The sequence below is a fragment of the Ahaetulla prasina genome, chromosome 4, assembly GCF_028640845.1.
Source record: "Ahaetulla prasina isolate Xishuangbanna chromosome 4, ASM2864084v1, whole genome shotgun sequence".
Taxonomy (NCBI): Eukaryota; Metazoa; Chordata; class Lepidosauria; order Squamata; family Colubridae; genus Ahaetulla; species Ahaetulla prasina.
The window spans coordinates 18,063,142-18,135,230 of record NC_080542.1 but is presented as its reverse complement, the minus strand read 5'-3'; the positions used below and the strand labels follow the sequence as shown (position 1 = coordinate 18,135,230).

The 72,089-nt window shown below is 40.7% G+C and overlaps 4 protein-coding genes and 2 pseudogenes across 10 annotated transcripts in view; 1 reads left to right on the top strand and 5 right to left on the bottom strand.

Annotated features, from left to right (window-relative positions):
- LOC131197705 (ribonuclease-like) overlaps nucleotides 1-5,008 on the bottom strand; it is a 7,011-nt gene extending 2,003 nt beyond the window's left edge. The window contains exon 1 of the mRNA XM_058182085.1: nucleotides 4,786-5,008. Coding sequence (XP_058038068.1) covers nucleotides 4,786-4,993 — 208 coding nt within the window. The 5' untranslated portion in view covers nucleotides 4,994-5,008. The remainder of the gene's footprint in view (nucleotides 1-4,785) is intronic.
- Nucleotides 5,009-6,594: 1,586 nt separating this feature from the next.
- LOC131198726 (large ribosomal subunit protein eL30-like) lies at nucleotides 6,595-8,078 on the bottom strand (annotated as a pseudogene).
- A 451-nt stretch (nucleotides 8,079-8,529) lies between these two features.
- Nucleotides 8,530-9,217, bottom strand: LOC131198319 (ribonuclease-like; annotated as a pseudogene).
- Nucleotides 9,218-27,819: 18,602 nt separating this feature from the next.
- Nucleotides 27,820-28,266, bottom strand: LOC131198047 (ribonuclease-like). The gene has a single exon (XM_058182558.1). The coding sequence runs from the start codon at nucleotides 28,264-28,266 to the stop codon at nucleotides 27,820-27,822; it is 447 nt and encodes a 148-aa protein (XP_058038541.1).
- A 7,291-nt stretch (nucleotides 28,267-35,557) lies between these two features.
- LOC131198046 (ribonuclease-like) lies at nucleotides 35,558-36,013 on the bottom strand. Its single transcript, XM_058182557.1, has one exon. The coding sequence runs from the start codon at nucleotides 36,011-36,013 to the stop codon at nucleotides 35,558-35,560; it is 456 nt and encodes a 151-aa protein (XP_058038540.1).
- Nucleotides 36,014-37,650: 1,637 nt separating this feature from the next.
- Nucleotides 37,651-63,288, top strand: LOC131198713 (angiogenin-2-like). Of its 7 annotated transcripts, XM_058183646.1 has the most exons (3): nucleotides 50,530-50,705; nucleotides 52,781-52,875; nucleotides 62,561-63,288. In XM_058183646.1, exons 2-3 carry the CDS (start codon nucleotides 52,856-52,858, stop codon nucleotides 63,012-63,014), a joined length of 474 nt encoding a protein of 157 aa, XP_058039629.1. In that variant the 5' UTR covers nucleotides 50,530-50,705; nucleotides 52,781-52,855; the 3' UTR covers nucleotides 63,015-63,288. The 7 variants fall into 7 exon arrangements, with proteins under 7 accessions (XP_058039634.1, XP_058039629.1, XP_058039630.1 ...); XM_058183651.1 differs by lacking the exons at nucleotides 50,530-50,705; nucleotides 52,781-52,875 and adding an exon at nucleotides 37,651-37,672; XM_058183647.1 differs by lacking the exon at nucleotides 52,781-52,875 and having other exon boundaries at nucleotides 50,533-50,705.
- The last annotated feature ends 8,801 nt before the right edge of the window (nucleotides 63,289-72,089 follow it).

Genomic DNA, 72,089 nt, shown 5'->3' with positions numbered 1-72,089 from the left:
TCGAGGTTTTCTAGTTGCCTCTTGAAAAAAGAACCTTTGGGACAACCATGACCTGGATGACTGAGAATCTCCATAGACATTTAGCTATGCACTTTGGGATGAAAACACCCTTTCAAATGGTGCCGGAGCATGAACGGATTTCCAGAAAATTTGCTGACTACAGGAACCATTTGAGCTTCAATTTGAGATGCAGAGAGCATAGACTCATCTCCAACAGCCTGGGCTCAACAGTGAAGTGACACAGGGCAGAGAACTTCTTGCAGAAAGCGCAACTCCAACTTCTCAATGAAAGAATGAGACAGATTAATTTCACACCAGAAAATCCAGTTGCCTTTGGGACAACCATGAGCTAGATGACTGAGAATCTCCATAGATAACGGGGTGAGATTTGCACCCCAAACTATCCATTGGCAGAAACCGAGATGGTTTTGGACTTCCAGAATTTCTGAAGAGGTCTAAAATGACAAGAAGGGCTTTAGATAGTACAATTGCGGAGGCTGCGGCCTACGTGGAGGAACACAAAGCCCTCCTGGAATTAGATGACCCAGGAGTTGAAGAAGGGGAGGTTATAGACCATGGGGAGGAGGCGGCTGCCGCTGTTGCGGCCCTGGAGTTGGGTCAGGCTGAACCCAGAGTTCTGAGATCCAAAACTAGGAAGTGACAATGATATTTGGTATTGTGTTGGTTTTCCTTATTCTCCTTTGTATGATATTCTGATTATTCTTGACCCTTCTTTATTGCGTATGTAAGATTGATAAACTTAGCTACTTCGTATCACCTGCTTGCCATATGGCTGTTGTATGTGTTTAAAATTTTGAGTAAAATTCTTATCTTGTATAAGAAAAATGAAAATTTACCATACCTGATATGTATTTGTATAAACCTTTTTTGACCAATAAAAACTTTTTGGATAAAAAAAAAAAAAAAAAAAAAAAAAAAAAAAAGAAGGGCTTTAGATAAATGTTGGCTATTCCTAAGTGGCTGGATGCAAACCACTGCCTTGTTCTCCAGGCACTGGCTGAGCTGCTCTGATATCCTTCGTCTTAGATTGTTACAAGAGAATAGGTTCTAGGAAGGAAATGAATAGTCAATTCAGTGGAGTATATTTTTTTCCTAGAATGGTCCATGGCAAAAGCAAAACCAATGCCCCAAATTCAGTGGCGAAATCCAAATTTTTTTACTACCGGTTCTGTGAGTGTGGCTTTGTGGGCGTGGCAGGGGAAGGATACTGCAAAATCCCCATTCCCTCCCCACTCTGGCCAGCCAGAGGTGGTATTTGCTGGTTCTCCAAACTACTCAAAATTTCCACTGCCAGCTCTCCAGATCCTGTCAGAACTTGCTGGATTTCCAAATTACAACCAATTACAGGTAGCCCTTGACTTTAGTGACAATTCAAAGTTACAACGGCACTGAAAAAAGTGACTTATGACCATTTTTTACACTTACTTCCATTGCAGCATCACTTCAACCAAGTGATCAAAATTCAGACGCTTGGCAACTGACTCATGTTTATGAAGGTTGCAGTGTCCTAGGGTCATGTGATCATCTTTTGCGATCTTTTGACAAGCAAAGTCAATGGGGAAGCTATATTCGTTTAACAACATTCATTACTAACTTAACAATTAACTTAACTAACTTAACTGCAGTGAATCACCTAATACCTAACAAATGTGGCAAGAAAGGTTGCAAAATGAGGATTAACACTTTTTATTTTTTTTAATTTGAATGTATATCCCGCCCTTCTCTGAAGACTCAGGGTGGCTTACATTGTGTTAAGCAATAGTCTTCATCCATTTGTATATTATATACAAAGTCAGCTTTTTTTTATTGCCCCCAACAATCTGGGTCCTCATTTTACCTACCTTATAAAGGATGGAAGGCTGAGTCAACCTTGGGCCTGGTGGGACTTGAACTTGCAGTAATTGCAAGCAGCTGTGTTAATAACAGACTGCTTAATCTGTTGAGCCACCAGACAATTCCCTCACTTAACAACTCCCTCACTTAACAACAGAAATATTGGCCTCAATTGTGATCATAGGCCAAGGACTACCTATATAAAAAAGAACAGAGTTGATATTTTCCTTACTACTCTACTACTGCAGTACCAGTTTAACAACATTTTTATTTTTATTGACTTTGATCTTGTTGAGCTACATGGACTATTTGCTCATGCACTGCTGACAATTTTATATCCAAATAACTCTAAGTTGAAAGGGAAGAGAGAATAAATAGGCCAAAGACTGAAAGAAAGAAAAAAGACATGAGTTAGGATTTTCTATTAACCATTCGTCCCCTTTTCTGTACCCTTTAAGATTAAGCTGCATAAAACCGCTTGTCTTACAAGATTTCTTTTTAAAATACTAGCTGGGTACTTGTACTCCACTACGAAACTATATGATCGGGCTTGATAAATCGATACTTACATCTTGACAGTTAATAAGTAGTTACTATCGGCCTCTCCTATCCCTTTCTCTCCCTCAGGCTGGCCCCATTGATCCTCTCCTATACACTTCTCTCCTTCAGGCTTGCCCCACAGAGGCCTCTCCTATCTTATCCCTTTCTCTCCCTTTCAGGTGAGGAGTAAAATGTCTAAACTCCCAGCCTGCAAACTGGATGAGTCATGCACTGGCCGCGCCCACGCCCAAGTGGCAGTTGGAACAGAGTTCTTTTCAGGTGGGGAGGGGGAGGAGAACATTTAACTCCTTAGCATCAGAGTGTGTTAATAATAATGTAAGAAATACTAACAATTTGATGGTCATTTCAAAAAATCCTTTCTTAGCAAGCACCTAGAAGCCAAGAGGAACATACATGTTTCAATTTCAAGTTTATAGGCTTTACTGTTCTGGAGATTTTGTGATGATGCGTGAGTGGTATTTCACCTTTATATAGAGAGATTCATCAATTTTCAAGAATATGTCTAATAGAAGGAGCAATTAAAAATATTAATCAAAGCAGTAAAGGGGAAAAAATCAATAAAAGTAAATATCAAAATACTCTTTGGAAAAGAGGAAAAATATATTTCTTGACCTATAAAGTAGTTAGGCATTAGGCATTGTTGGCTGAATTTATGTGGGAAGCCTCCCTGCCCCCAGAGAATGAAATATTTTGGGAGATATTAAAAGAAGTAGAATAATTATACTTCCGCAAAGGATAAATGGAGAAACATGTTTTTAGAGGCAGAAAGCAGCTCCAAGTATTTATTAATAGCCTACAGCAGATGCCCATTAAGAAATCCTGGCCCCGCTTATTCAGAAACAAAACACCTTCACCTCCAGCGATAAGATTAAAATATACATCCCTCCCCACCCAAATTCTAAAGACAGGACAAAATTTACATCCCTCCCCCACCCAGATTCTGAGGATGTGACCTTTTAGGACAGCAGTGGTCAACCTTTTTATACCTACCACCCACTTTTGTATCTCTGTTAGTAGTAACATTTTCTAACTGCCCACCGGTTTCACAGTAATGTGCCAAGTATCGTTGTCTGCGCATGCCTCTTGCGCATCATGGATTGGGTTTGGGGGGGCACCGGCTACCAGCTCTGCTTGTCTGTTACAGCTGGGTAGTGTGGGAGGAGATGTGCGAGCTATTCTGGGACGAGGCTCTTTTGTTTGCAGTCGCACTATAGCGCCATTTAGTTTCATTTATGTAACGTGAACTAAACTTATGCACAGGCGATAAAAATAGTATATTTTCAGAAATTTAAATTGTCACGGGGAATTTTATGGAAACCTAATGAAAATGTTTTTAAATAATGCCGTGAAAATTTTTTAAAAAGTCAATTAAATTAAAAAAAAAGGAAAGTGCTTCAGTAGCGGACAAAACCCCTACCACCCACCATGAAAGCTGGACTGCCCACTAGTGGGCGGTAGGGACCAGGTTGACTACCACTGTTTTAGGACATAATATGAGTAACCCGCCACCATTGACATAGTAGAAGACACCAGGTTCACTATATCACACAATCCCTGCAGCATTTCAAAAACTTGCAGTCATCAAGCTAATTTGTTAGCTGTCCCAGAGCTGCACACTGTAGTCCTGTTTATTGTTATGTTCGAGCAATGAAGAGGCAGGAGACGATACAAGTGACGACAGCTCTTTGATTTATTGTGATCCCAGCGAAGAACAACAGGCAAAACCCCTCTTTAAATAGTAATTTGGCTGAGGCATCAGCCAATCAGCAACGTGCATTTTCTCGCCCAAATTTCCCTCCTAAAATTCAAATACATTACATTTATCTATAAATTTTCTTTCTGAAGCAGCCTCCATTTTATTCGCGGCTTGGAACTGAACTAGATAGATTTTTCTCCCTACACTTAAAAATCACAAGTTTTCAGGAGGGTATTTAAAGAAGAATCAAATGAAGAGGAACTAAAAAGGAATGTAAAGATGAAGTTTGAATGCATACCCATGTTTACAGAACAAACAAAGGATAGAAAGAACTCAGATCTCCTAGTCCAATTATTCCAGACAATATGCAGAAATTACAGTAGATTTGAACCAAACCTGGGCAATGCATTTAGATGACAAAATAGGGAAGAAGCAACTTCTGCTCTAGAGAAACTGAAGTGGAAGCTAGAAAGATGTAGTTGGGGATCTTATGGAATGGATTGAATGTAAGAATCCAAATGCCTTTTTCAACTTTTCTGATAGTTCATCAAAGCTGACTAGGAGGTCGGCCTAGATGACTTCCAATTTTTTCCTGTTCCTTCTGATTCTTGATTTATCTTCCCCCTTTATCCACCATGCTTCAGAGAAAATCTTTAGACATTTTAGGAACTCACCCGAAACTCTGAGGCTGGATCGCTCCCCCTTTTGATTTTTCTCAGTTGCTTTGCAGGAAAAAAGCAGACACGTCTTTCTCTTTGAGCTGTGTTTTCTCCTTTGTAGAGGTGGGTGGAGGCAAAGAGAAAGGAAGAAAACAAATTCCACGAAAATCCTAAAGTGCCAAAATATTTTGCAATTGGCCCCTTTGCGGAAAGGCGAGACCATCAAAAAGGAAAGCTGGTTCTAAAAAGTTATTGCTTGTTATTAAGAACATCTGGCCCATTTCTTTTTAAAATTTCCTTTGATGTGTTGGAATTGTAACTCTGTAATAATAAATTAGGTAATAAGCATAGTTTCTCCTGCAGCTGACGAAGTTAAAGAAAACATGTTAATTTAACTTTTTTTTCTGTCTCTCTTAACAATGGGAAGAAAAAACATCTGGAAGTGATTTAGAGGGTGAGGAAAAAATAAAACATGAAAACTTGTTATTTAACAGTTGTTACAGGCCAATTTTAGGAGGACTGCTAGGGAGGGGACTTGTGTACAGCTAACACTGAGAAAAATCTAAGCTGCATCCTTGGATGAAAATAATAATAAATCTGCATACTGGACAAAGATGATCACTTGATCCTAGGATACTGCAGCCATCATAAATATGAACCAACTGCCAAACATCCCAATTTTGATCACATGACCATGGAGATGCCACAATGGTTGTAAATATGAAAACAGACATAAGTCACTTTTTCAGTGCCACTGTAACTTTGAATGGTCACCAAACAAATGATTGTAAGTCGAGGGCTATGTTGGAATTCATTTCGAGAATATATTTTTATGCAATAACTACAGTAATATTTAGTCAGTAGATGGCAGTGTTTCAAATTTGGATCTATGGTATATACTCTATGCTCTTTTGTTCTAAGTAGAGTTTCCTGTTACAGTTAAAATAGTTGAGCAGTAAAGCACATGGTGACAGTACTCTTTGATCAGTGGTTCCATATATAAAGAGAATTCTAACAGACTACCCTGTAATGGTTAACAAGAGATGATGTTATAATTTTATTATGGTGTTATGTTACATGCTGCAGACTGCTTAGCATCCTCTGACTAATATACAGTCAGCACATTATATTAGCCCAGCTGGAGTGGCTCGTCCATGCTTTGGTGCTAAAGCAAAAGGGTTAATTTAATTTTGGTGGTTTAGAGAACAGGGGAGCCCCTGTGCAAATACTGTGCTCATGTGTGGAGATTGTCCCTGAAAAGCCAAGCTGGAACAGAAGCAAACTAGAAAACGATTCAAAACTCTGTTTCTTTGCTTCTACCCCTTTACCTACAGCTACATCACAGAGGTGATACGTGGTGGAAGGTGGTACAAAGCAGGATCTTCCTTTTAAGGATATATCTAATACTTATGTAGCTTGTCCTTTTGTCTGGCAAGATTCCTATCTTGAGCAACAATAAACTACTCTGAGGTAACTCCTTGAAGTAACTTCCTAAAGAGCAAAATGGCAGCTCAGCCTGAAGTCCTTGGTATGCAGGAAAGGGTGGACACACTCCAACCTTTTTCAGGGTATATATACCGGTAATTCTGATGCAGATTTGTGCTTTAATCTGACCAGAGTCCTGTCTATAGGTGAACAATAGTAAAGAAACTATTCTAAATAGCTGCTTGTGTTGCCCTTGGTTCTTTGCACTAGGCATGATACAAGGAAAAATGGAATTAAGATAGGTAAATCTTCCCTGATTCTGTTTGCAGTGGTGTCTGCCGTTGTGATAGCTGAGTTTCTTTTCTTTTTTTATTACACAAAATTTAAAGTTTATTAATTTTATTTCTCATTGGTTTGCTCTGGCATGCTTCTAATGATGTCAGAGTCACCTGGGTCAATTATAGCAAGTGTACATACTCTGTAGCAGGAATCCCCAACCTTTCGGAGCTCAGGAACCACTATTCATAATTTTAAATCCCGTGGATCACTAATATGATCTGCCTAATGATTGACTGGGTTTGCATGGCTAGGTGAGCATGTGACTGGGTGGGCGTGGTCAACTCAATATCACTCACGTTGAAGGGTGCCTTGCCAGCCTCTACTTGCTCCCAGCTACTCCTCGCCTCCCCACCCGGGCTCCTTAGGGCCCCAACAGGAAGCAGTTGCTGAAGCTAAGCAGCCACCATGAGAAAGAGTTGCCAAAACAGCTGGCTCAGTTCAAATTGGATCTGGCTGAGAAGGAGGATCAGCAAAAGCACCTCATTGAGGACTAGAAGCATAGGCTTTCCAAGCAGAGGAAAGACCTGCAGAAGTGCAAAGCCAGGTACCGGTACCTGGAGGCTCAGCAGGCTGAGATGGTCAGCCAGTTCCAGGCCATGATGCAGTCCCACTGGAACAAAGTCCTCCGGCTCTTTACCACCAATAGCACTTCCCTCCAGCCTTCGCACAAAGCCCTGCACCAGGAGGCCGAAGCAGACCCCAAGTCGGAATTTCTGCCCCCCTCTGATCCACACAAAAAGGCCCCCAAAGGGAAGACTCTCTGCAGCAATACAAACATTCATTTCAAGTTTCTGTCTCAGGGGCCATAATTTGAGGACCCCTGATTTAGTGCAATATAAAAAATGCAAATAAGTTTTCTGAGGACCATGAAAATTTTCTCGTGGACCACCAGTGGTCCATGAATCAACAGTTGGTGACCGCTGTTCTGTAGTATTTCCCACAAGCTGTTCCCAGTTCAATATTGTTGCCACTGTAGTGATGAATACCAGTTTTGGCCATAATATTCAATTTCTGATTTTCTCAAAGCAGGAGAGTTATTGGCTAGGACAGGGGTGTCAAACTTGATTTCATCGAAGGCTGTATCAGGTTTGTGTTTGACCTTGGGGGCCCCGGATGGGCGTGGCCAGGGTGGGCATGGCTAGCTCAACGTCACTCGTGTGAGGGGCGCCTGTGGTGGCCTGAGCACTCTGTCAGCGAAAATGGGCTCCTGAGCTCCGTTTTTGGCTGTGACGGCCTCCTGCAACCCTCTGCCAGGGAAAATGAAACTCAGTGAGCTCCATTTTCACTGGCAGAGGCACCGTGGGCTGGTCCTTCATTTTTCCAGGGTGGCCCTGCGGTCCAGATCGAAATACCCCGCAAGCCTGATCCGGCCTGCGGACCTTGAGTTTGACACCCTGGGCTAGGATAATCAACTTGGCTTTACACTGCTGAATAATTTTCAGAGTTTGTTTAGATTCAAGTACATATTTACCACTTTTCATAACCAGCTGAAGCCTAGAGTTTATGGACTCTAAAGACTTTTTTGTCTCCTTGGTGGCCACCATCTTGCCAGCTCACATCGGCCTTGCCGTTGCCAGAGGAGTGCCTCTAAAATGGCTGAGCAATGAGGAAAGGCCTGAGTGTCTTTCTAAGATAGCCGCTAGATCTAGGATTGCCTGACACTGGTTCACAAAGGCTTATGTGAAGTATTAATTGTACTATACTTTCCCTTTCTGCTGGTTGGTTTTGCATCCCTTCCAAGTAAAAAATCAAGAACTACAAAAGGCTCAGAAGAGCCATTCATGTTTTTAAAAAAAGAATAAAATTTGGGGACCATCACAAACAGGACCCTGATGTGTTCAGGGAGAACTAATTAAGAACTATTTCATAAGAGGAGAAATTTTGGTAAGTTTAATGCATGATGAATCTGATCACCATCTCTTTGAAAAAAGCAAAAAATATTTACGAAGAAATGAGGCTATACAAACAACAGAGATGCGATGCAACTCTTTCTTATTCATTTATTTAAAAGCATTTGGTAGAGGAATTGATTATTGTGGGTTTACATAACATTTAGGATATTCAGGCTTCTGAATCTTTACCCTTGGCTGAAGGGTAAAGAGACAAAATGAAAGCAGGGCAAATATTTAGGTAGATTACAATGGTAACAATCATGAAAAAGCCTGCAAGAAATGAGCCACAGGATCAGAAGAAAATGAGATCTTGTCCATGGAAGACCATCCACCTTGAGGATGACACTATCTGATCCACCCGGATCATCTTCAGATACTGTTAAATCTGACCTTCCTCGTAGTGCACAGGCAACCTGTTCTCACAAGCAATGACAATATATCTGGGCGAAGTGGTTTCCCTGTATTCACAAGGAGGGAGAATAGAGGATCCTCTCATTCTGCAGGTCGTGACCCAGAACTGCCGCCGGCTACGTCGCAATCCATTTCCAAAAGGTGTTCCTTCACTTCCACACACAGCAGTGATTTTGTGTCATGGATGAAAGTGTTCAACGGCTTGCAATTGGGGCTGGTCATCTCTCGGCTTTGCATCATTGCATTGCAGTAACTTTTGTGCACATTGCTCTTGGGGTTATTGTAGTGCTGCCTCAGGAAGGTTGGGTAGTCAACAGCGAAGGTGCCCAGCATCAGGACAGGACTATGAAGAGCCCAAGGCCAAATCGCTTGAACAGCATGATCAGCTGTTGCCACAGAAGAAAGGGAGAAGATGCATGAATACCTCCATCTGAAACCAGTGGTTGAAATATCTAGCACTGAAAAGGACCTTTCTATGTTAGCTATTATGGAAAATCCTAATTTTGACAACTTTCCCTGTTGTCAAAATTAGGGAATTTTCCTTGGAAGCTCCTCCATGGAATTTCTATAGAGGCTACACCCCTTCCAGTGGAAGCAAACCAATGAAAGTTTTCCAGACTCTTTACTCAATAGATTTAGATAAATGACAACAGTTATGGGAGAGGAACTACAAATTAACAATGTCCACTGCATATAAAGAAAATCAATATAAAATGTTTTATAGATGGCATAGGCCTCCTGAAAAATTGGCAAAAATGTTTAAAGATAAATCAGCTAAATGTTGGAAATGTCACCAGTTACCAGGATTATATTATCATATGTGGTGGATATGCTCAGAAGCTAAAAATTATTGGAAGAAAATAAAGGTATGGTTAGAAGAAATGACCCAACAACACATTGATTTAAAACTGGAGCTGTTCTTATTGGGTATTCTCCCAGAGAAAACCAGTAAAGAAAATATTTATTTGATTATACATGTAATAACAGCAGCACAAATTGTTTTTGCACAAAACTAGAAAAGAGAGAAAATACCCCTGGAAGAAAAAATTATAATAGATCAAATTGAAAGGAAGAAAGAAGAAACAACAAAAAGATTGACCCATGAAGAAAACACCAACAAATGTTTGTTTGTTTATAAAATGTGTGTGTGTGTGTGTGTGTGTGTGTGTGTGTGTGTGTGTGTGTGTGTAGGTCTTGGCATATTCAATGTTTCGACGAGGTCTCACTCATCATCTTCAGGCTGGTGCTTTCGGCTTCGTGCTTGTGTGAGCAAAGCATGGTCGGAGCTGCCGTCTCTCTATAAATATTGATGGGGAGGTGGGGAGGGTTGCTGTGAGCGGGTTGGTTAGTTGTGTGGTTGCATCTTGATTGGTAGATGGAGTGAGTGTTTGCAGATTGGCCGGCTGCCTCACAGCATCCTGTGTGTGTATGGTCCTAGTCTTTTGTTCCCGAGCTTTGGTGTTGTGGCCTCTGGAGTTCTGTGATGTGATGTCTTGAGCAGATGGCTGTGATGCAGCATCCCAGGTTTTGGTTTGGCTCTGAGTCTGAGATCTTGTCATGTGTTCCTGGCATGTGTCAGCTTGCTTTGTGTGGGGATTGGAGGCCAGACCATGCTGGCACCACTGGCTGCTGCGCCCCCCTCCAATCCCAACACAAAGCAATATATATATATGTGTGTGTGTGTGTGTGTGTGTGTGCGTGCGTGCGCGTGTGTGTGTGCATGTGTATGTGTTTTTGTATGTATATATGAAAGTTTTCCATATTCTCTATTCAGAAGGAATGGGATCCCAAGGCCATATCCCTTGAACAACATGCTCTGCCACAGCTGATCAGGTTGTTCATAATCAGCTGAGAAGATACATGAGTATCTGCTAACAGTCATTAAAATATCTATCACTGAAATGAACCTTCCTATTTTTGACAAAATGGAAAATATTTGAACAGGAAATTTAACTACAAAGGCCAAAGAAGGTATAAAAACCCACCCACTCTCAACTCCATTTTGTCAGCTGTCCCTGAATCACACGTGGTTGGTGGTTCTGCTTCATCAATAAAGAGAACCTTTCTTTCCAATCAGCCTCCATCCTCCATTTTATTTCCAGTGCCTTTCTCCTGGATTGGAACTCAGCCAGATGGATTTTGTTCCAATATTTTTTATCAATCTTCAAGAATGTATCAAAAAGCAAGAGTTATAAAACAGTAGTCAAAGCAGAAAAGGGGAAAAAAAGATATCTATAAAAGTAGATATCAAGCACCACCCTTTGGAACAAAACAAATAAAATCTTCACCTATTGACTTCTAAAGTGACTCACATTAGCCACTGTTTGCTTAACTTAATATTTCCCAGGAGAATCTTTGGAGAAGAATCAAATGAACAGGAAGACAAAAGAATGGGCACGCTTCCAGGATTCCAGAGAAAAAGAGAAGAGAAGAGAAATTTCCAGATCTCTTAGACCCAAGAGATCAATGATTCCATACAGTAGGTAGATATTATAGGGAAGTAGATTTGAGCCAAACCTGGGAAATGCATTTAGATGTCAAAATAGGGAAGAAGAAACTTCTGCTTTAGAGAAGCTGAAGTGGAAGATAAAAAGATCCTACTAGGGATCCTGTGGAATGGATTGAATGCAATAATCCAAATGCCCCTTCCAATTTTGGTTTTATGACTGTTCATCAAGGTTGTCTAGGAGGTCGGCCTAGATGCCTTCAAAAACATTTTCTGCCCCTTATGATTCTTGATCTTACTTCCCCTTCCACCCATCATGGCCCAGAGAAAATCTCTAACCATTTTAGTATCTCACCTGAAACTCTGGGGCTGTATCAGTCTCCCTTTTGATTTTTCTCAGTTGCTTTGCAGAAAAATAAAGCAGACACAGCTTTCTCTGAGTATTGACTTTTCTCCTCTGTAGAATTTGTGTTTGGAGGAAAACAAAAAGAAAGGGAACAAAGTACCAAAATACTTCATAATTTAATCTCATGGGGAAAGGCGGGACTATGAAAGGGAAAGTTTAATGAACAATCAACAGTGAAGAGTTGCAGAAGAATAAGCTGTTTCTAAAAGCATTGCTAGTTAACAAGAACATCTGGCTCTTTTTTCCCTTTAATCTTCCTTGATACATTGAGATATTAACTCTGTAATAATAAATTAGATAACAAGCATACCCAGCCCATGCATCTAGCAATATTAAAGTCAAACAGAAAGACAAAACATGGTAAGATTACTCTTTTATTTTCCTATTAACGAAAAAAGATCTGGAAGTGATTTAATTGGTGGGGGAAAAAACACTAACAACTTGTTACTTAAGACAGGTTTATGTCCCAATTTTAGGAGGACTAGATGGGTCAACCTATTTTCCAAAGTACCAGAAAGCAAGACAAGAAACAATGGATGGAATCCATTGGATGAGAAGTGAAACATCTTCAAGGAAATACAAGAAAGTGCAGTTGCCTTTTGAAAAAGCACCTTGGATGCCTGAGAATCTCTATAGACAATGGATGGAAACTAAACAAGAAGAGAAGCAATCTAGAACTGAGGTGACATTATCTAACAGTGAGAACAATTAACCAGTGGAATGACTTTTTTTTAAATTTGCATTTATATCCCACCCTTCTCCGAAGACTCAGGACGGCTTACACTGTGTCAAGCAATAGTCTTCATCCATTTGTATATTATATACAAAGTCAGCTTTTTTTTATTGCCCCCAACAATCTGGGTCCTCATTTTACCTACCTTATAAAGGATGGAAGGCTGAGTCAACCTTGGGCCTGGTGGGACTTGAACCTGCAGTAATTTTTTTTTTTTAATTTACATTTATATCCCACCCTTCTCCGAAGACTCAGGGCGGCTTACAGTGTATAAGGCAATAGTCTCATTCTATTTGTATATTTTACAAAGTCAACTTATTGCCCCCCACCCAACAATCTGGGTCCTCATTTTACCTACCTTATAAAGGATGGAAGGCTGAGTCAACCTCGAGCAGCTGCTGTTAATAACAGACTGTCTTAGCAGTCTGAGCCACTCAAGGACCCTGACTTGTCTTCAGAAGTTGTGGGTGCTCCATCACTGTAGAAGAGACTGGAAAGCACTTGTCTGGATTGGCATAGGGTCACCTGCTTGAGCAGATGGTTGGACTAGAAGACCTTCAAGGTCTCTTCCAACCCTATTAATTTCTTAATTAATGAAAAAAAGCTGCAACCTGAAAATCATATAGACTGACTACAGACATTGGCATGAAAAATAGCAACAATGGTGCTTTGGAAGATCTTCAAAGAAATACTATTTGCTGCAAGCAAGAACTGTTAGGACTGCAAAATAGACAAATAGAAAATGAAGAAGCTAAAATACTCTGGGACTTTAAAATTCAAACAGACAAGTACCTGCCACGTAACACCCCAGACTTAATAATTGCCAATAAGGGATCTTTTAGTCCAACTCCTTGCTCAAGCAGGAACCTCTATACCATTTCAGACAAATGGTTGTCCAATCTCTTATATGTCATGCAAGTCTTAAATTTGCACAGTTAACAGATTAACAGAGTTGGAAGGGACCTTGTAGGTCATCTAGTCCAACTCCCCACTCAAGCAGGAGACCTACACCATTTCTGACAAATGGCAGTCCAATCTTTTCTTGAAAATCTCCAGTGATGAAACTCCCACAACTTCCAAAGGCAAGCTGTTCCATTGGTTGATTGTTCTCACTGTCAGAAAGTTCCTCCTCATTTCTAGGTTGAATCTTTCCTTGGTTAGTTTCCATCCATTATTCCTTGTCTGGCCTTCAGGTGCCTTGGAAAATAGCTTGACCCCCTCCTCTTTGTGCTAGCCCCTCAAATATTGGAACACTGCTATCATGTCTCCCCTGGTCCTTCTCTTCACTAGACTAACCATGCCCAGTTCCTGTAACTGTTCTTCATATGTTTTAGTTGCCAGTTGCCTAATTATCCTAGTTGATCTCCTCTGCACTTTTTCTAAAGTCTAAACATCTTTTTTTATAGTGTGGTGACCAAAACTGGATGCAGTACTCTAGATGTGGTCTTACTAGGGCTTTATAGAGTGGTATTAGTACCTCACTTGATCTTGATTGAATCCATCTGTTAATGCAATTTAGGATTGCATTGGCTTTTTTGGCTGCCGCTGCACACTGCTGGCTCATATTTAGCTGGTTGTCCACTAAGACTGCAAGATCCCTCTCATAGTCACTGCTATTAAGCCTAGTTTCACCCAGTACATTTGGTTTTTCTTACCTAATTTTCTTTACATTGAATTTCATTTTATTAGATAGGACACAGTATTCAAGTCTATCAAGATCCATCCTGCCAGCTTAGTATCATCTGCAAATTTGGAAAGTTCCCCTTCTATTCCTTCATCTAACTCATTTATGAAGATATTGAAGAGTCCTGGGCCTAAGACAGAATCTTGTGGCACCCCACTGCTTACTTCTCTCCATATAGACTTAAGCACTACTCATTGAGTATGGTTTTTCAGCCAGTTGTGAATCCATCTGGTGTTGAAACTATTTATCCCACTTTTTTCTAATTTACAAAGAAGTAGGTTGTGGTCTACTTTGTCGAATGCCTAAAAACTTTGTCTTGAGAGAGGGTTTTTTTGACACTCACTCCAAGGATGCAGGGGAATGCAAAGAATTCTAGTATGTCATGGCAAAGCAAAAATACAATTAAAAAGTGTGAGTATATCATAATAATATCAAAGGAGCCCTCCTGACCATGAATCTTTTCCACGGAGGAGTGTTTATGAAATCTCAGCCAGGTCTCAAGAGTTACCACAGTGTCACAATTGCATTTCCATCTGAGTGGACAGGCCTTTTCTCTCTCACAAACAGAAATGAATTTAAAAGTGTGATTCACCACACACACAAATAATATACCTGTGCAAATTAATTGTACTTGGTTTTTGTTTTGTTTTTTTTAAAAAGAACCATGTTTTCAAGAATCATGCTGGAAATCATATCTCGTTCTTGGCCAAATCTTCAGATTTGTACAAATGAGCGCTAGTTCTTGTTTCACATTCAAAAGGACTTCCAGATTGCCCTTACTCAGGGGCACTCCACTCCTCCTTAGGCATAGATGTCTCTTTCAGTTGTGGTTTTCAGCAGTGATGATAAGGGAACAGCATTGCTTGAATCCAGCTGTGAAATACGTTCATGCAGAAACATGCCCTCGTCCAGAATGCCCTTGCATCACATGAACATTTTTTTCCTCTTTTGAAATTAACCTCTGCCCATGCTCACTTCCTCTTTTTTTGGAGGAGGGGGCCACTTGAAGTTCTTTCCTGCTCCCCTCTCACTATATAACATTTATATAACAGAGCAGAAGGACAGGGGAAGGCAGAAGGTTGACAACCCATTTTCCCCCCAAGATCTCATTCACATGAGTCTAAGACTAGAGAAGGCTAAGATGTGGAGATGATTTTCTTATGGGAGATTTTGAACTGGGTTAGGCTACTGAATATGTAGAAACTTGAACTTTTTTAACAAAAAAACTTGGGTTACATTCTAAGGTACTTCCTTTATAGATCTTGTACTATACTACCTTCCTCGTGATCTCAACTTCACTCCTGCCAAGCTCATAAGTGAGATAAATTTGAGTTGTCCTTGGAGTACTTAATATAAAAGGAGAAGATGCATGAATATCTCCATCTGAAACCAGTGGTTGAAATATCTAGCACTGAAAGGGACCTTTCTATTTTGGCTATGATGGAAAATATTTGACTTTCCACTTTTTCAAAATTAGGGAATTTTCCTCAGAAGCTCCTCCATGGAATTATTAAGGTGGAAGCAAACCACTGAAAGTTTTCCAGATTCTCAAATTCAGACAGGAACTAGATTAGTTTCTGAACTGACTTCATTTAATGCTCAATAGAAGGGCTCATCAAACATTCTTGAATTAGAAATTCTACCAATGCAATGTTGTGAAGGTGTACGGCAATGACCTTGGGAGACAGCCACAGGGTAGGCAATGGTCAGATAAGAGGCATCTGAGCCAGCAGAAGGAACAGGGTTAAGACAAACTTTGTAGAAATTTCCTTGGATTGTAAAAGGTGATGGGAGTGGGAGATGCACCTTCATGACTTGCAAGATACCGTTAAGATAAACTTACAATATGAGTAGAGCTAGTACTCTTGGCTGTGTCTCTTGTCTGGATTACTACACAAAGCAGACAAATATCAGCTCTTTTTTTTTGGAAACTTCACCCAACCTTTACTATCTCTTGGTTGTCTCTAGTCACTACATTCCTCTCACTTCTCCCCGCCCCCACCAGATAGCTTTATATCCCCTGATGCCATCCCTGGATAGGGTCAAAATTAAGGGGAAAATACTCCTTTCATATTATTACTTCAAGAACAACTTAAGTCAATTACATTCATGAGATTGGAAGGAGTGGGGGTCAAATTCATGAGGAAAGTGGGATCTGCACTTCACTGAGGTACAAGTCCTACAAAGAAGATATTTAAAATGCAGGTCAACTAAGTATTGACAAACCCAATCCAGTTCAGTGAGAATCAAAATTGCCCATAAGAAAATGATCTCTTCATCTTAGCCTTCTCTGCTCTTAGACTCACCTGAATGGGATCTTGAAGAAGAGATGAGTTCTCAACCTTCCATCTTCCTCTGTCCTTCTGCTTCTATGGTCCCATTATATAAATGGTCCACCTGCAAGGGAGAGAAGGAGCAGGAAAGAGCTGCAATTGACCCACCTCCAAAAAAGGAGAAGTGAACATGGACAGACGTTAATTTCAAAATAGAAAAAGAAAGTTCATGTGTGGAAGGACGTTCTTGAAGAGAGCATGATTATGCATGGACATATTTCACAGCTGGATATTGCCTTATCACCAATGGTGAAACAGTTAGTGAAAAAGACATGAACATCTGAAGCTTCTCAAGCAGCAGAAGGCCTCTGAGTAAGGACAACGTGGAACTCCTTCAATAAATAGAAGCTACTGCTCACTTGTACAAATATAAAGAGTTGGCCAGAAGGAAGATGGGATTTCCAGCATGGTTCTTATATTAAGAACAAATATAACTAATCTGCACGTATGTTTATCTGTAATGGATCACACTTCTATATTCCTATGTGTTTTTAACAGATTAACAGAGTTGGAAGGGACTTTGTAGGTCATCTACTCCAACCCCCACCCAAGTAGGAGACCCTACACCATTTCTGCCTGATGGCAGTTCAGTCTCTTCTTGAAAGCTCCCAGTGATGAAGCTCCTACAACTTCTAAAGGCAAGCTGTTCCATTGGTTGATTGTTATCACTGTCAGGAAATTTCTCCTTAGTTCTTGGTTGAATTTCTCCTTGATCAGTTTCCATCCATCATTCCTTGTCTGGCCTTCAGGTGCCTTGGAAAATAGCTTGACCCCCCTTCCTCTCTGTGGCAGCCCCTCAAATATTGGAACACTGCTATCATGTCTCTCCTGGTCCTTCTCTTCATTAGAATAGACCCTTACCTATACTTTTGTAAAGAGAAAAAAATTTGTAAAGAGAAAAAAATGCATAACTACTGTCTGGGAGGGGAAAGCACAGAATATATGGAACATATTTAACTTGTAATAACCTTTCTTCAGTCTATCACAGGCTAGAGCAGTGTTTTTTTTAAGCTGACAATATTAAAATATGTGGACTTCAACTTCTAGAATTTCTTAGTTGGCATGTTGGTAACAAGGCGCATTCTTGGATGAATTAGTGATGAAGAATCTTCAGGAAGATTCTTCCTACCTTTTTCTCATTTAATTAAATGCGGTGGGAGTGGAGACCCTCTTCTATTTTCACTGCCTATATTTCTTCCGGATTAACAAATATGGCACTTTTGGTCTCAGTTAGCATGAAATGTGAGGTTCCCCGAATATCGTGGATGATTTATTTCAGTTTTACAGATTTATGAAACAAACAGAAATGTTTGTTTCAGAAATCTGCCCCCCTCCTTCTGTAAGGGAGGGGGGGCAGGCCAAAACCTCATGGCTGCAGACATGTAGCTAAAAGTCCATACAATGGTTATATGTCATGCGGGTCTTCACTTGTCCAGTTATGGCCACTGTCTTGAGTGTTTTTGACCCGCTCTATAGATGCAAGTGAATGCAAAGAACTCCACTGTGCCATGGCAAAGAAAAAAATGTGAATAAATAAAAATGATAGAAAATTAGTCCTATTTCTCATCTGGTATTTTTCATGGATGAGTAATGACGAAATTTCAGCCAGGTCTCACGAGTGACCATAGCATCCCCATTTGCATCTCCATTGTAGCAGATATGCTTCACATGCTCTGGTGATATATTGAGATTAAACAATCTGACCTTAGTTACAAGGCCATTGAAGTGAGTTGTCTTTCAAATGCCCCTCAAATATCGGAATTCTATCAGGCCACCCCAGTCCTTCTTTGAAGAGACTAGACATACCTAATTTCTGCAACCGTTATTCATGTTTCATCTTCCAGTCCCCTAATCTCTTCTCTGCACCCTTTCTAGAGTCTCAACATCTTTTTTATATTGTGGCGAACAAAACTGGATGTGATATTCCAAATGTGGTCTTTCCAAGATATTATGAAGCAGTATTAACCCTCCATATGACCTTGCTTTTATCCATCTGTTAAGGCAGCCTACGACTGTTGGGTAAATAAAGGTAAAGGTTCCCCTCGCACATAACGTCTAGTTGTTCCTGACTCTAGGGGGCGGTGCTCATCTCCATTTCAAAGCCGAAGAGCCAGCGCAGTCAGAAGACATCTCTGTGGTCACATGGCCGGCATGACTAAACACCAAAGGCGCATGGAACACTGTTACCTTCCCACCAAAGGTAGTCCCTATTTTTCTAGTTGCATTTTTTACATGCTTTCAAACTGCTAGGTTGGCAGAAGCTGGGTCAAGGAACAGGAGCTCACCCCCTTATGCGGCACTAGGAATTTGAATCACTGAACTGCCGACCTTTCGATCAACAAGCTCAGCGTCTTATCCACTAAGCCACCGTATTCCTTAGAACTGTTGGGTAGGATTATGAAATAATTGGGGTCTGAAGTAAATTTATTCAGTCCAATTCTTAGCTGCAAATTTGGAATAGGTTCCATTGTGTGTCTGTGCTTTTAATATAAGTTATGTACAGGGGTGGTCAAAATCTTTTTTTTTTTTGTCTTAAAAAGTTTTATTTTGACATTCTTATCCAATAACATATCCAATAACATATTTAATGTACCCTCATATACAATTAATCGGATCTGCCTGGTCACCACCCCCTTCCTTTTCCTTTTACTCTCCTTCTTTACCTTCTTCTACTTTCCATAACCATCCTCCCCCTCTCTTATCTACATCCTCTCCTCTTTCCTCCCTATTCCTTTCTTCTCCCTCTTCCCCTCTTCCTTCCTTCCTTTCCTCCTCCTCCTCTTCTCTTTCCTCCTTCTCTCTTCTACTCCTTCTTTCCCTTCATTCTAAAGTAGTAACCAGGCAGGTCCGATCTTACATTAATTATACATCTTCAATCATCTTTGTACATTAACTATCAATCCATTTTCTACCCCCTCCCCCTCCCTTCCCCTTCCTCCCCCCACCCCCCAGGACTTCCGAGAACCGAGTACAGGGTATAAAACTAACAACAAAAATTAAAATCTAGCACAAATCATAATCCATAGTCGTTCCTTAAAACCTCCACTCCCCTTCCAAAGACAAAGAAGATACTTTTCTTCCACTCCATTATATATCAGACCATTCCACTCCTAGAATTCTCCAAAGTTTCCAATTGAGTTAGTGTTTATTCTTGAATAAAGTACGTAGTTTTAAATATCCAACCTTCATCAATCAATATCAAAACAACGTTCCATCTTCCAATATTCACCAAGGTTTCTTCTAAAATGTCTTTCTTCCCTTAGCAATCTCTCAAAAATAGTTCATATTTCCGACTTAGTTTCTTTAATTTTTCTGTCCAACCTTCAGGGGTAAGCAATAGTCCATCTTTTCACATCTTTAACATTTATATATACAACAAATAATATTACAAATATCCAAAGTGTCAATTGTAATAATTAAAATCTTCACTTTACCTTACTTATGTCAAATAACATTGTTAAAATTACACCTATATCATCCACAATATATCTATTATAACAATTACATTCTAATTAACATTACATCCATCTCTTAAATATAATATTTAATCCAAATTCCTAAATTTTACTATCTATCCTCCAAAATTAAACAATATTCCATCTTCCTATTCCTTTATACCTTTAATATATCATATAGTACCCCTAAAATTACACATTTATATCCACAATAAGTCATTTACAAAAATTAACCATAATCATATTTAATAAAGTTAAACATTCTCCCTCCCCTTCTTCTATCTTACACATTTTCAACCATCTATTCACCATTCAACTTAACATCTGTTAACAAAGAATTCCCAATCTTTAATACATTAGTATAAAAATCTCGTGCTTTACAAATTGTATTGAGAAAATACTTTTCTTCCTTTATAATTCAGTGTTAAACCTGCTGGAACCTCCCATCTAAAATATATCTGATGTTTCTTAAGCTCATCCACCAGAAAGGCAAATTCTTTTCTCTTTCTTAACATTTTAGGAGGAATTTCCTTCATCATTATTATATCTTGTCCTAATATTTGAAATTTATTTTTATAAAATGCTTGCAAAATTCCATACCTAATCCTCTTATTTGTAAAATAAATAACCACATCTCTCGGTAAACACTTCTGCCTTGCCCACCAGGAATTAACACGATAAATTTTTCAATATTAACTTCAAAATCTTCTGGTTCCATTCCTCTATCTGGGCAAAGGCCTGAATAAAAATCTCTTTCAAATTTTCCTCTTTAAATTCTCTTAAACCCTTACCCTTATAGCATATTCCATTAATTTATATTGTAATATAACCCTTTCTTCCTCTGCCTTATCAGCCTTAACCTGAATATCATCTATTTTATTTTCTAAATTCAAATTAATTTGAACTTCATCTATTTTCCTTTGCAAATCTAAATTAATTTGGTTAAATTCATTCAGTCTTTCTTCTGTCTGTGTACTAGATAACAATAATGGAGTAATTGATTCCTTTAATTTTTTCATCTCCTTACTCTGCTCTTCCACCAAATCTTTAAAATCCAGTATTTCTTTCTCCATTTCATTAAATTTTTGATCTATTTCTGAAAGATGAGCCTCCATAAGCTCCTGTAAAAAATTCCTTAGACTGTCTTTAATATCTTCTTTCAATTTCCGTACCTGAAGTGAAGATATTTCCAATAATTTAGAAGTGGTTAAATCTCTTTGCTTAAAAGCCATTTTTAAACTAAGTAATATCAAGAAGAAGAAGAAGAAAAAAAAAAAAGGGGGGGAGGGAATAAAAAGAAAAAAAAACCCCAATAAATTTTTCTTCTTAAACACTGTAAAAAAAAAAGATAATAAAAAAAGAAATAGATTTTTTTTTTAAAAAAAGAATTCCATTTAAAAAAAAAAAATAATAATCTTGTTATTTTCTTCTTAGAGGTTCCACACCAGCAATTGTAATCAGCATTTCCTTAGCTTTCACTTTCAAAAAACAAAACGCCATCTTTCTTCATCTCCACTCTTCAAATAACTTCTCTGTCAGGGAGTTAAAATCATCTTACAAGCAAATGCCAGCCCTCCTGCTTTCGATTCTTCCGTGTTGACAATTTATCATTAATCCTTTTCAGTCACGGAGATGGACGCTGCGTTTTGCTCTGCTTTTGCAGAGGCGTTCTGGACTCTGGAGCTTTTTTTGAACTATCGAAGGAGCGTTTCCCATCAAACCACCAGAAATCATTCTGGGGCTTTTCTTGGGGGCTCAAACTTCAGTTCAAATGCTCATCTCCCCCTCTTTGCCCGAGGGCAGAGATTTACGAGCTGTTGACAGAAGATTAGCACTGTCTAAACAGCTCTCACAGAATCACAAAGAACGGGCGGACTGAAATCGCCGCCATTAACACAGCGGAGCCAAACCGGAAGCCGGTGGTCAAAATCTTCAAGGTGATGGGTATGGTGTCACAATCAACCCATCTTTTTAATGCATTCTACACTTGTGGCACTGCACCTGCCATCTTGCAAATTTTGATTCCCACCATCACCACTACAGATGCTTCTGATTAGAATAGAATAGAATAGAATAGAATAGAATAGAATAGAATAGAATAGAAGGGATCTTGGAGGTCATCTAGGCCAACCCCCTGCTCACACAGGAGACCTATATTAGGGATTCGAATCACCAAGCTGCCGACCTTTCTGATTGACAAGCTCAGTGGTTTTAGCCACTGAGCCACCTAGCCAGCTGAATAGACTAGACTAGACTAGACTAGACTAGACTAGACTAGACTAGACTAGACTAGACTAGAATAGAATAGTTGGAAGGGACCTTGGAGGTCTTCTAATCCAACCCCTTGTTTAGTCAGGAAGCCCTATATTTCAGACAAATGGTTGTCCAATCTCTTCTTAAGAATTTCCAGTGTTGGAGCATTCACAACTTCTGGAGGCAAGTCATTCCACTGATTAATTGTTCTAATTGTCAGGAAATTTCTCATTAGTTCTAGGTTGCTTCTCTCCTTGACATCTGATCTATATTTGAACAATATTTATCTGGCCACTGATCTTCACTTCCATCTATACATGACATAATGTTCCATGACCACTACTCCACCATTAAGATAAGGAGTCAGTTGCACAGATGGTTGGGTTAAATGCACTGAAGAGGGTCTGCCTATTGTGCAGCTTATTATGAGTTGAAAGAAGAGTTGACAGGTTAAAGTAAAATAATAATAATAATAATAATAATTATTATTATTATTATTATTATTATTATTATTATTATTATTATTATTATTATTATTATTATTATTATTATTATTCTGAATAGTAGACAATCCCAAATAACAAATGTGTGAAAGAAGGTAAATTAGGCACAGGGTCAGAAAGCAGAAAATGTTTCTGTAATTCTTAGCCTCAGTTGAAAGCTACTTTGGTGTAGTGGTTAAGATACCAGAGTGGAAGCCAGGAGACTGTGAATTCTAGTCCTGTCTTACACATAAAAAAACAAATAGATGACTTAGGCCTGTCTCTTTCGCTCAGCCCAACTCACCTCATGGGGTTCTGGTGGGGAAAATGGGAGGAGGAAGAAGTAGGTATCCACTACAGCTTGAGTTGTCAAAAATAGAAGGGCAGGGTAAAATTTAATTAAATTGGTAAATGACTGGATGGAAGCAGGAAACTATTGTATTTATGAGGGTCAGTTTGCTTTCTTGCTTTTTAATGCTTGGTTATTCTCTGAAACTTTTATTTGGTTTATTTATATTCATATCCTTTTTCATAATTCATTTTTTACTGGTCTGAAGTGTGTTTTATTGAAACCAGATGGGAACTCTTGCAGAAAAGTTGAAGTATGTGACTTCTCTGCATTTGCAAATCCTTTCTGGTAAATTCAGATCAGCTATCATTATAACCAATTGCTTTTTAGTTTTTTTTTCAATTCTGAGGTCAATTTAACAGGATCCGCATGACTGATAGGTTTTGTCAAATTATAGTTTTGTCTCCAAATGTGGCTGATCCCTAAAGCTATAGAACACAGGAGGAAATTGTTTATGTAATTAAAATTACTTAAGATTTTCTAAGTAATAATAATAATAACAACAGTGTTGGAAGGGACCTTGGAGGCCTTCTAGTCCAACCCCCTGCCCAAGCAGGAAACCCTACACCATCTCAGACAGATGGTTATCCAACATTTTCTTAAAAATTTCCAGTGTTGGAACATTTACAACTTCTACAGGCAAGTCGTTCCACTTATTAATTGTTCTAACTGTCAGGAAATTTAAAAATTTGAAAGTAAAGCAAATCAGTTTGGATTTTATTTATTTTATTTTTATTTATTTATTTATTTATTTTGTCAAACACAACAAGATATATAAGTATAAGCATGAAATAACCACACAAAATGAATACAACCAAAGAGAACATTAGGACAGGAATGATAGGTATGTTGGTGCTCTTATGCACTCCCCTTATTGACCTCTTAGGAATGGGGTGAGGTCAACAGTAGACAGTCTTTGGTTAAAGTTTTGGGGATTTTGGGATGACACTACGAAGTCAGGTAGTGCATTCCAGGCATTAACAACTCTGTTACTGAAGTCATATTCCTTACAATCAAGATTGGAACGGTTCACTTTAAGTTTGAATCTATTGTGTGCTCGTGTATTGTTGTGGTTGAAGCTGAAGTAGTCTCAACAGGTAGGACATTGTAGCAGATGATTTTATGAGTTATGCTCAGGTCATGCCGAAGGCGGCGTAGTTCTAAATTTTCTAAATCCAGAATTTTAAGTCTGGTGGCATAAGGTATTTTGTTGCAAGGACTCCTCTTGTAAATTATTTCTGGATACGCTCAATTGTATTAATGTCTGAAATATAGTGTGGGTTCCAGATAGGTGAGCTGTAATCGAGAATTGGTCTAGCAAACGTTTTGTATGCTCTGTTAGTAGTGTAATCTTTCCGGAGAAGAAGCTACACAAGATTAGGTTTACAACTCTTAATGCCTTTTTGGAGATGTAGTTGCAGTGGGCTTTGGCACTTAGATCATTTGATATGAGAACTCCAAGATCTTTGACAGAGTGAGGGTCATCTACAAGGTCATGTCCATCAAGCTTGTATTTAGTGTTCTGATTCTTTTTTTCAATGTGTAAGATGGAGCATTTGCTGGTTGAGATTTGGAGTTGCCAAATTTTTGACCATTCCGAAACAAAGTCAAGGTCTTTTTGAAGGGTAGCTGTATTGTTGGTAGTGTTAAATAGTTTAACATCATCAGCGAAGAGAACATAGTTACTTATAATATGGTCACAGAGATCATTAATATATATTATGAAGAGTGTTGGTCCTAGAATGCTGCCTTGGGGAACGCCGCTATTAACTGGAGCAGGATTTGATAGGGCACTGCCTATTTTTACCACTTGTTATTTGTTTGACAGGAACGTTGTTATCCAATTATGGAGGGATCCGGAGATGCCGTAGGATTTCAGTTTTAGAAGTAGTTTGTCGTGTACCACTGAGTCAAAGGCTTTACAGAAGTCTATGTAAATTGCATCTATTGTTTGACCTGATCAAGATTTGTAGTCTATATGTTTTTGCAGTGATGAAGTTGTAGATTATAGGATAATTTTTTTCTGAAACCAAATTGTTTATTAGAGAGTAGGTTGTTTGTTTCTAGGTGGAGGGTAATGGATTGGTTGATGATTGATTCCATTACTTTGCAGGTGACACAGCATAAAGAAACTAGTCAGTAATTTTCAACTAGGCTGAACAAGGCTTTTATCAGCCCTGAAGTTCCCCAATCACCAATTTATTCTAGCCATTTTTACCATAGTTTGTGAAAAGGGCAGTAAGTGCAAGAGGAAAATTCATTTAATGCTAGTTGGCCATTGACTTAAGTTGCAATAAAATAAACATCTAGGATTCTCTATTTTTAAAAATAATAATAATTAACCCTTAACTGCATTGACTATTTCAATTTATTTAAGAATGCTGGTTATGGAGAGAATATTTGCAAATATTTCTTATGGTATTATTCTGGGCTGACAGTCCTAACACAATAAAATGAAATTTATTAAGTAAAGAGGAAAATGAATCCTTTTGAAGACAGTAAGAACTGGAGAACCTGTCAAAGAAATCAAATATCTTTAGTTGGCTTTTAAAAAGATGTCTCCAGGCCCTTTAACCAACTTAAGTCAGAGTTCTCCCAAACTTGATTCATTATCTCTATCTTCCATTTGAAGATGGGTGATGGATAACGAAGCTCCAGAAGTGCTCTTTTTATGTGGTAGTACCAAATGTTTTGGAAGTTTGTGTCCCTTGAAATCAGATTGGTCTCTACTTCATTATTTCAGGAAAATACTAAACAGAGATCTACTGAAGGGGGCTTTTGATATATGCTGGTACATAGCAATGTCTACATGATTGTTTTTTTGAACAGTTCTATACAGGTAGTCCTTGACGTACAACAGTTTGTTTAGTGACCATTCAAACTTACAACATCACTGAAAAAGGTGATTCATGACCATTTTTCACACTTAAAACAATTGCAGCATCCCATGATACATGAAATGATTTAAGGTCTGGACATTTGATTATTGTGACCTGATGAGTGTCTTTATTTTGTTGGGTTAAAGGAAAATAGAATAAAGAAAAACATCTCTACTCTAAGTGAGATGGTCTAAGCTGGTGTTCTGCAACCTTGACAACTTTAAGATGTCTGGACTTCAATTCCCATGGTCCAAACTCCTTCATCTGCAGTGACACCACACAGTTCATATAAGGAAAGAAAGGGGTCTCCTCCACTTCTCCACTTCTGTTTCCAGTAATTGCCAGCCTTTGTGAAAGCTGAATGTCCTTCTAAGATACCACTAGATCTAGGATTGCCTGACACTGGTTCACCAGAGTTTGTGTGAATACAGCTAAAGCCTGTTAATTGTAGTACATTTTCTCCTTCTGATGGTTGGCTTTATATACTTCCAACTAAAGTAACTAGAGCCCAAACTCGCCATGTTACGTTGCCTTCATGTGATGTATTGTGACGTTTTCCCCTTTCGCACAGGAGGGGTCGTTATGGCCTGGGTGTGATGCATCTGCCCAGTGGGCCACCAGTTTGACACCCCTGATCTAAAACTATATCAGGCTGCTGTGTTGTTTCAGAAAAGCTATTTGTGTTTAAAAGACAAATAATAATAGTTGGTAGTTCCAAAGATGCTTTTTCAAGAGGCAACTGGACTTCATATTTTTAAGGTGTTTCACATCTCATCCAAGAAGCTTCTTCAGCTCTGGAAGATGAGAATCTCCATAAACATAATACTTAGTGGCCATTAGCTACCAGTTCACTGAACTACTCAAAATCTCTGCTACCGATTCTCCAGAACTGGACAGAACCTGGTGAAACCCACCTCTGGTCTGCCCATTTCATTCTTGACCAGGTGAGTCTCTTTATTGTGTTGAATTTAAAAATGGAATAAAGACAAACATCTCTAGTGTAACTGTGAGGATCTAAGTCAGTGTTTCTCAGCCTTGACAACTATAAGATGTTTAGACTTCAAGTCCCATGATCTGAACCCCTTCACCTGCAGTGACAGCACACAGATGATATAAAGAAAGAAAGCGGTTCAGATGAGTAAATCTCCTCCAGGTTTTTTTGTTTGTTTTTTGCAATGATTATCAATCCTTATGAAACCTGAATGTCCTTCTAAGATACCAGTAGATCTAGGATTAGCAGATACTGGTTCACCAAAGTTAAAGCATGTTAATTATAGTACACTTTCTCATTCCGATGGTTGAGTTTGCATCCCTTCCAACTAAAGTATCTAGATCAGGCTTCTGTATTGTTTCAGAAGAGCCATTTGCATTTAAAAGAAAAATAGTAATACTTGGGGGTCCCAAAGGTGCTTTTTCAAGAAGCAACTGGACTTTGTGGTTTTAATTTGAAGATGTTTGGCTTCTCATCCAAGTAGCTTCTTCAGCTCTGGATGACTGAGAATCTCCATAGACATGATACCTGATGGCCATCACAAACAGGGCCCTGATGTGTTGAGGGAGAATCAAACAAGAACAATATAACAAGAGCAGAAATTTTGGTCACGTTAATGCAGGATGAATCTGGTTATCCCTTCTTTGAAAATATCACAATTGTTTAAAATAAAATGAAGCAACACAAATAACAGAGTTGTAATGCAACTTTTTGTTTATTTTTAATTATTCATTTAAGAGCATTTGATAGAGATATTATTTCTGGTTTATGTAAAAATTAGGCGTTTTGATTTTGTGCTGGCTGAAGGGTAAAGAGAAAAAAAGAAAGCACGGGAAATTTCTAGGTAGGTTCAAATGGTAAAAATTAAGCACGGATCAATGAAAAAGAGTTCAGGAAATGAGCCTCAGGATTAGCAGAAAATGAGATCTTTCCCATAGAAGAGAAGCCATCTTGAGGGAGGCTCCATCCGATCAATTCATATTATCTTCAAGTACTGTTAAATTCTGACCTTCCTCGTAGTGCACAGGCAATCCATTCTCACAAGCAATGACAATATATCTGGGTGAAGTGTTTCCCCTGTAATCACAAGGAGGTTTGGTGGATGAGCCTTTCATCGTGCAGGTGGTGACCCGGTTCTTGCTACGCCGCAATCTGTTGTTAATGGCTTCTCTGCCATCCCCGCAGACATCAATGATTTTTTTCTTTGGGGCATGAATGAAGATGTTCACCTCCTTACATTTGGGGCTGGTCATTCCACATCTTTGCATCATTTTATTACAGTAATGATCCCCCACATTGCTCTTCGGGTTATCGCAGTGGTGCTTCACGAAGGTTTCATAGTCAGCAGCGAAGGTGCCCAGCATCAGGACAGCAGCCAGGACTATGAAGAGCCCAAGGCCAAATCCTTTGAACAGCATGATCAGCTCTACCACAGAAGAAAGGGAGAAGATGCATGAATATCTCCATCGGAAACCAGTGGTTGAAATATCTAACGCTGAAATGGACCTTTCTATGTTAGCTATTATGAAAAATCCTTGACATTCCCTGTTGCCAAAATTAGGAAATTTTCTTTAGAAGCTCCTTCAAAGAATTATTAAGGAGGTGACATCCCTTCCAGTAGAAGCAAACCATTGAAAATTTTCCAGATACTACATTAGTTTCTGACCTGACTTCATTTAATGCTCAATAGAAGGGATCTTCAAGCATCCTTGAATTGGAAGTTCTACCAATGTAATATTCTAAAGGTGTATGACAATTTCCTTGGGAGACAGAAGGAAGAGCCACAAGCTAAGCAATGATCAGAGAAGAGGCATCTGAGCCCGCAGAAGGAATGGGGTCAAGGTAAACATTTTAAAAATTTCCTTGGATTGTAAAAGGTGATGTGGTGGGTAATGTACTTTCAGACTTTCAAGATACTGTTAAAATAAACTTACAATATAGATAGAGCTAGTACTCCTGGGTGTGTCTCTTTGGTCTACCATACAAGCCAGAAAAACATCAGTTCTATTCCATGGGAACCTTTACTCAACCGTTACTACCTGTTTGTTGTCTCTAGTCACGGCATTCCTCTCACTTCTCCTCTCCCCAATATCTTTATATCCCCTGATGCCATCCTTGCATAGCGTCAGAATTAAGAGGAAAATACTTTTTTTAGTATTATTACTTAAGAATAATAAATCTATCTCAATCATGAGCTTGGAAGGAGCTGAGGTCAAAATCATGAGGAAGGTGAGGTTTGCACTTCACTGTAGTACAAGCCCTTCAAAGAAGATAGTTTAAAATGCAGGTCAACTAAGTATTGAAAAGTCTAATGCAGTTGAGTGAGAATCAAAATCTCCCATAAAAACATTGTTTCTCCATCTTCGCCTTCTCTGGGCTTAGACTCACCTGAATGGGATCTCGAAGAAGAGATGGGTTCTCAACTTTCTGTCTTCCTCTGTCCTTCTGCTTCTATGGTCCCATTATATAAATGGTCCACCTGCAAGATAGAGGAGGAGCAGGAAAGAGCTGCAATTGACCCCCATCCCAAAAATGAGAAGTGAGCATGGACAGATGTTTATTTCAAAACAGAAAAAGAAATTCATGTGTGCAAGGACCTTCTTGAAGAGAGCATGATTATGCATGGACATGTTTCACAGCTGGATCCCAGCAATGCTATTGCCTTATCACCAATGGTGAAACACTTACTGAAAGAGACATGAACACCTGAAGCTTCTCAAGCAGCAGTGTGCCTCTGAGTAAGGGCAACGTGGAAGTCCTTCAATAAACAGAAGTTACTGCTCACTTTTACATATCTGAAGAGTTGGACAGAAGGAAGATGGGATTTCCATCATGGTTCTTCCATAAAAAAATAAATACATCTAATCTGCACATGTATGTTTATCTGTAATGGATCACGCTTCTATACTCTTAGACATACCTAATTCCTGCAACTATTATTCATATGTTTCATTCTCTAGTCCCCTAATCTCTTCTCTGCACTCTTTCCAGAATCTCAACATCTGTTTTATATCGTGGCAAATAAAACTGGATGCGATATTCCAAGTGTGGTCTTTTCAAGGCATTATGAAGCTGTATTAACCCTCCATGTGATCTTGATTTTATCCATCTTTAAGGTGGCCTAGAACTGTTAGATAGGACTATAAAATAGTTGGCTTCTGAAGTCTAATTCTTAGCTTCAAATTTGAAATAGATTCCATTTGTCTGTCTGTGCTTTCAACATATGTTATGCGCAGAGGTAGTCAAAATCTTCAATGTGGTGGGTATGGACCCATCGTTTTCGTGCCTTCTTCAGTTGTGGCATTGCACCTGCATTCTTGCAAATGTTGATTTCCATCATCACCACCACAGATCTCCAGAGCAGAGCAGAGGAGAACAGGGTAGGATAGGGTAGAGTAGGGTAGAATAGAATAGAATAGAATAGAATAGAATAGAATAGAATAGAATAGAATAGAATAGAATAGAATAGAATAGTTGGAAAGGACCTTGGAGGTCTTCTAGTCCAACCCTTTGCTTGGGCAGGAAACCCTGTACCATTTCAGATAAATAATTGTCCAATCTCTTTTTAAAAACTTCCAGTGTTGGAGCATTCACAACTTCTAGAGGCAAATTGTTCCACGATTAATTGTTCTAATTGTCAGGAAATTTCTCCTTAGTTCTAGGTTGCTTCTCTCCTTGACATCCAATCTATATTTGGACAATATTTATCTGGCTGTTGATCTTCACTTCAATCTGTATATGACATAATGTTCTATGACCATTACTCCATCGTTAAGGTGAGGAGTCAGTTGCAGAAATGGTTGGGTTAAATGCACTTGAAGAGGATCTGCCTGTTTCGCAGCTTATGATGAGTTGAAAGAATAGTTGACAGGTTAAAGTAATAATAATAATAATTCTGAAAACCCCAAGTAACAAATGTGTGAAAGAAGGTAAATTAGGTACAGGGTCGGAAAGTAGAAAATGTTTCTGTAATTCTTACCCTCAGTTGAAAGGTAGTCTGGTTTAGTGGTTAAGGTACCTGATTGGAAACCAGGAGACTGTGAATTCTAGTCCCATTTTAGGCATGAAAAAACACTTGGATGACTTTTGGCCCATCTCTTTCATTCAGCCCAACTCATCTCACAGGGTTTTGTGGGGAAAATGGGAGGAAGAAGTAGGTATTCTCAACAGATTGAGTTGTCAAAAATAGAAGGGAAGGGTAAAAATTAAACAAATAGGTGAATCACTGGATGAAAGTGATGGGATTCAAATAATTTAACAACCGGTTCTGTGCCTTAATGATTTCTTCCAACAACCAGTTCACCAAACTGTTCAGAAAGTTAACAACCGGTTCTCCTGAAGTAGTGCGAATTGGCTGAATCCCACCACTGCTTCTATCCTTGATTAGTTTCCACCCATTGCTTCTTATCTCACCCTCAGGTGCTTTGAAGAATAGCTTGACTCCCTCCTCTTTGGGGCATATCCTGAGATAATGGAACACTGCTATACAGATAAATTTACAATATGGATAGAGCTAGTATCCCTGGTGTGGGTGTGTTGTTATCCTTGTTTTAACCAGCAGGCAAGGCTGACAGACAAAAATGTTCTTTATTCCTTGGGAATCTTTATCTTTTCTGCCTTTTTATTGCCTCTAATCACTACATTCGTCTGAGTTCTCTCTCCAAAATACCTTACTCTAGCCAAGGATGCTATCCTTGGGTAGAGTAAGAATCAGAGGTGGGTTTCAGCAGGTTCTGACCAGTTCTGGAGAACCGATAGTGGAAATTGTGAGTAGTTCAGTAATAAAAATTCTGACGCCACCCCCATCTATTCTCTGCCTCCCAAGTCCCAGCTGATCGGGAGGAAATGGGATTTTGCAATAACCTTCCCCTGGATTGGGGAGGGAAAGGAGATTTTACAGTATCCTTCCCCTGGAGTGGGGTGGGAATGAGATTTTACAGTATCCTTCCCCTGGAATGGGGTGGGAATGAGATTTTACAGTATCCTTCCCCTGCCATGCCCACCAAGCCATGACGCGCCCACCAAGCCACACCCACAGAACTGGTAGTAAAGAATTTTGAAACCCACCCCTGGTAAGAATTTAGTGGAAAATACTTCTTTAATATTACATGTAAAGTCTACCTCACTTATGAGCCTGGAAGGAACTGAATTCAAGGCCATAAGGAAGATGGTATGAACCCTTCAGCATAGTACAAGCCCTACGAAGAAATGAAAACCAACTTAGAATGAAAACCAACCAAGCTTTGATAAGCCTAATCCAGTTCAGTGATGAACAAAATATCTCACAGGAAAATAATCTCTTCATTTTAGCCTTCCTTGCTCTTAGACTCACCTGAATGAAATCTGGAAGAAGAGATGGATTCTCAACCTTCCGTCTGTCTTCCTCTGCCCTTCTGCTTCAAGGAGCCCATTATATAAATGGTTCCCCAGCTATATCTCCCTACCTCTACTTCTATGTATCCATCCATCTTTCCTATCCATCTTTCCTATCTATTCTTTCTATTACCTACCTACCTACCCTCCCTCCCTCTCACCCACCTATCTATCTACCTACTTATCTATCTATCTATCTATCTATCTATCTATCTATCTATCTATCTATCTATCTATCTATCTATCTATCTATCTATCTATCTACCTACCTATCTATCGGTTCTGCAACCCAACAAGAAAAACACAGACTTCAGAGGATAATTAGAACTGCAGAAAAAATAATTGCTACCAACCTGCCTTCCATTGAGGACCTGTATACTGCACGAATCAAGAAGAGGGCCGTGAAAATATTTGCAGATCCCTCGCATCCTGGACATAAACTGTTTCAACTCCTACCCTCAAAACGACGCTATAGAGCACTGCACACCAGAACAACTAGATACAAGAACAGTTTTTTCCCGAAGGCCATCACTCTGCTAAACAAATAATTCCCTCAACACTGTCAGACTATTTACTGAATCTGCACTACTATTAATCATTTCATAGTTCCCATCACCAATCTCTTTCCACTTATGACTGTATGACTATAACTTGTTGCTGGCAATCCTTATGATTTATATTGATATATTGATCATCAATTGTGTTGTAAATGTTGTACCTTGATGAACGTATCTTTTCTTTTATGTACACTGAGAGCATATGTACCAAGACAAATTCCTTGTGTGTCCAATCACACTTGGCCAATAAAATTCTATTCTATTCTATCTATCTATCATCTGAATATTTCATAGTGCTCTTCAAAAAGAGTTTGCTTTCTTGACCTTCATCTTTATTTAGAAGTACAAGTAACTTACAATAAATAAATTCAAGTCTGGATTTCCAATGTGATTGATAATTATTTATTTTATATGAAGAGGAGAAACAGAAAGAGAGAGAACACAAAAGAGTGGAGCTCCCATCAGGATGAATCAATGCTTTCATTGTTTGCCCCCTCCCCCCCATGGACAACTCTTACGTTGAATATATTCATATCACGTTATAGATATGTATCATTAGCATGTACACCAGATTCTGCTTAGGAAAATGATTGAGAACTAAAGAATCTACATATTTTTTTTAAAAATTCAGTTTTCTAAATGGTCAGTTGATTGCTAGTTCCAATGATAAAACTGAAGAATTAATGTTATGTTCTATAGGACATATAGAACATAACATTAATTCTTCAGTCCATGGTGTATCTTTTATATCTTCTCTGACAAAGGGGAAAAACTAGGTCTACTTCTCCAAATTGTATTTATTCCATTACCATCAACTGTGGCAGGATAGAGGCAGAGCTGGCATCAGTTTGGATCAGAGGGGTGAAAAATTGCACCAGGACCCACACTAGGGACTACCACCATCTGCAGTTCTCCAGAATGCATATAAAACAACATTACATCTTAATGTTCTAACCTTCTGAGCAAATTTAAAAGGGGGAAAAGATGGTGGGAACAGGAGTAAGAATCTGGAGCACAATGGCAACATTTGTTGTGCCTTCAGCCTGAAATTCCTTCTCAACCCAAATATGAAAGAAGTTAGGATGTTGCCTAATGTGCACCACAGAATTCTCTAATTAAATCTGGTTTTCCCAGATTTGTCTATTTAGTGTAATCTTCTTAAACCTACCTAACACCCACTGTAAACCTACCTGTTTATATTATTTTTATGTTTCCTCGTCTCCATCAGGGTTTGCCCAGAAAATGTGTTTCTATAATGAACCTCTAGGATTGGTTGCTTGGTTTTGGGATTCTCTTTTTATGCATGATTTTTAGTTTCCTCATTAAACCAGAGCAACTGATGTCTAAAAAAAACCCCAACCTGCTAGTGATTGGGGTTCAATGGAATTTTCTCAACAGCCTTTATGATTAGCTAATAACACTGCTGGTCAATCCTTGAAAATCATTATGACCACAAATGTGCTTTTTCGTAACTTTAAAATCCAGGGGAATGAAGGAATCACGTTGAAATGAAGAAATCAGTGCTGTGCTGTGCCGTGTATGTACAAGAACATGCAACAGACATGAAAAATAGGGTTGCAACAAACTCTGGAGATTCCTGACTTTAATTTGATGCTGTTAAAGAAATGTTATTTATCCTCCTTTCAAGGTCTCATGGTATTTTTTGTACTCATCAATTGGGTGAACATTAACATGATTCCTATGTGTGTAAAAAAATCACTAAATGTAGCCTTATTGAAGTTAATTAATAAATAATCTATTGCATTTGGAGAAGACAATTCAGAGACAGAGCCATACAGGTGAGCTGCATGAATTTATAGCTGGCAGAGTAGCAAGCAGAAACATGGGGAAAGATAAGACTGCTCTGTAGACAAATGAAGGAGTCATGATCCCCGGCAGAAAGAAAGACTGTTATGGTGAAAAATCAGAAGAAACAAATTTAGGATTTAAAACTGAATAGGAAATATTTATATGTTATATGTTGTGTGTTTGTCAGATTGTGTATCACATTAAAACAATAAAAAATAAAACTGAATAGATGTTAGCTAGATAGATGATGGATGGATAGATGGGTGGATGGATGGATGATAGCTAGCTAAATGGATGGATGGACAGATAGAAAGATAGATAGATAGATAGATAGATAGATAGATAGATAGATAGATAGATAGATAGATAGATAGATAGATAGATAGAGCCGGACAGACAGATATGGATGGATGGATGGATGGATGGATAGATGGATAGATGGATAGATGGATAGATGGATAGAGATAGATATATAGGTATAGGTATAGATAGATAGATAGATAGATAGATATAGATGTAGATGATGGATGGATGGATAAAGATAACTAGATCGATCGATCGATCGATAGATAGATACTGTAGGTCCAAAGACTGAAGCAGTTGTAAGGCAAATACTGGAGAAAAAATGTCACACAATTAGGAATCAAACTTTAATTTTGCACAGAGGAGTTAACTGAATAACAGAGTTGAAGGAGACCTTGCAGGTCCTTTAGTCCAACCTCTGCCAAAGCAGGAGACTCTATGCTATTCCAGATGAATGGCTGTCCAATCTGTTCTTAAAAACCTTCCAGTGATAGAGCACCCACAAGTTCTGAAGGCAAATCGCTCTGCTCATTAATTGATCTCACTGCCAGGAAATTTCTCCTTAGTTCTTTGTGGATCTCTCCTTGATAAGTTGTCATCTGTTACTTCTTTTCCTGCTTTCAGGAGCGGGCGCAGTGGAATTGACAGAAGAGTTGATACCGCAATGCTAATAAGACGATTCATCTTCATGCACTACTGCAAAATCTCCTTCCTCATAGTGTACGGGCTTTCCATCCACACATGCAACAACTATATTTCTGGGAGAAAGATTTTCTCTGTAGATACAAGGTGCTCGGGGGTTGGAACCTCTCAAAGTACAGGTGGTGACCGAAAATATCTTTATGCTATGGCGCAGTTCATGCCCGTAGGACACCCCTTTTCTGCCACACACATCAAGGATATAAGCCTTGGTGTCGTGTATGAAGGTATTGACTAGCCTGCATTTGGGCTTGGTCATTCCCCGGCTTTGCATCATGGCATTGCAATAGTGGCTTCCAACGATGCTTCTTGGGAAGTCATAGTGCTTCATGAGGAAGTCCTCATAGCTAAAGGCACAGGATCCCTGGATGAATACAGTTGTTAAGAGGAGAAGCAAAGCATGGAAGGATTCTTTCAAAGACATCATTGTCTCTGCAACAGCTGAAACAAGGAACGGTGGAATGATTCAGTTTTGGATACGGTAATACAAATTCACAGACATTGGGAACACCAGTGAAGGAGAATATTTATAGCTCAGGTTGGTGCTCTCTGAGCTTGATTGTCTTCTTGCAGACATTTCAATAACAAACTAGATAACATCAGTGTTAGTAAGATTTATATCAGACCAACAATCAAGAAGTAAACAATACCTCAGTCAAGGAACTTCCAAACAAGCTAACAATAAAACAGCCCAACCAAAGAACCTCTAAGACCACCTCCACCAATACTGACAAGGGCAAACTAGTAAAATGTAAATTGAGATGAACTCCATTCCTTACTAGCACTGATGATGTTACCTAGTTTGGGTAATGGAACATCTGCCAGAAAACAACAAGTTCAGACATTGGGAGTCTCTGACAAAGTCCAGGGTACCTGAGGAATTGTTTAACTCTAACAGGACTACTCCGTCCCACTCATTCAGTGGAAAGGACCTTCTTCAGTGGTGTGTTGCTACCAGTTTTCACTGATCATGCGAACTGATAGTGGCAGGGTAGGCTCTGCCCACCCACCTGGATCCTTCTATGCATGCTGAGAAGCACAGCGAGCAAGCGTGCATGTGCGCGCATGAATGAACTGGTAGCGACAGTTTCCTGGGACCCGCCACTGGCCTTCCATTGGCCAAAAAAATTCAGTTGGCAGAGTCCAGGAAAAGAGTCTTCTGCTGTGGCTCCACCTTCTGGAATATTCTTCAGTCGGATGTCCTTCTCCACAATCCTTCCAGAAGAGCCTGAAAAGTTGACCTGGACCCCAACAGTGGCCAGCTATGTTGGGGTGTGTGTGTGTGACTGATTAGGTAAAGAAGATCTCTATCTCCTGGCCGCACATCATATTGGTTTTGAGCTTTTCTATTCATTTTTTTCTCCTAATTTTAATTTTTTTAATATATTTTAATCTTTTACATTGTAAACTACCCAGAGTTGCTTTATCAGTGAGATGGGTGAGTAGACTTTGAATAAATAAATAAGTAAGCCTTGGTTTTATTTATTTCTGGCTTCAAAGAGAGCAAAGACAGCAGAGTTTTGGGCCAGTGGCTGTTTATATGATTAATAGAACAATAAATGGTATGTCACAATATTATTCTATTCTAATATTATTCTATACTAATATTATTTTACTCCACTCCACTCTATCCATGAAAAATGCTCAAAGTGACAAGTGGGGAGAAACGGCCATCCAAAAGGAATCATACAATCAAAAATGAATCAGGACTTTCAAAACATCTTCTAAGCATATTATGCAGGTGTGAGTTCTACTTATCTTTACTATCAGTTCACAACGGGGCCGCGCACGCTTGCTTCGCATGCACAAAGCTTCCTGATGACATTCGGGTCAGTGGGCAGAGCCTCCTGCTGGTTTTACTATTGGTTCTTGCGAACCAGTTCAAACTCACCACTCATATTATGCCTTCGTAGAGTTGCAAAATTTCTGACAGTCTTTAAAACAAATCATGGCTGAAACAGCATTTTATACTTGCAGACCATAAACAAGTAGTTGACAATATCCACAATATGAAGAAGTCAAGAATAGGCTTAGAAAGGAAGGGGTGATAACATCTTACTTACCTGCAAAGAAGATAAAACAGGTGAGTCCCTTGTGTGGAAACCAACTGTAGGAGCCACAGCACAGGAAATGTGTTTTGATGCCCCTTTTATTCTACAACCTTTTATGCCCTAATCCGAAGGCTAACTCAGAAGTGAAGCTTATTACTGGATGAGATGGTGTGTACATCTCCCCCCCCAAAATGCCCCCCCAAGTCCAATTAGATCTCTTCCACGAAGAGTGTTTTTGCCAGCTCTGAATTGACTGATCCTTCCTTTTTAATCTATACCTAGGATAAAATGTTCTGATCTCATCATACAGTTTGTTCTTTCTGTTCAGGCTTATCAAGGACACTATTTTATAGAGATTTCGTAATCCTTTTTTTTTTCTTCACCAATTTTTTAGAACTGATGTGGCCTACAAATAGTGCCCAACAATTTATTCTCAAGCAATGGATGGAAACCAATCAAGGAGAAAACCAAGTTGCAACTAAGGAGAAAATTCCTGACAGTGAGGACAATTAACCAGTGGAATGCCTTGCCTTCAGAAGTTGCGGGTGCTCCAAAACTGTAGTTTTTAAAGAAGAGATTGGGCGGTCATTTGTTTGGAATGCTATAGGGTCTTCTGCTTGGGCATGGGTTTGGACTAGAAAACCTACAAGGTCCCTTCCAGCTCTGTTATTCTCCATAATTAGCTTAAACCTAAAGAATCAAAGAGAGCAATCACATACCCCCTTTTCTGCTGCATGAAAATGTCCCGCTGTTTGTTCAGGACATGAATGCATAATATGAATCTGGATCAGTGGTGGGTTGCTACCAGTTTTCCCCAGATCAGGTGAATCAATAGCTGCAGCGGCAGGAGGCTTCGCCCACCCACCTGGACACTTCTGCACATGTGCAGAAGCATCGTGCATGAGTATGCGAATGAGCGAGTGCCTATGAGCAAACCAGTAGCGATGGGATTTGCAACCCACTACTGATCTGTGACCTGTTTCCAGCCTTTCCTACCACTAAAAGATAAAAGTAAAAGTTCCCCATGCATATATGTGCTAGTCGTTCCCGACTCTAGGAGGCGGTGCTCATCTCCATTTCAAAGCCGAAGAGCCAGTGCTTTCCGAAGATGTCTCCATAGTCATGTGGCTGGTATGACTAAATGCCGAAGGTGCATGGAATGCTGTTACCTTCCCACCAAAGGTGGTCTCTATTTTTCAACTTGCATTTTTTATGTGCTTTCGAACTGCTAGGTTGGCAGAAGCTGGGACAAGTAATAGGAGCTCACCCTGTTATGCAGCACTAGAGATTCAAACTGCTGAACTGCCAACTTTTCGATTGACAAGCTCAGTGTCTTGGCCACTGAGCCACCATGTCCCCTTCTTTCCTACTACTACTAACCTAACAAAGGCAAGGCAGCCTCCATCTATCTATCCTTGCCCCCTATTGCTTTTACAAGCTGTGTCAATCTGTAAAGAATATTTCCATTTAAAGGCAAGAGCCTTTTTCTTTTTCCATTCAGTCATGACAGTTTCTTGGAGATTCCCTGAAGTTTTCTTGGCAACGTTTTTCAGAAGTAGTTTTCCCATTGCTTCCTTCTTGGAGTGGAAAGAAAATGGCTGACCTAAGGTCACATTGATGCCTAACGCAGGACTAGCACTCCCGGCCTCCTCATTTCTAGCCTGATGTCGTAACGACTACACCAAATGGCTGTCTGGCAAGAGCCTATTCCCGTGATGGCGAACCTATGGCACGCGTGCCAGAGGTGGCACACAGAGCCCTCTTTGTGGGCATGCACGCCGTCGCCAGCTGCTCTTCCAGTGTTCTGTTTCCCTTCCCCCAATACTCCCAGCAAAGAGTCCGTCAGAGGCCTTCCTTTTTTTTTCCCTTTTATTTACATAGATACATGTCCTGGCCACGTCTACCCACGGGCCTGCCAAGTTTCTGGAGATAACGAGGAAATTATAGATAAGGCCAGAATTACTCACGAATATATTCTTCCCTCCATGAATTAGCTCGCGCCAAATTCATTGCTTTGTCCAAGACAAAAAACCAGGAAGTCCCGCCTCCTATTTATAGTCTCTGCAGATGTCACTGCATGACAATTATGACTTGGCTTTGTCCCAACTCTTCCGCTGCTGCGCACGCCGATCAAGCCTTCGTAATCTTGCGTCCCTCCAAAACTGTTCTTGAGGCGTTGCCAAATAAGAAGAAGGCCCGGGAGAATCAGGCCTTGCCGGCCCCTCCCTTTGAGTGGGTGCCAGGGAGGGAGAGGGCTCAAGAGAAGCAGGGCTTGCCAGGTCTTCTCCCTCATTTTCTGAATCATCCGAGTCCAGGAGTCTGGGTCCAGGAACCTGGGTCACAACACTATCCCTCACCGCAGGGCCCTTCCCCCGGGGCTGACGATCGGGATGCGGTCGGGCTGGGTTCTGCTCATGGAAGGCCTGCACCAGGTCAGGGGCATGAACGTCGGAGGCATCTACCCAGGAGAAATCAGTCCCGTATCCCTTCCACGCGATCAAATATTGGAAACGACCCTTTAGCCAGCGAGAGTCTCGTACGCTGTGGACTTCGTATTCCTCCGACCCGTCCTCGGCGACAGTGATGGGTGCTGTTGGGCACGAAGGGGACTCGGTGTGGCCTCAGGAACCAGAAGGGACCGTGAAAACGGGTGGATCCGCATGGATCGTGGCAGGGTCAGTCGGTAGGCTACCGGGTTGATGACTGCCTCGACAGGGAACGGGCCGATGAATCGGTGGTCCAACTTTACCGGCGGTCGGACGGGAGGTGTTTGGTGGAGAGCCACACCGGTCTCCAACTGCCAGCGGGGGCGTTGCCCGTCGGGAGCGGTCAGCGGACCGTTTGTAGTCCTCCTTTGCCCGATTCAGCTGCTGACGTACCAACTGTTGGACCGCATGCAATTCCGTCAGGAAGGTCTGCATTTCGGGAACAGGAGAGTCCGTGGTGCCAGAGGAAGAGCCGCGGATGGTACCCACATTGGCAAAGAACGGGTCATCTGAGTAGAGGTGTGCTGAGAGTTGTTAAAAGCAAACTCCGCCAGAGACAGGTAGTCGGCCCAGTTGTCCTGTTGCTGGTTGATGAAGCAACGGAGATACTGTTCCAGTATACCGATGACCTTCTCTGTACCCCCGTCGGTCTCCGGATGGTGCGATGACGACAGACATACCTGCACCTCCAACGCGCCATCAGGCTCTTCCAGAAGCGGGCTGTGAACTGAACTCCAGCGGTCCGAAACCACCCTGTCCGGTAGACCATGGAGGCGGAAGATGTGCTGCAGAAAGAGACGGGCCGTTTTGCGGCTGTGGGCAGTCCGCGGCATGGGATGAAGTGTGCCATCTTGGTGAGCATGTCCACCACCACCAGCACCGTGGTGAACCCAGAGGACGGCGGCAGGTCTGTCAGGAAATCCATAGAGATCGCCCCCAGGGTCTGTCGGGTGTCGGCAAGGGCTGGAGGAGCCGGGAGGGCCCCGTGGCGGTCTTGGCTTGCCGGCACGGTACGCAGGATGTCACGTAGGCATGTATATCATGCCGCACTGGGCCACCAAAAGGTCCGTGTCACCAGGTGGAGGGTCTTGAAGAACCCAAAATGTCCTGCTGCAGGGTTGTCGTGGCACTGGGTCATGACGAGGGCTCGGAGTGGTCCTGTGGGCACATATAATCGCCCAAACTTGAGTAAGTCCTCCTCCAAGGTCCAAGGAGACGTGGGGCCCACCTCCGCCTCCTTTGCTGCGACCAGGCGTCCTGGCGCTGCGCCTCGCACCTGGGCCCGCAAGTCCACTGGCTCCGTGCTGCGGCCAAGGCTTCTGCCGGCAGCACTGTCCGTGGAGGAAGGGGTCCTTGGCGCAGAGGTACTCTGGCTTGTGGGACAGGGCATCCGCCCTCCGGTTGTGACCGCTGGGAATGTAGGTCACGCGGAAGTTGAACCGGGCAAAAAACAACGACCACCGGATCTGCCGCTGGTTTAACTTCCGAGCTGTGGTGAGGTGCTCGAGATTCCGATGGTCCGCTCGACCTCCACCTGATGTCGGGCCCTCCAGATGGTGTCGCCAAGCCTCGAATGCAGCCTTGATAGCCAGCAACTCTTTTCCCAGATAGTGTAGTTGCGCCGGAAGGGTTGAGTTTCCGGGAGTAGTAAGCGCAGGGAAAAAGTGTGCCACCATTCGTCGGAGCCTGTAGCAGCACCGCTCCCAGAGCCACATTGGACGCGTCCGTTTCCACCACAAAAGGCCGGAGCGGGTCGGGATGCCTCAGGACGGGTTCCGTGACGGAGGCTTTCTTGGGGGCTGTGGATGCTTCTTGCTGGCGGGGCCCCCACCGCAATCCAACCTTCTTCCTGAGGAGCTGGGTAAGTGGAGCTGTCAGTGTGGCGAAGCCCGGGATGAAGGTCCGGTAGTAGTTGGCGAAGCCCAGTAGGCGCTGAACATCCTTCACCCGACGAGGGGCTTCCCAGCTACACAAAGCTTCTACTTTACATGGGTCCATGGCTATGCCCTCGGGCGAGATGATATGCCCGAGGAATTCTATGGAAGTCCGGAAGAAGACGCATTTCTCAGCTTCGCATTGAGTTGTTGCTCCATAGCGTTGCAGAACCAGACTGACGTGTCGAAGGTGGCTTTCCTGGACCGAGTAAATCAGGATGTCGCCGAGGTAGATAACCACGAACCGATCCAACATGTCTCGGAACACGCTGCTCATGAAGTGCTGAAAACGGCGGGAGCATTGGTCAACCCAAATGGCATGACAGTGTATTCGTAGTGTCCGTATCGGTGCGAATGCCGTCTTCCATTCGTCTCCTTCGTATCCGCACCAGGTTGTAGGCCCCGGAGATCGAGCTTGGTGAAGATCGTGGCCTCCCGCAACCTTTCCAGTAGCTCCGGGATGAGCGGCAGGGGTAGCGATTCCGCACCGTAATGGCGTTAGCCGGCGGTAATCACAGCATAGGCGCAAGTCCCTGTCTTCTTCTTCACAAAGAGGACCGGGGCCGAGAGAGGACTTTGAAGGCCGGATGAACCTCGGGCCAGGTTTTTGTCCAGGAAGTCCCTGAGGGCGCCAACTCGGGCTCCGACATGGAATACAGGCGCCCCACAGGCAGTGGTGCGTTGGGCAGAAGGTCCACGGGCAATCGTGGGGCCGATGCGGGTAGTCGGTCCGCCTCCTTCTCGCTGAACACGTCGGCGAAGTCCGTCAGCTCAGGAGGCAAGGTGATGGCAGCGGTGGGGACGTTCTGGCCGGCACAGGTGTGGCGGATGTGATCGACGCACTGCAGACTCGGGAAAGAGATGGCGTTCCGCGACCAGGCCACCTGAGGATCGTGGGTCCGAAGCCAGGCCAACCCAAGGACCAAGGGAAAATGAAGGTCCACCGTGACATAAAACTGGATCGCCTCCTCATGGTCCCCAATAGCCAGGCGCAAAGGCTGGGTGGCGAATTTAATGGGGCCGGACACCAGTTCTCGTCCATCAATTGTCTCTACTTCCACAACGTCCAGTGGGGGCTTAGTACGTGCCCGACCTAGGGTTTCCCCGAGGTCGGGCCTGCTCCGTTTCCCGATTGGTCACGCTGTGATTCGGGGACCGGCGTGCGTGCCCCACTTCGCTTTCTGGGGCAAGAAGCGGCGAAGTGGCCGGGCTCCCCACAGTACAGGCACAATCCCCCTTGGCGCCTCCGGTTCCGCTCCTGGGCTGTTAGGCGAGGTCTGGCCGCTCCCAACTCCATGGGCTCTTCCGCAGCGGTTACAAAACGTGGGGCGACCCTGGGTGCTGGTGGTGCAGGAAGTGGGGTGCAGATGTCGACGGAGGGTCCCGGGGTGCGACGGGACGGTCGCCGTTGCAGACGGGCATCGAGGCGGAGACAAAGGCACCAAGTTGTCGAGGGTCCGCGCGCCCACGCGGGCCAGCTCGTCTTGCAATTCCTCTGAGAGTCCCTCCTGAACGCGCCCACCAGCGCTGCATCATTCCAGTCAGAGTCCTGGCACAAAAGACGAAATTCGGCGATGTACTCCTGCAGGGGGCGTTTCCCTTGACGGAGTTCCTTAAGGCGCCTGGTTGCCGTCAGCATTCGAACGGGGTCCTCATACATGGTGCGTAGGTGCTGCCAAAAACGCTGTTGGTCCGCCAGCAGGGGGCTGTCCTGGAGCAAGAGGGGCGTGGCCCATCGAGCAGCCGAGCCGGAAAGAAGGTTAATCACGAAGGCCACCTTAGCCCGGTTGTCTGGGAAATCCTCTGGCCTCATAGCCATGTAGAGCTGGCACTGTCCCAAGAAGGTCGGGAACATCTCAGGCTGCCCAGAAAACTTATCCGGCACGGTTATCGGGCACTTGCGGCGAGGAGGAGGAGTGGGAGGATGGGGGGGGGCTGCAGGCACATTCCTGGCAGCAAGTTGGCCTGCCAAGTGAGCCACTTGCTGCTGGAGCTGTTGATTAGCTGCTTGTAGCTGCTCTAACTGCTGCTGTACCTGCTGCTGTTCCATCTTTGGTGGAAGATGTTTTAGTCAGGTCTTGGACAAAATGTTCTGTTTCCCTTCCCCCAATACTCCCAGCAAAGAGTCCGTCAGAGGCCTTCCTTTTTTTTTCCCTTTTATTTACATAGATACATGTCCTGGCCACGTCTACCCACGGGCCTGCCAAGTTTCTGGAGATAACGAGGAAATTATAGATAAGGCCAGAATTACTCACGAATATATTCTTCTCTCCATGAATTAGCTCGCGCCAAATTCATTGCTTTGTCCAAGACAAAAAACCAGGAAGTCCCGCCTCCTATTTATAGTCTCTGCAGATGTCACTGCATGACAATTATGACTTGGCTTTGTCCCAACTCTTCCGCTGCTGCGCACGCCGATTAAGCCTTCGTAATCTTGCGTCCCTCCAAAACTGTTCTTGGGGCGTTGCCAAATCAGAAGAAGGCCCGGGAGAATCAGGCCTTGCCGGCCCCTCCCTTTGAGTGGGTGCCAGGGAGGGAGAGGGCTCAAGAGAAGCAGGGCTTGCCAGGTCTTCTCCCTCATTTTCTGAATCATCCGAGTCCAGGAGTCTGGGTCCAGGAACCTGGGTCACAACATCCAGGTTACAGCTAGTCTGGCATGCATGCACGTGATGGAACCTGGAAAAGCAGCTGGCTGCTGCACGCATGTGCACTGGCCTATGCTGTTTTTATTAACCTACAAATATAACATATAATGTAATAACAGAGTTGGAAGGGACCTTGGAGGTCTTCTAGTTCAACCCCCTGCCCAGGCAGGAAACCCTACAGTTCTTCAGACAAATGGGTATCCAACATTTTCTTAAAGATTTCCAGTGTTGGAGCATTCACAATTTCTGGAGGCAAGTTGTTCCACTTATTGATTGTTGTAACTGTCAGGAAATTTCTCCTTAGTTCTAAGTTGCTTCTCTTCTTGATTAGTTTCCACCCATTGCTTCTTGTTCTACCCTCAGATGCTTTGCAGAATAGTTTGACTCCCTCTTCTTTGTGGCAACCCCTGAGATATTAGAACACTGCTATCATGTCTCCCCTAGTCCTTCTTTTCATTGAAATAGGCATACCGAGTTCCTGCAACCATTCTTCATATGTTTTAGTCTCCAGTCCCCTAATCATATTTGTTGCTCACTCTCTGCACTCCATAAAGACTACTATGGGAAGTCCCCCCTCCTTCACTTTTGAATGGAATGTTGGAGGGGGCTGCATTCTTCAAAAGTAATAGATGGAGTTAAAATAGAAAATAATTCTGATTTGGTTTTATTTATTATGGAATCATAGAGTTGGAAATGATCATAGAAATCATCTAGTCCAAGTCCCTTCTCAAGATAGGATCCCGTGTAACAGAATAACAGAGTTGGAAGGGAACTTGGAGATCTTCTCATCCAGGGGTGTCAAACTAGATTTCTTTGTGGACAGGATCAGCATTGTAGCTCTCCTCCATGTGCCAATAGTGGCGGGAGTGGGGAGTGGGCAAGATGGATGCCTCCTACAGCACTTTGCTGGCCGAAAACAGGCCACATGACCCATTTCCAGCCTGTTTTGGGGCTGGTTTGGGGCCATTGAGGCACGGGGGGAATTGCACTTGGCCCATTTTAGCCGCCATAGCACCGCGGGCTAATCCTTTGACATTTCCAGGCCAGCCCCGCAGGCCAGATTTAAGCATCCCTGAATTCAACACCCCTGTTCTAATTCAACCCCCTGTATCTCAAGCTGGGCAACTATGTGATATGTGGAATTCCAACTTGTCTGTGGACATTCTCAATCATCTAGAGGTCAGAGGTCCCCAAACTTTCAGATCTCAGGGACCACTAAATTCATAATTTTAAATCCCATGGACCACTAATATGATCTGCCTAATGACTGGCTGGGTGGGTGTGGCTAGGTGGTCATATGACTGATGGGCGTGGCCAACTCAATGTCACTCACATTGAGGGGCACCTTGCCTGCCTCTACTCGCCCCTCCCCTCCCAGCCCCTCCTCGCCTGCCCGCCCGGGCTCCCTAGGGCCCCAACAGGAAGCAGTTGCTGGAGCTAAGCAGCCACCATGGGAAAGAGTTGGCAAAACAGTTCATATTGGATCTGACTTCAAAGGAGGCTAAGCAGAAGCACCTCACTGAGGACTAGGAGCATAGGCTTTCCAAGCAGAGAAAAGACCTGTGGGAATGCAAAGCCAGGTACCGGCACCTGGAGGATCAGTGGGCTGAGATGGTCAACCAGTTCCAGGCCATGATGCAGTCCCACTGGAACGAGGCCCTCGAGCTCTTTGCCACCAGCGGCACTTCCCTTCAGCCTTTGCCCAAAGCACACATCAGGAGGCTGAAGCAGACCCCGAGTCGGAATTTCTACCCCCCTCCGACCCACACAAAAAGACCCTGAAGGGGGAAATTCTCTGCAGCAACAGAAATGTTCATTGCAAATATCCGGCCCAGGGGCCGTAGTTTGAGGACCCCTGATTTAGTGCAATATAAAAAAAATGCAAATAATTTTTCTGCGGACCACCAAAATTTTCTTGTGGACCACCAGTGGTCTATGGACCACCAGTTGGTGACCACTGGTCTAGGTCATGATTGTCCCAAAAGTGCTTTTTCAAAAGGCAATGGGACTTTCTTGTTTCCCCCCCCCCCCCTCAAAAATATGTATTTTCTCATTGAAGAAGGTTCTTGGAAAGAAAACGAAAAAGGTTCTAACTGACTGGTGGGAAATTGAAGAATTTATATTCCTTGCAGTCATCTGGTTATTAGCATCAATGACCATGTCTCATTGATGTACTAATGACCATTTAATGGAGAAAAAAAATAGATTCTGGATTGGAGAGAGAAAGATAGACTATTCTTCCCCAGGGAGTCTTTTATTTTTTCAATTCGGCATTTCTAGAAAGACTCTACCTAAACAAACATAACTGTTGATCTCTTGGCTTGACTACAATGTTGCGTTTGTTTAAACTTTGAGCCAAATTGGGGAATAATGTTTAGAGCAGGAAAACAAATACAAAAAATAGGACATACAATTTGTTCTTGCAGTTTCCAAAGTTTATCTCTTAGTGACAAGTCTAAACAACTCAATACCAGCTATTGGACATGATTTATTACATGGAAATTAATAATATTTCAGTAAAAATTTCAAAAGCTGCCAGAAGTGATCTATCTGTCTTCCAAAGTTATATATATATATGTATATGTATATGTATATGTATATGTATATGTATATGTATATGTATATGTATATGTATATGTATATGTATATGTATATGTATATGTATATGTATATTGGAGGATTAATGTTGTTTTTTTCAAAGAAGTGGTTCAGATTCAATAAAGTTGTTCAGAGGCATATCTCTGAATATCTTGGAATATCTTCCCCATCACTTCCAACTATCATTTCATGCAGGGCATCTCTCCTTTTTTGTGCTTCAGTTAAAGGTGGTGTCTTTTAGTGGTCTCACAAGAGTGAACACATCAGATGGTGTTCTTGTGGCCAACTAAAAAGTTGGAAAGAAGATAACAGAATAACAGAGTTGGAAGGGTCCTTGGAGGTCTTCTAGTCCAACCCCTGCTGGGACAGAAAATCCTATACCATTTCAGACAAATGGTTATCCAATTTCTTCTTTAAAAGTGTTGGAGCATTTACAACTTCTGGAGGCAAGTTATTCCACTGATTAATTGTTCTGTCAGAAAACGTCTCCTTAGTTCTAGGTTGCTTCTCTCCTTGATTAGTTTCCACCCATTGCTTCTTGTTCTACCCTCAGGTGCTTTGGAGAATAGTTTGACTCTCTCTTCTTTGTGGCTGCCCCTGAGATATTGGAAAACTGCTTCTCATGTCACCCTAGTCCTTCTTTTCATTTTTATCTAGATAGCTGGAGAAATCTCTGAAGGGAATAGAATTGGGGTTTATGTAAAATCAAGCTAAGATGGCACCTACTGACTCTCATTCTCACAGCAAGTTAGTACTATTGACTGTACAGGTAGTTCTTGACTTAAAACAGTTCATTTAGTGATCTTCAAAGTTACAACAGCATTAAAAAAAACTATGACAGTTTTTCACACTTATGACCATTGCAGCATCCGCAGGGTCATGTGATTAAAAATTCAGATGCTTGGGTACTGACTCGCATTTATGACAGTTGCAGTGTCCCGGGGTCATGTGATCACCTTTTGCAACTTTCTGACAAGTAAAGTCAATGGGGAAACCACTTAACAACTGTGTTACTGACTTAACGACTGCAATGATTTACTTAACACATGTGGCAAGAAAGGTCATAAAATGAGGCAAACTCATTTAACAAATGTCTCACTTAGCAACTTTTGGGCTCATTTGTTGTTGTAAGTCAAGCACTACCTGTACTAACTCTTGAGTGGAAGAAGGAAGGACAGTAAAGAGATAGCAGGAAGGAGAAGGAAAAAAAGGAGGAAGAGCAAAGAATGAAACAGTGTTTCTAAAACAAGAATTAAATCCAACTTCTAGATTCTACCATTTTCAGCCATGGCATAATTCTCTTAAGGTCCATAGAACTGATTTTTTACATGAGCAAAAGCAAGTTATCTTATTGAATCTGACTCCATTAGACTTCATTCAGCCAAAAGTTGCTACAGGGGCACAACTGAATCTACTTCTCTTTTTATGGCTGTGCCAACTCAAATATACTTGAATATACAAGGCTGAACATTAAATATTGGATCATTTCTCTAGCATCAATTTAAAAATGTGTTTTTATTTCTCTGCAATAAGCAATGTCCTATTTGAGGATGTGGAAAACGTGGTAGAACTTTGTTTAGTTTGGTGTGTTGGGGAAGACACAATACACCAAACTTTGTTTAGTGAGTCATGGGAAAATCCTTACCTCCTATTGACTCTTTAACAAATTAATCTATTTCTCTGCCAAACGTGTCTTATTTCACAGGATTGTCTTGAAAGGATATGGGAGGGAGGAGAGGAATCTATGATTCATAGCTTGTTTGAAGACAGAAAAGAGGAGGAGAAGGGGGGGTGGGAGGGAGGGAGGAAGGAAGGAAAATAGATTAGGTTAAACAGCAGATAGCAATAGCACTTACACTTACATACTGCCCCAAAGGAAGGGCTAAATATCTTTTAATATTCCATGTTGGCTTCTACATTTCAGATGGTCGGTACTGTTAAAAATATATATTGGAAATATTCACCACCACCTTTACAAATGTGAATTTCCTTAATGAACAGCACCTCCTAGTGGTAATGGCACTCATCTACACCTCTTCTTTATATTTCAAGCGTCTTCATTGCAAAGCTGGTATGGATCCTATCTTCCACACTTGAGCATCTTCTGATCAAATTCCTGGAATATAAAAGCAAGAGAAATGCACTACCGAAAACTTAGCAATATAACAGCATAAGTTAATGGAAAAATAAGGAGCATTAAGAAATACAGCTAATACTCCGCCGCCTTCGACATGACCTGAGTATAACTCATAGAATCATCTATTACAATGTCCTTTCTGTCGAAGACTAATCAGCTTCAGTCACAACAATACACAAGCACACAATAGATTTAAGCTTAATGTTAACCGCTCCAATCTTAATTGCAGAAAATATGACTTCAGTAACAGAGTTGTTAATGCCTGGAATAAACTACCTGACTCTTATGTCTCTTCCCAAAATCCCCAAAGCTTCAACCAAAAACTGTCTACTATTGACCTCACTCCATTCCTAAGAGGTCTGTAAGGGGCGTGCATAAGAGCACAAGAGTGCCTACCATTCCTGTCCTATTGTTTACTTTCATTATATCCAATTAATATAATTATTACATACTCATACTCATATATATGCTTATATATTGTATAGTTATTTCATGCTTATGCTTATATATACTGTTATGACAAAATAAATAAATAGATGATAGATAGATAGATAGATAGATAGATAGATAGATAGATAGATAGATAAATACGTTCAATAGAATTAGCAGGACATCTGCATTGTATAGCACCAAAATGCCTGGAGAAATGAGAAGTCTGTCAGTGGAATAATTTAAAAAATAATTAAGATTTTTTACTCAATATAGGTGCCCAGGATGAATATGAATGCTATGAAGCTGACCTTTATCAAGGGATCCCCTGCTTTGTATGCCTAAATGCTTGGAAATGGTCTACAGCTGAAGATTGTTGCGAACAAGTAAATTGTACAGTAGTCCAGGCCTCAATTTCTTAAGATAATCATTTTACAGATTTAATACCAGTGATTTGAGATGTTCCTAGAAATGGACTGACAGCCAATTCCAGTGGAAAACCACTGAATCAACATTGATTCAGTGGTTAGTTGGCTCTCTGCCTTGTTTTCAGTTCTGCCAATTGAAGTTTCAGGATCATTTTTCAAAGGCAGCTCAACTTGTAAATACAAGGCTATTTTTGCCCATATCATATTACATCCAGCATGCACTGATGAAAGGTTTCTATTTGTGTCATCAGCCACAATTGGCTTTTTTCACACCATGTAAACGGTTGGAGAATGAATTTTATTTTTTTTATTTATTTATTTGTCAAACACAACAGTATATATAAGTATAAGCCATACGAATAACCATACGAATTGGATACAATCAAAGAAAACATTAGAACAGGAACGGTAGGTACGCTGGTGCTCTTATGCACACCCCTTACAGATCTCTTAGGAATGGGGTGAGGTCAATAGTAGATAATCTTTGGTTAAAGCTTTGGGGATTTTGGGAAGAGACCACAGAGACAGGTAGTGCATTCCAGGCATTAACAATCTGTTACTGAAGTCATATTTTCTACAATCAAGATTGGAGCGGTTCACATTAAGCTTAAATCTATTGTGTGCTTGTGTATTGTTGTGACTGAAGATGAAGTAGGAAGGAACAGGAAGGACATTGTAGCAGATGATTTTATGAGTTATACTCAGGTCATGCCAAAGCCGGTGGAGTTTTAAATTTTCTAAACCCAGGATTTCAAGTCTGGTGGCATAAGGTATTTTGTTGTGATCAGAGGAGTGGAGAACTCTTCTTGTAAAATATTTCTGAACACGTTCAATTGTATAAATGTCCGAAATGAAGTGTGGGTTCCAGACAGGCGAGCTGTATTCGAGAATTAGTCTAGCAAATGTTTTGTATCCTCTGGTTAGTAGTGTAATCTTTCTGGAGAAGAAGGTACGCAAGATTAGGTTTACAACTCTTAAAGCCTTTTTTGCGATGTAGTTGCAGTGGGCTTTGGCACTTAGATCGTTTGATATGAAAACTCCAAGATCTTTGACGGGGTGGGGGTCATCTACAAGGTAATGTCCTTCAAACTTGTATTTAGTGTTCTGATTCTTTTTTCCAATGTGTAAGACAGAGCATTTGCTGGTTGAGATTTGGAGTTGCCAAATTTTTGACCATTGTGACACAAAGTCAAGGTCTTTTTAAAGGGTCTCCAATTCACTACCAGTTTTATACAACTGGTAGTAAAACCGGTGGGAGGCTCCGGCCACTGACCCAAATGTCATCAAAATCTTCTGTGGATGCACAGAAGAGCGCGCGGGCATGATGCATACTTTACATAAAGGTAAGTAGAACCCACCCCTGTTACAAATGCTTTGTACATTTCATTCCTAAGCCTCATCTTTCCAACTTCAAATTTGGAATAATAATACTAATTTATTTTATAGGTTTGTGGTAAAAAATTCCTAATGTTTTGGCCATGAATCAGCTTTAACCTGCCTGATATATTTTTTCCTATTTAAACAAGATGCAAAAAAAGGATTTTTGTAAACTTTCTGTCCTTCCTTCCTTCCTTCCTCAGAACAATTAATCAGTGGAATAACCTACCTCCAGAATTTGTGGGTTCTTGATCACTGGAGATTTTTAAGAGTTTGGACAACAATTTGTCTGAAATAATATAGCAGGGGATTGGACAGAAGACCTACAAGGTCCCTTCCAACGTTGTTATTCTGTTATTCTGTCTCTCCCCCCTTCCCAAATTCTAAAGTGCATGATGAGAAGGCTAGGAAGAAAGGTCTAGATACCTCATTAGATCTTACACAAGAACAAATAGAGAACCATTTCTTTCAAGCTTTTTGGCAGTTTAACTAAAGGTTAACTTCATGAAAAGGTACTTCTCTAAAGATAGGGGAACCTGGTGTCTGTCAAGCTGCGGAGAAGAAGGAAGTGGTCATAGAGAAATTGAATATAAGCATATAAAATGGCAAGGACAAGGAAACAGGAGAAGTTGCTGAGTTACAAATCCCATCGCTACTGGTTCACTTGTGTGTGTGTGCTCACGCTTGCATACAGAAGTATCCAGGTGGGTGGGCACAGCCTCCCGCCACCGCCGCTACTGGTTCGCCTGATGCGGTGCGAACCAGTAGCAACCCACCACTGTTGCTGACTTTCTGTATTAAAGAAACAACTGATCCTTGATATTGTTAGATTTTATCCTGGTTTTATTCATATGAGTCTTTATTTGTTTGCTTATTGACTGTACATTTATACTGTCCCTAAACAAAGTCCTGTATACAACCAATTACAATATATTATAAAAAATATAATGTTAAAAATAAGTCTACAAGGAGTGGAAAAATAGGATAAATTATTCTTGGAAGTCTACATAGGAAGCAGTATAACATATAATAAATTAAACAAACAAACAAACAGAAATGACATAGGAATGACAATAAATCACAATAACACAAACAAATCCTTCAAGGTGCAGACTCCAGAGCCTCCAGAGACTGACAGTAGTGTGGCAGAGGAACAGGAGGAGCCTGTTCCTAAAGTACATATGAGAAGAGCTGCCAGAAGGCAAGAGCAGCTCAAGCAAAGAGGACAACTCAGCAGTAGGGCCAAGAGATGATTGGCCCCCTCCCATAAGGTTTAAAAGACCAGCAACTGTCTTTGGGTTTTGCCAGAAAACAACATTGATAGCTTCGTCTTCTTGCATTTATTTTGTATCGGTGTCTTCTGAACTTTTGCCAAGAAAGGACTTCGGCAGTTTGCCTAATTGGATCAAGGTTGGTGATAAATTGGACTGAGAAAATTGTGTTGGGAGAAATTTGTTTTAATTTAGTTGAAATACGCTGAGAATGAAGTAATTCTCAGCTGTTCGAATAAAGTTTGTTTGTTTTGACATTGAGTTTCCTACTACCTACTGGGGCCTGGGTCACAATAATGTCATTGCCCAGAGGATCATTGATTGCTGTCTCCCCTCTTTGGAAGAGCTTTATAGCTCCTGCTGCCTTAAGAAAATTCAAAACATTCTTAAAGATTCATCTCATCCTGGGCACCCTTTTTTTGAACTATTACCATCTGGCTAATAAAAACAAGGATAAATAGGCTGAAAAACAGCTTCCATCCCAGAATAGTATATTGAATTCTATTGTATAGAATGTGAAGGATGTGTGTTCCTGTTTTATTTTTTTATATTTAAAATGTGCACTGAAGAGGGCATTTAATTTTGTGCAATGGCAATAAAGTAAAGGAGGATGATTAAATTCCTCATTCAAAAAAAAAAAAGGCACCAGCTCTCCTAGTGTAATTTTCCACACACTTTTATGACATTTTGTAACATAATTCTTTCCCTCTTTGTTTCAAGCTGCTTCTTTCCTCATATTCCCTTTCTATTCATTCTAGCTTCTGATATGTTTCATACAGCATTCCTTCTTTCCATTCCTGCTGTCAGTCATTCAGTGGGAAACAAAGGTAAAATGTAGTCATTCCATGGCAACCATGGAAGTGATATCAATATAATATCTGCCTCAATTAGTGGTATTTAGGATTGGCCTTGCAAGGCTGGGCAACCAGAGAAAGCCAAAGGAACAGTCAGATAAGTGTCAAGAATAGCCCACAGTAGGAATGTGGGTCAGGCAAAAGGCTCAGAAGAAAACCTCCCTAGTTTCTTGGACTGTAAAAGGGATGAGAAGAAAAAAGTATTTTCAGACTGCAAGATTCTGTTAATGTAGCTTTACAATAAAGTAGAATTAGATTATCTGGTAATGTTTCCTTCCAGGTCTATCTATTCAGGGTGATACTCAAGCTTCTAGACTATCATGCTTCAACCTTTTTCAGATGGCAGTAACACTTGGCCACAACTGCTCTAAACCTCTGGAACTGAAATCAATCACTGTATCAGTGTCACTCTATCTATCTATCTATCTATCTATCTATCTATCTATCTATCTATCTATCTATCTATCTATCTATCTATCTATCTATCTATCTACTTATCATTTATCTAACTATCTATCCAGTAGTGGGTTTCAATTTCGTTCACTACCGGTTCACTCATGGACACGCGCACCGCTTCTGCACATGCGTAGAAGCTTATGCACATGTGAAGAGATGTCAGGACCGGTGGGTGGAACCTCCTGATTTGCCCAATCCATGGTGAACCAGTAGCAACCTACCACTGTATCTCCCTCCCTCCCTTCCTCCCTCCCTCTCTATTTCTAGCTAACTAATTATCAATTAAGGTTCGCCTGGTTCGGCAGTTGCGCCCTTTCCTTGATCGGGATGCCTTGTGCACAGTCACTCATGCGCTCGTTACCTCTCGCTTGGATTATTGTAATGCTCTCTACATGGGGCTTCCTTGAGGTGCACTCGGAGGCTTCAGTTAGTCCAGAATGCAGCTGCGTGGGTGATAGAGGGAGCTACGCGTAGCTCCCATATAACACCGCTCCTGCGCAGACTGCACTGGCTACCTGTGGCCTTTCGAATGCACTTTAAGGTTTTGGTCACTACCTTTAAAGCGCTCCATGGCTTAGGGCCTGGGTACTTACGGGACCGCCTGCTGTTACCGCATGCCTCCCACCGACCCGCACGCTCTCACAGAGAGGACTTCTCAGGTACCGTCCGCCAAGCAATGTCGGTTGGCAGCCCCAGGGAAGGTCCTTCTCTGTGGGGGCTCCCACACTCTGGAACGAGCTTCCCCCGGGTTTACGCCAAATACCTGACCTTCAGACCTTCCACCGCGAACTGAAGACACATCTTTTCATTCGCGCGGGGCTGGCTTAAATTTTATTGATTTTAAATTATCTATTATTAATTTTAATGGGGTTTTAGTTTTATATTTTAAAGTTTTTTAGGCCAATTATAAAATAAGTTTTTTAATTTGTATTTTAAATTGTATATTGCATTGTTTGTTTTTAATTTTGGCTGTACACCGCCCTGAGTCCTTCGGGAGAAGGGTGGTATAAAAATCGAATAAATAAATAAATAAAATAAAAAATAAAAATTATTCTCTATTAGCTAGCTAGCTAACGATCATTTATTTAACTATTATCACCTATCTCTGTCTATTTTATCAGCCAGCCAGACGGCTAGCCAGCCAGCTGGCCGGCTATCCATCCAGCTAGCTATCTAACTGTCTAGCTGTCTAGCTAACTATCTAGTTATCCAGATATTAATCTGTCCCTTCCTCTCTCCCTCCTTCCATCCAGCTCTCCCTCCACCCCTCCACTCACCCACCCACCCACCCATCTATCTATCTATGTATCTATCTATCTCTATCTGGCTAGTTAGTTGGCTAGCTAGCTAGATATAATTTATTTATCATCCATCTGTCACTTATCTCTGTTTTATGATCCATCCATCCATCCTCTATCTATTTTTTTGTCGGTCTGTCGGTCTGTCTATATCTATCTATCTATCTATCTATCTATCTATCTATCTATCTATCTATCTATCTATCATCTATCTATCTATCTATCTACTTATCATTTATCTAACTATCTATCCAGTAGTGGGTTTCAATTTCGTTCACTACCGGTTCACTCATGGACACGCACCGCTTCTGCACATGCGTAGAAGCTTATGCACATGTGAAGAGATGTCAGGACCGGTGGGTGGAACCTCCTGATTTGCCCAATCCATGGTGAACCAGTAGCAACCTACCACTGTATCTCCCTCCCTCCCTTCCTCCCTCCCTCTCTATTTCTAGCTAACTAATTATCAATTAAGGTTCGCCTGGTTCGGCAGTTGCGCCCTTTCCTTGATCGGGATGCCTTGTGCACAGTCACTCATGCGCTCGTTACCTCTCGCTTGGATTATTGTAATGCTCTCTACATGGGGCTTCCTTGAGGTGCACTCGGAGGCTTCAGTTAGTCCAGAATGCAGCTGCGTGGGTGATAGAGGGAGCTACGCGTAGCTCCCATATAACACCGCTCCTGCGCAGACTGCACTGGCTACCTGTGGCCTTTCGAATGCACTTTAAGGTTTTGGTCACTACCTTTAAAGCGCTCCATGGCTTAGGGCCTGGGTACTTACGGGACCGCCTGCTGTTACCGCATGCCTCCCACCGACCCGTACGCTCTCACAGAGAGGGACTTCTCAGGGTACCGTCCGCCAAGCAATGTCGGCTGGCAGCCCCCAGGGGAAGGTCCTTCTCTGTGGGGGCTCCCACACTCTGGAACGAGCTTCCCCCGGGTTTACGCCAAATACCTGACCTTCAGACCTTCCACCGCGAACTGAAGACACATCTTTTCATTCGCGCGGGGCTGGCTTAAATTTTATTGATTTTAAATTATCTATTATTAATTTTAATGGGGTTTTAGTTTTATATTTTAAAGTTTTTTAGGCCAATTATAAAATAAGTTTTTTAATTTGTATTTTAAATTGTATATTGCATTGTTTGTTTTTAATTTTGGCTGTACACCGCCCTGAGTCCTTCGGGAGAAGGGTGGTATAAAAATCGAATAAATAAATAAATAAAATAAAAAATAAAAATTATTCTCTATTAGCTAGCTAGCTAACGATCATTTATTTAACTATTATCACCTATCTCTGTCTATTTTATCAGCCAGCCAGACGGCTAGCCAGCCAGCTGGCCGGCTATCCATCCAGCTAGCTATCTAACTGTCTAGCTGTCTAGCTAACTATCTAGTTATCCAGATATTAATCTGTCCCTTCCTCTCTCCCTCCTTCCATCCAGCTCTCCCTCCACCCCTCCACTCACCCACCCACCCACCCATCTATCTATCTATGTATCTATCTATCTCTATCTGGCTAGTTAGTTGGCTAGCTAGCTAGATATAATTTATTTATCATCCATCTGTCACTTATCTCTGTTTTATGATCCATCCATCCATCCTCTATCTATTTTTTTGTCGGTCTGTCGGTCTGTCTATATCTATCTATCTATCTATCTATCTATCTATCTATCTATCTATCTATCTATCTATCTATCTATCTATCTTCTATCTTCTATTATCTTTGTCTAATCTCTCTCTTTCTCTCTCATCTGTCTATCTATCTATCTATCTATCTATCTATCTATCTATCTATCTATCTATCTATCTATCTATCTATCTATCTTCCAACCATTTTGTAACAAACAATGGTGCCTTCCAGCATTCAAATTGTAAACTTTGTTAAGCAATAAGCTATGTTCAAATACAGCCATGATGCAATAGATGCAGGGACTTAATTTACCCTTGAACATTTTTCATGATTCATAATTGAATCATGATTGATATTTTCCCTACCTGCATTCTATTTTCAGTCATTTTTTTCATTTGTTTCCTTTTCTCTCATGTCTCCCCCATGCCTCTCTTTCCCCCAAATCCCTATTTAATTTTTTTTTATTTGCATTTATATCCTGCCCTTCTCCGAAAACTCAGGGTGGCTTACACTATGTTAAGCAATAGTATTCATCCGTTTGTATATTATATACAAAGTCAACTTATTGCCCCCAACAATCTGGGTCCTCATTTTATCTACCTTATAAAGGATGGAAGGCTGAGTCAACCTTGGGCCTGGTGGGACTTGAACTTGCAATAATTGCAAGCAGCTGTGTTAATAACAGACTGTCTTAGCAGTCTGAGCCACCAGAGGCCCTTAATGAAACAACAACAAAAATTCAGACACACATTGAGACATTCTCAACACCTGTGTGATGCTTTTGTAGCCCCCACTCCCAGATCTTTCTTCATATTAAGTCTGCCTATTTCCGCCCACCGCATAATTTCTTCACTGTGGCATTGGAACTACAGAGCTCTTAGGAAATTTGCCGTTGAAACCTAACCACACCAATTTCACCAGATATATGAATCTCATATTTGGTAGATGGTTATACCTACTTCCTCTTTAATCCTACCTGCACCCCATTGGGGCTTTATATATGAAGGCACCTTGAAGGACAAATAGTATTTCTGGAATAGAATAGGAAGTCCTTACTCCTCAAGACTAGACTAAGATTGAGTAAATTGGAGGTGTCTTTATCTTTGAAATGCTCCCCTGGAATTGTTTGTTTATTGTTTAAGGAAACTGTAATTAAATTAACAAAAATGTAAATGAAGCTTTTACAAAAGTTGGTCCTTGTTTCTTAGTTTCATGAAGCCATGTGGTGCGGTAGCAAGGATGTTGGGTAAACCATCTTTAGCCACTGAAGTTCATTCAGCTAATTTGGGCCACTCATTCTCTCTTGTTCCAAATAACCCACATAGACATTGTTGAGAAAAGATATAGGAGGAGGAAGTGATAGACAGACCATCTTGGCACCAGAACAACAGATGAGATGTAAGTCTAATAAATGAATAAAAAGAATTAGGGCACAGCTAGAGAAAAACAATATATATCATTTATATCTACACCATCTATATCTATACCATCCCTCCCTCTCTCCCTCCCTCTCTCTCTCCCTCCCTCACTCCCTCTCCCTCTCCTCTCTCCTTCCTATCTTTTTCTATTACTTCTCTCTTTGTCTATATCTATATTTAGCTATCTATATCATGCATATTATAATTATATATCTATATCTACAACCATTATGTTCTGTATCTGTATCTAGATCTCTCTCTCCCTCTATGTGTTTGTGTCTGTCTGTCTGTCTGTCTGTCTGTCTATCTATCTATCTATCTATCTATCTATCTATCTATCTATCTATCTATCTATCTATCTATTTATCATCTATCTATCTATCTCTACATCAAATCTATATCTATATTTTTATATATAAAAAGGAATCATGGTATCAGCACCAAGAAAGGTAACAGAAGGAAAGCAAATGTTCTGAGAAGGGATAAAAAAAAATAGTGATTTCCAGTAGGAAGTACCGAAATGATATTTATGACACTGAGCACAGAAACAAAGAGTAAGTATGTAAGTAAGTAAATAAGAAATCAAAATTAAAGTGTTCTCTGAATGGATAGAGATTGGAGAAATTGGATATCTGAGCAATAGTTTTGGTTCATGACATCTTATTTATATAATTCTGACTCATTCTGTCTAAAAATAAGATCATCTAAGCCAATAATATTATATAATATTCCAATTGCCTATTGTCAATAGAGTTTTGTATGCATGCACAATTTGCCTATTATACATTTATTTGCCATGAATCTTCTGTATTGTCATTGTTGGCTGCCATATGGCTATGTCGAGTGGATAGTCTAGAAATTGTGCTCCTCCTTCAGTCAAACTGCTGCTGAGTGTTGTTAAAGTGGCATCCATTGTTGTCATTATATAACAATCAGATGTATTGCCAGCGTCACTGCTTGGAGTCTTTATTCAACCTTATCAAGTACATATTTTCCTTGTCATGTTTTATCTGTAATACTTCCATTCATTGTCTTCTAATTTGAACTTCTAAGAAAATCTTTTATTCATTACTGGATATTGATCTAAGCAAATTGTTTCAGTACTTTGACTTGAGGTTGGGAATTTCTCTTTAATTTGTTGTTCTGAACAACTGAAGGTGTTCTTCCTTTAGGGAAGTGATAGCAGCGTTATCTTGTCTTATAGCAGGTTGGAAATTTCATTTCTGTTCTATATCACCTTTAGGAAGTAATAAATATAGGTAAAAATATAAGTCCCTCTGTCTGTACATACACATAGATGTATTATATGTCCATGTCTGGCTATATGGAAACATCCACACCTACAAATGCCCACACAAACACAGAAAATCCCAACCATAGTCATTCAACTAAGCCAATTTAGTCTGTTTAATACTTGGAAAGGAAACCACCAGGATATGAATTGCCTGTTGACTCAACAGGAAAGTTGAAAAAATGTGATAAAGGCAATGACAAACTGTTTTTCAATAACTTGCCAAGCATTGCATAATTGTGTCTGAGACAGTTAATTTATGCTTACTTTGATTCTTAGCTAAAAAGCTTCAACGTTTTTAGACTTTCCTCATAGGAAAACTGTTCTAATCCTTTAATTATTTTTAATTTGCATTCTCCACCTTTATCATTCAATTGTACTAACAAAGTAAAATTTATGTTTGTAGTTTCCATGTCTCATTTTAGGGGTAAAAGTAAATTTTCCTCCAACATGAGCCTGAATTTAATTAATTACACAGACATAGTCACATGGGAACCAATGGAGAATTGGTTTGCAATTGCTTTCTTCCAGGGCATATCTAGATAGATGACAGACAGATGATAGACAGAAAGATATTCTCAGCACATTAACTCTCAGAGGTAGGTTGGGCTATGAAAACCTGAACTTCAGTACCTCTAATCCTACTCTACCATGTTATCTCTATGCCACATTGGCTTAAGTGGTTGTGAACCATGCACAGTAAACATAGCTTTATGTTTAATATATGAATTATATGAATTAATTAATTAATATTAAGCTTAATAGTAAAAACCTCTGGATATTTCAGTCAAAGATAATATTTATACTTCAGGGTTGTACTGTAAGACTTGATGGTTTTTGAACTTGGTTGTTTGCTAGCCAATCTTCCATGACCCAATTACGTTATCCTGTTGAGTAACGAAATGTCAGCTAGCAAGTAATCAAACTCAAAAAAACAAGAAGAACTTCCCATTCTGTAAATTATCAGTGATGAGAAGCTTCAAAAGAGTGACCAGATATTATTAAATATTGACAGCTGCTTATAATTTAGAAATCATTTTTAGAGTGAGAAATCATGAAGTTGACTCCTAAAATATTTGAACAAAAGATACCAACAAGAATAACTTCATTTTACTTTCCATCTCTTCCAAATACAATAGAAGTAGTCTTTGACTTACAACCCAAATTGAGCCCAAAATTTCTGTTGTTAAGCGAGACATTTGTTAATAGAATTCTTTATTGGCCAGGTGTGATTAGACACACAAGGAATTTGTCTCTGGTGCATAAGCTCTCAGTGTACGTACAACAATAGTGATAGAACATTATCAAAGTCATTGTAAAAATACATTCATCATAAAACATTAGATACAAGACTTTGTGATAATCATAGGATCCTAAGTAAGCAATCAACATAAATCATACTAAGATACTAAGTACACAATATAAATCATAAGATACAAGCAATGAATTTATAATCATAAGAAAATAAAGTGATAGGGAATAGGGAAGATGAAAGTAATGATGGTATTACTGCCTTTCTAGATAGTTTAACAGTTTGTGGGAATTAGTTGTTTAGCAGAGTGATGGCATGGGGGGAAAAACTGCCCTTAAGTCTAGTTTTGTCCCATTTTACGACATTTCATAAAAGTCAATCACTACATTTGTTAAGTTAGTAACCAGGTTGTTAAGTGAATCTGGCTTTCCCATTGATTTTGTTTGCCAGAAGATTACAAAACATGACCCCAGGTCATAGAAACCATAATAAATATGAACCAGTTGCCAAGCATCTGAATTTTGATCGCATGACCATGGGGATTCTGCAAAGGTTTTAACTGTGGAAAATGATCATAAATCACTTATGATAAATCAGGCTTAATAGCAGTGACTGTGAGAGGGATCTTGGAGTCTTAGTGAGAACCAGCTAAATATAAGCCATCAGTGCACAGTGGCAGCCAAAAAAGCCAATGCAATTCTAAATTGCATTAAAAGATGGATACAATCAAGATCAAGTGAGGTACTAATACCACTCTATAAAGTCCTAGTAAGATCACACCTAGAGTACCGCAGTTTTGGTCACCACATTATAAAAAAAGAGGTTTAGACTCTAGAAAAACTGTAAAGAAGAGCAACCAGGATGATTAAGGGACTGGAGACTAAAACATACAATGAACGGTTGCAGGAACTGCACATGGCTAGTCTAGTGAAAAGAAGGACCAGGACTGACATGATAGCAGTGTCCCAATATTTGAGGGGCTGCCACAGAGAGGAAGGGGTCAAGTTATTCTTCAAAGCACCTGAAGGCCAGACAAAGAATAATGGATGGAAACTGACCAAGGAGAGATTCAACCTAGAAACGAGGGGGAACTTTCTGACAGTGAGAACAATCAACCAATGGAACAGCTTGCCTTCGGAAGTTGTGGGAGTTTCATCACTGGAGACTTTCAAGAAAAGATTGGATTGCCATTTCTCAGAAATGGTATAGGGTCTCCTGCTTGAGTGTGTGTGGGGGTTGGACTAGATGACCTATAAGGTCCCTTCCAACTTTGTTAGTTAATCTGTTAAACTTTTTGCAGTGCCACTGTAACTTTGAATGGTCACTAAATGAACTGTTATAAGTCAAGGGCTACTTGTAGTGCCTTTAATAGTCCACCAAAACATTGATCTCTTTTCTCTCCTTTTTTTTCAGGTGTCTCTTTCGAACTGTCAACATGAGAATGACCTTCAAAGGATATGAATTGGTCCTCTTCTTTGTTCTGGCTGTGGTGCTGTTACCAGGTGTCTATGCTCCTGATTATCAGACCTTCCTGAAGCAGCATTACAATAATCCAAAGAGCAACGTTGGAAACTGCTACTGTGACACCATGATGGAAAGACGGAAGATGACCAGGCCAATCTACAAAGACAAAAATTCCATCATTCATGACAACAAGAAAAGCATCATTAATGTGTGTGGTTCTGGAGGTCAACCTTATGGTAATGGGCTTCGGCGTAGCCGTAACCGATTTTCGGTCACCACCTGCAAGCACAGAGGGGGCTCCAACTATCCACCTTGTAGTTACAGTGAAACCACTTCATCAAGATTGATTGTTGTGCGTTGTGCAGGTCGAAGACCTGTCTACTTTGATGAGAGCCAGATCTAAGCTGAGATTTGAAGCAGCTCACTCAAAGGCTCAGCTTTTTAGGACAGCCCTTACTTTCCCACTGAATATGGAAGCCCCTAGTCCTTATGGGTTTGTGCAGATTTGCAGCTATTGTTTTCTTCTTCTGCATTTGTTGAATAGTCTTGCAATTTTCTTAGACTAAAAGAAAATAAAAAAGCAAGCATCACCAAATGCACCATTTAAGCTTGCATTGTATACCCTACCAAATGCTGTGTAATTTGAATACAATCAAAGAAATAAATGTTGCATAAGATTTTACTGAGTGCAGTTTTATTTCATAAATATTCCATGAGCATTACACCAGTGGTGGGTTTCAAAAAATTTTACTACTGGTTCTGTGGGTGTGGCTTAGTGGGCGTGACATGGTTTGGTGGGTGTGGTGCAAAATCCACATTTCCTCCCCATCAGCTGGGACTTGGGAGGCAGAGAATAGATGGGGGCAGGGCCAGTCAGAATTTTTACTACTGGTTGTCCGAACTATTCAAAATTTCTGTTACCAGTTCTCCAGAACTGATCAGAACCTGCTGAAACCCACCTTTGCATTACATGTATGGACTCATCTGACCTGAACAGATCAGAACAGAATAAGAGAGCTGGAAGGGATCTTATAGGTCATCTAGTCCTACAACTCTCCACCAAAGTGACCCTACATCATTTCTCACAGATGGCAGTCCAGTCTCTTCTTGAAAACCTCCAGAGATGAAAATCCCACAGTTTTTGAAGGCAAGCTATTCCATTGGTTGATGGTTCTCACTGTCAGAAAATTTCTCTTTATTTCTAGGTTGAATCTCTCCTTGATCAATTTCCATCCATTATTGTATTTCTTGTCTGGCCTTCAGGTGCTTTGGAGAATAGCTTTCTCTCTGTGGCAGCCCTTCAAATATTGGAAGACTGCTATCATGTCTCCCGTAGTCCTTCTCTTCACTAGACTAGCTATGGCCAGTTCCTATAACCATTCTTCATATGTTTTAGCCTCCAGTCTTCTAATCATCTTTGTTGCTCTTGTCTGCCCTCTTTCTAGAGTCTCAACATCTTTTTTATAGTGTGGTCACCAAAACTGGATGCGGTATTCTAGATGTGGTCTTACTAAGGCTTTTATAGAGTGGTATTAATACACAAGATCCATCTCTATGCATTTAACTACTATTTAGTTGCTAACTACACAGCATCAATTTCCCTAAAAATGTTCTCACTGTCAGAAAATTTCTCCTTATTTCTAGTTTGAATCTCTCCTTGAAGTATTTGCCCAACAGGCATTATGACTGAATGAGGTAACTACCGTAGTAATAATATGAAGTTTAAAAGCAGAAAAAGATCCATAGATTTTTTTCCCCAAAAAACTTTTGTTCCCCAAATAAAAAGTGAAAAAATTTGGCTTTGAAATTTGATTTAAATGCCATTGAATTTAATCTACAAATTGAAATCTCAATTCTATTCGAATCCTCTAGTTGAATCAGATGCCTCTGTATCTATTTCATTAAGGCCAGGAGTTCTTAACTTTTTTGTTTGTATCAGCATCCCTTTGAGAGTCTGGTGAAAACTAGAGACCATTCTTATGAAATATTTGAGCCTTTTTCACAAAATACTAAAGCACATGAAGTACTATAGTAATAGGTACCTTGGGTGTAATCTGGGGTGAAATCTAAAAATTTTCCCTACTGGTTCTGTGGGCGTGGCTTAATTGGGCATGGCTTGGTGGTCAGATGACTGGGTGGGCATGGCCAATAACAATAAATAATAAAAATAATAAAGTATAAAAAACAATAAGAGGTACCAAAAATCAACTTTCACACTTTACACATACACACAACAAAACTGACTCACACACATGTAAAAGCAGGTGCACTTCACACTTCACACAGCCACAAAAAGCTCAAAAACCAACTTTCACACTTTACACACACACAACACAACTGATACACACACAAAATGCCACATACAGCTTTCTGAGATTTTGTGTGTTTGGATAGTTAGAGTGAAACACTACAGAAACACACCAAATCTCAGAAAGCTGCACAAATATTTTATTTTATTATTTTATTTTATTTTATTGTGGACTTCAATTCCCAGACTTCCTCAGCCAGCAAAGCCAGCCAGCATTAGTTGATCACTGAGGAAATAGATTAGCTAAACAATTGATTCTGTCTGGCTGAAAGTGAAACTGGGGCTTTCGGGCTGGAAAAAAAGCCATGCGTTCATCAGTAATCAGGTAAGTGCCTTAGAATCTCTACTCTTACTTGTAGAAAACATAAGAGTGCAAGTAAGATTCTGCTGACAAGGAACTCAGGTGACATCGCCAGAGGAGACTTTAAAAATTTTTTTTAAGTTTAAAGGCTCTGCCGATCTCAGCTGAGGGGTGGGATCCTCAAAGGCTTTTTTTTACTTTTAAAGGCATGTTTCGGCTGAAGAAAAACCGGCTATTAAAAGTAAAAAAAAAACCCTCTGCTGATGGTGCGGCTCAGCAGAGGCAGGAGGGCGGGGCCAGGGATTTTTGCTACCGGTCCTCCGAACCAGCAGCCACCATCGCTACCAGATCGCGCAAGCTGGTCCGAACCGGGAGCATTTCACCCCTGGATCAGATGAAGATTAAGTGATGAAGGACATTACTAAAAAAAAAAAGAGAGAGAATGAGAGAGAGAGAGAGAGAGAGAGAGAGAGAGAGAGAGAGAGAGAGAGAGAGAGAGACTGGGGCTTCTTTGTACCCAACATGAGAGGAAACACATAGTTTTCACTGAATCCCCAGAAGAAGAAAGATACCAGCAGGAATCACTATTATGTTCTATTAAAATTGGGAGGGGGAATATTTTGTTTCTCAAAGGACATGCATTTCAATTCCTACCTCTTAAATTAAGAATAAAAATAATAATAATGACAAAACTTACCCATTACTTTTAAAGGCATGTTTCGGCTGAAGCAAAACCGGCTTTTAAAAGTAAAAACAACAACAACACCCCTCTGCTGATGGTGCGGCTCAGTAGAGGCAGGGGGCGGGGCCAGGGATTTTTGCTAACAGTCCTCCGAACCAGCAGCCACCATCGCTACCAGATCACGTGAGCTGGTCTGAACCGGGAGCATTTCACCCCTGGTGTAATCCCTAAACAGCAGAAGTACCATTTGAACACTACTGGCATTGACAAATTCACCATTAGTCAATTGCAAAAGGCAGCTTTACTTAAAACATTTTACATTCTGCAACAAATACCTTTAAACATCATCAAACATCCATATTTACCTATGCCAGGTCCTTGGAATGGATTCAATGGGTGAATAAAAAAATGCCAAATCCAGTTTGCACATCTATCTGACTGACTGTGCAATCAACAATAATAATCCATGAAATAATTCTCTAAGAGCTCTGACTAGAAAGATTGATAAAGGGTGTTTTTTTAAAAAAAAAATTTTTTTAAAGTAACTATAGAAAAATTCTGGAGACATGTCAAATGTGAAGCAGAGAGACAAAAAGTCCCATTCAGAAATAGTAAGTGACATGGCAGACATAATGGTCGTTTTCCCTATAACTGTTACAGCAATCCTGTATCATAATTTTCTTGAAAACATCCTTGGGCACGTTTAACTTTGTATAATTAAATAGAATGCAGTTTTTTTTAAATCATTTGATCCCTTTTCAATAAATAGGTGCATTTATTGTAATAGTTTGAAGTGTACCAAATTATCTTTTTCTTTTCCACTTGAAAGTCTGCAGAACTGATTAGCATGGACTGACAATGATGGATTACGCATGAGATTAGGGTCAGTGCTTCAAGCACTGGGAAGCATAGAAAAGAATATTAAAATTTGGCAGGTGAAAATGGAAGAATATCCTGTCTTCCAGGATGTGTAGAAACATTGCAGAATATGAAGCACATGTACCCTCCAACATTGGAACAGAGTAATGGCCAGCTATTATTCTTAAGGAAATATAATCTTTCCATTCCTTAGAAAATGGCATATCATATCCCCAAAACTTTAACCTAAGACTGTCTACTGTTGACTTCACCCTATTTCTAAGAGGTCTGTAAGGGGCGTGCATAAGAGCACCAGTGTGCCTACGTCCCTGTCCTAATGTTCCCTTTAGTTGTATTCATTTTATCTATTCAATTCCTGCTTATATATATTATGTAATATGTATTTGACAAAATAAATAAATAAATAAATAAATCATTCTTTATTTTTATAATCATTGTTTGATATTTGATGATGTAATCCTACAATATTTCCTATGATGCCTGATGGAAAGCTCCTTATATAAACCACAATTGAACAACACTGAAGCAGAAGACTTTCATCCTTCTGGTCTGAAGATTATCTTCTGCATCTTGCAATTGATAAGATGCTTTTTTTTTTTTTTTGCGTTCATAGGGAGACCCTCTCCATTACTGCAGCGAAGGTACGAATGGTGTGAGTGGACACAAGATGAGAAGAGTGCGACAAAGGCTATCCAATGAAATTCTGATTTGTCTTAATCCCCACTAGAAAATGCCCAGAGAACCCCTTATGATTTGAAACACCAAGGAAGAAGCTCATCTTGAGAACTGTGCCCCCCTGTGGTCTGATCTAAGCACAGTACACAAAATTGTCTACTACAACATCTTATTTGTCAAGGACTTCTTCAGCTTCAACCTCAATAATACATGGGCAAACAATCGATACAAACTCAAGGTAAACCGTTCCAAACTCGATTGCAGAAAATACAACTTCAGCAACAGAATGGTCAATGCCTGGAATGCTCTAACCAACTCCATTGTTACATCCTCAAACCCTCACAGCTTCAACCTTAAACTATCTACCCTGGACCTCACTCCATTCCTAAGAAGTCTGTAAAGGGGGTGTGCATAAGTGCACCAGCGTGCCTACCGTCCCTGTCCTACTGTCCCCATTTATATGTATTCATTTCTTTTGTTTATTATCCATGTTTATATTTACACCTGCTATCTGTACAAACAAACAAACAAACATCTATAGGTGGCATTTTGCAAAAGAAGGAAACCACCCTCCTTGGCTGGGCCTCTGACTCACTCAGCTGGCTGTTGGGAGACTACAGCCCTCTTCTGGCTTTAGCTATGATTTCTGGAAGCCCGCCCCTAGCATGCAGGCAGCAGCTCCTGGACAAGCTTACTCAGAATTTCCCTTCCTTGTCAGGGAAGGGAATGGGCTAGCATGGACTGAGAATGGTGGCTTAGACATAGGATTAGGAACAATGATTCTGGCATTGTGAAGGCGTAGGAAAGAATGTTAAAATTTGGCAGATGCAAATAGAAGATTTGCATCTTCCATTCCAGGATTTTTAGAAATATTGCACCATGCAGAGGACATGTACTACCCAAATATTCCAACAGAGAAGAATGGCCAGCTTTTATTCTTAAGGAAACATAATCTTTCTATCCCTAAGAATAGAGTGCTTCATTCTTTATGTTTATTCATTCATCTGAAGATTGACAGTGTAATCCTATATTCTTTCACTATTTTCCATGATGCTTGAGGTCACTCTCTCTCTGTATAAGCCACTGTTGAAAACACTCGTGCAGAAGAAATTCAGCCTTCTAGTCTGAAGAGATCTTCTGTATTTTGCAACAGGTAAGAAGCTTTACTGATGGGTCAAGTGAATGGCATCCTTGTAGTGCAGGGGTGAAATCCAGCAGGTTCTGACAGGTTCTGGAGTAGTGGAAATTTTGAGCAGTTTGGAGAACCAGCAAATACCACCTCTGGTTGGCCCCAGAGAAGGGTGTGAATGGAGATTTTACAATATCCTTCCCCCAGGAGTGGAGAGGGAATGGGAATTTTGCAGTATCCTTCCCCTGCCAAGCCCACCAAGCTATATCACGACCACCAAGCCATGCCCACAGAACCCATAGTAAAAAAAATTTGGATTTCACCATTGCTGTAGTGACAAAACATGTAAGGTGCTACAAGATGAGAAAAATAATGTGTGCAGATTACGAAGTGGAGGACAATTAAAAGTTAGGATATTAGCTCCAAGAAAGAACAAGCAACTAGTAGCAAATCTGATTTGGAGATACGCAGCTCCAGAATCAGAACTGAAACAATTTGCAAAATAAGTACTCAGCCACTTTGAGCACTTATAAGGAAGGAATTGGTCATTATTTACAATCATAGATAGGAGATTCTGGTCTCAATGATAAATGGAGGATGCAATGGTTTGTGGGAAAGAATTTCAAAGCTTCAGAAAGAGATGCAACCAAAGAAAGTCAAATAAAAGACAGCTTATCCTGCAGCAGCAATGTAAGAGGCTCAGAAGATGCCTTCCTTAGTTTTCTCTCTATGGCAGAGAGAAATGCTTTCACACCTGCAAGATTTCTGTTAAGATAACCCCACAATAAAGTATAGGTAGTCCTAAACCTATGACCACAATTGAACCCCAAATTTATGTGGTTAAGCAAGACAGTTGTTAAGTGAGTTTTGCCCTCTTTTACAATGTTTTTTTTCCTGCCAGGTTTGTGAATTGAGCCACCGCAGTTGTTAAATTATTAACACGGTTGTTAAATTAATCTGGATTTTCCAGACTTTGCGTGTCAGAAGGTCACAAAAGGTGATCGCATGACCTTGGGACACTGCATTCGTTATAAATACATGCCAGTTGTCAAGCATCCGAATTTTGATCATATGACCATATGGATGCTGCAATGGTCGTAAATGTGAAAAATGGTCATACATCACTTCTTTTCCATGTAACTTTGAATGGTCACTAAACAACTTGTAAGTTGAGGACGATTTGTAGTGTTAGCTCATCTGGTTGTTTTCTAGTCTGATCTACCTCATAAGGCTGACAGAGAATAACGGGTCTGGGAGAGGGTTAGAAAGGGAAAATGGCAGCTACTATTCCTTGACTTGCAGGAGTTTAGGACAGTTCTGGGGTCTACAGAGATTCTCAGTCATCCAGGTTATGGTTGTCCCAAAGGTGCTTTTTTTCCCAAGAGGCAACTGGACTTTTTGGTTTTTCTTTGAAGATGTTTTGCTTCTCATCCAAGAAGCTTCTTCACCGCTTCCATTCCCTACCATCCAGTCAGAGCTGAAGAAGCTTCTTGCAATTGCCTCTTGAAAAAGTACCTGTGGGAGAGTTTTGGGGATTTTAATCTACCGATGCAAGTATCTTTGTATAGTTACTGTTATGGCCTTCTTGCCAAAGGGAGAACTTGGGGTATCTCTATTTAGTTTTACTAAAGATATAGATTATATCTTCAGCAGATGAAAAAATTGACAGATGTATTTCACTTGCGGGCCCATCAAGGGGTAAGCTTCAAAAATTTTAGCAGGGGGTTCTCTGCGTGGTTGCTGAGTGTACATGGCCATAGTGGGCATGGCCTACTTGGCCTCCAACACCATGGTGGGGGGGCAACTTTGCCCTCCCAGGGCTTTGGAGGCTTTCCTCGAGCCTTTGGGAGGGCAAAAATGTCCTCCCAAGGCTCTAAAGGCCCTCTGGAGGGTGGAAACAGGCCTGTTTCCAGCCTTCCCAAACTTCCGGTAGGCCTGTTTTTGTATTTCCCCGAGCCTCCACACACACCCTGCACTTTCCTGCATCCAAAATGGGCCACGTGGAGACTCCTGGGAGGGGAGGAATGGGCGAGACGGGGTGAGGCCAGCCAGGAGTGCGATTTGGGGATTCTCCAAACTTCACAGAATCATAGCTAGAGGTTCTCCCGAACTCCTGCAAATCTCCAGCAACCCACCCCCTAGGCCCATCATTTGTGGTTCCTGTGATATTCAGCTCTGCTTTCCACATAAGATTCATACGAATTAGAAGAGAACCAGGACTGGAATTAAAGTTGGTGGAGTGGGTATTGATTACCAAGAAAAGCTTCAGAAGAACAGGATTGGATTCTTCAATTACATAAACAGATTTCAAGGAAGGAGAGTTTTTATGATTCCCCAACAGGATGATATTAAATAATGGCATTCAGGCATTTGAAAATAACTTTTAATTTAATGTTAAGAAATATTCCTGCCACAATACAATTCAATGATGGAAGGAATCACTTTGAAACATGGTGAGTCCTGTTTGACTGATGGGTTAAGATTGAAGGCAACAGATGAACGGGAAAAAGACATATTGAAAAAAAGGATGAAATTTAGAAAAGCAAATCATTATAGAAAAATGTATGAACATTAAAGCCGGATATTCTCTATTTTAAAACAGGATAAAGTGAAGGGTGTTCAAATATTTCAGAGCCATTTTTAATAGGATAATCCCTTTTGAATATGTCAGGGGGACCAAATGCTAATCCTAATTCTGTTTTCTCTTATTAGGAAATAACTACTATGCAGAATGTCTTCTACAACTAATTCTGTCAAAGTTCTCATTCTACTCTGATATCTTTCTTGTATCTCAAGCTGCTGTGGCAACTCCCTATGCAACATGCTCATCCTTTTCCCTTTTTTCTCAGAATATCTGAATGCATTATATTTCATTGCTGACATTATTTTCTTTAATAAACAATGTAAAAAGAGTCAAACATAGTTATTGTTGGAAGAAAAATCTAGGTCCAGTTCCAATCTGGGAGAAAGACACTGGGAGTAAAATAGAGACTGGAGGCTGATTGGAAAGAGGGTCCATTTATTCATGAACAGACCCACGACCAGGATTTGTGGTTCTGGTGCAGCTGACAAAATGGAGTTGAGAGTATGTGGGTTTTTATACCTTTTTTGGGCTTTGTATTTGAGCTTCCTGTTCTTGTGCAAGAATATGTCCTTTAATGTTCAATTGGTTGTTGTCAGATTCCTATGGTGTCATGGAGGGGTTATGTAGGGGTCATAGCTGACTCTATAGGCAAAAGAAGAAATGCAAATCCTATGTGTTTGTCTGAGCTAATTTTGTCAACCTTTTGTTTGTTGCTTATCTGAGTTTCTGTCTTGACCCAGTCTTTCTGAATGGATTTCCAAATCTGCATTTCTAAAAGCTGGCCTCCTCAGTTTCTGCTTGGGGGCAGGGAGACTGGGGCTGCTTCCTGCCTCTAAAAACATGTTTCTCCATTTCTCATTTAGCGAAATATAATATTCTGCCTTTTTAATATTTCCCAAAATATTTCATTCTTCTGGGGG

Excerpts from the sequence above, each read along its gene's own strand:
- LOC131198047 (XM_058182558.1), bottom strand. The coding sequence starts at position 28,266 with ATGCTGTTCAAAGGATTTGGCCTTGGGCTCTTCATAGTCCTGGCTGCT.
- LOC131198046 (XM_058182557.1), bottom strand. The coding sequence starts at position 36,013 with ATGTCTTTGAAAGAATCCTTCCATGCTTTGCTTCTCCTCTTAACAACT.
- LOC131198713 (XM_058183645.1), top strand. The coding sequence starts at position 51,328 with ATGAAAACTCCAAGATCTTTGACGGGGTGGGGGTCATCTACAAG. Across the intron at positions 51,372-62,560 it reads GGGTGGGGGTCATCTACAAG|GTGTCTCTTTCGAACTGTCA; the intron begins GTAATGTCCTTC and ends CTTTTTTTTCAG.